The following is a 72,089-nucleotide window of genomic DNA, read 5'->3' on the forward strand; positions in this document are numbered from 1 at the left end:
GAATTTTAGGGTCTAAATTTTTAAACCATGGAATATTTTCATTTTTTATGTGTCTCGAGAACACAATGAATTTCGTTCTATCATTTGCGTGATACGACTGGTTGTAAAACGACATGTTTATATTGTGATAGACAGTCGCATTCCATTTTAGGATAAATAATTCATATTTTATGGTTAGTTTTCTTAAATTATAATTCTAATAAAGTCTTTATCATACTATAGGTTCCATTTGACTAAAGTTCGAATGTTAAAAAAGTAGACAAATATATATACATGTATAATGACTATACAGTCATTTTAATGGACTCTAAATATAAATGTTTTGTTGTATCATTGACCAGGATGGTATTAGCAAAATAAGTTGTAACTGTTTCTCTTTAAGGTAACAGATCTTTGAAATGTGAAATATTAAGTCTCAAATCAGTGACGATGGTTGGTATTTTCTCCTAATTATGCAAATAACTGCAGTGCTACCCCCAGACCACCTCTTGGCTGAGACATTTTTATTTTTTGTCAAAAGGAGGGAAATTTATCTATTTTCTCTCGTCAGCTTGCAAAACCAATAAAGCAAACTAGTGATTGTCAGGGAATCAACCCCAAATTTTCAAACAAATTATGAAACGACGGATCGATTGTCACATCGTATCCCCACTTCATAAAAATATGTTTATCCATATTACAAAGTCGATGTTCATATATGTAATTATGAATGTCGACTTTTAAATTAGGAAAATCCATGTACTCCGTTACTAAAAAATTGTTCAAATTGGGAAGAAAAATTATTTTATTGAAGTCAAAATAACGATCGACAATTTACCTTTAACGAAAGCATTCCTATTTCATGGGATTTTTTTTTATTTATGGGGATCAATGTAGTAAATGTACCGCACTTTAATAGGCCTACCCTTTTCAATTAATGAATTACCTTATTTTAATTTACATCATTTTATGTTTCGTCTGGTACTCCTATGATTATTATTTAAAACAATAGGCCTATAGATTATTCATACTAATACATCCAGATGAAAAAAAGGAAAATTGTTTTATATTCTCATTAAACCTACAAAATTGATAGTCACCAACAAGAGAAGCGTGCTGACTGGAAAATCTGAAATGTTTGGCTTGCCCGATAAAGCACCAAGGGACGGATGCAAACTGGATTCTAAGTAGTTTCTTCAACTGATTGTTCAACGGGAAGTTGGTGTGGGAAAGCCTAAACCTGCATGGGTCGCTGCATGGCCACACAGGAAAGAAACAATTCAATTTATTTCGTAAATTGTTACTCTGTTGGTAATGGTTTTCGCACTGTCACTGAAGAAACCCACCACAACTTTTAAAAGTTTGAAAACAATTATCGACTTACCTACAGTTATTCCACTGCAGTATTCCCAACGGTCAGATTCAATCTTCTTCAATCACATTAGTTCTCCTCATGAGACGCCGAGTTCGTCATGTTATCCATACGAAATAAGCTGAACAGGTGTGAAACATTCCATTGGTTTTATACCCAACTTGAGAAGCCCCTCCTCAAATCCAAATCAAATCAAGTCCTAATCACCTGATGATGAACTCACAGATGAACCTGTGAGATCAGAGGCACCTGTAAAAATCTTTCTCCTGTTTGACTGGTAGTCTTCAAAATAATAAACCATCCGCGTCGGTTATCAGGCGTTACGTGATGAACGTGAAGTCGATCACTTTCCTCTTGGTATCGTCAGTTGGTTCTTGGAGTTAGAAAAGAAAACCAGATCGATTTTTTTAGAAGTGTAGATGATTGTACTGTTTTCTTGACAAACTTTCGATGGCTTTCTAAGAAAGTGAGTTCATTATTTTGATCGTATCTGCGCAGCGATTGAAGCGATGACGTGTGCGACGTGCGTTCGTTGTTGATGTCCACTTTGGGTCACACTACGATCGGCATCGCCAAAAAACAATCGTCCTCTTCCAAAACTACATTATTCATGACAGCCATTACTAGTCACAGAAAGCACCCACTACCAGAATATCAGACGACATGAATCAGAATCTTAATGTATCCAACAAGAATGCCTCCCGAATTATCTTAGAGCTAAAGCAAAGTCCAACGTGCTCTTGGAGACTTGGACTACCCTCGAAAGAATATAAGTGTGTATATTAGTTGAGTATTAAGAAAAACTTTGTGGATGAAATGCTGTTTGGGAAGTATATATCTCTGGAGGTATAGGTCAATATGAATGACTCGCGTGGTATCATATGCTATGTTCTTCCATTACTCGCCTCTAGCTTGGGCTTGAGTCCTTGGGTCTGTCTTGAAATGAACTTGTCGGAATGTATTCTAAGGCCCATGCATCATAGCATCTCCGTTACCAGTGTCGGGGCAGATGATACAAAGGATACAGTTACGAATACCTACTGAATACTGGTGTTTATTGAAGGAATGGATGGATGGATGGATGGATGGATGGATGGATGGATGGATGGATGGATGGATGGATGGATGGATGGATGGATGGATGGATGGATGGATGGATGGATGGATGGATGGATGGATGGATGGATGGATGGATGGATGGATGGATGGATGGATGGATGGGTGGATGGGTGGATGGGTGGATGGATGGATGGATGGATGGATGGATGGATGGATGGATGGATGGATGGATGGATGGATGGATGGATGGATGGATGGATGGATGGATGGATGGATGGATGGATGGATGGATGGATGGATGGATGGATGGATGGATGGATGGATGGGAGGATGGATGGATTGATGGATGGGGGTGGGTGGATGGATGGATGTGGGTGGGTGGATGGGAGAGCGAATATGCGGAGTGCGAATTATGAATGTACAAATATATGGATGCACATGAATGAATGAATGAATGAATTAATTAATTAATTAATGAATCAATCAATCAATCAATGAATCAATCAATGAATCAATCAATGAATCAATCAATCGATCAATGAATCAATCAATCAATGAATCAATGAATGAATGAATGAATGAATGAATGAATGAATGAATGAATCAATCAATCAATCAATGGATCAGTGAATCAATGAATGAATGAATCAATCAATCAATCGATCAATCAATGAATGAATGAATGAATGAATAAATCAATCAATCAATTAATCAATCAATTGGCGGACATGTTGCTAAAAGCATTCTCTGGTTCTTTGAAGAAGGTTCCAAATTGATTAGGAAAAATGGAAACATGCACGTTAATATAACACAATTGTTTGCTTCTTTATTTGTTTTTGTTGGTTTTTTAAGGTTTTAAGATTAATCAATCATGAGAAATACGTCAGTTTACAGTTATGTTTGAAGTTATCCTATCTTGACAGTGATATGTTTATGTAAAAATTTGTAAAATCAAATTTCATCATTCCAAAAGACATGTATCTGACGGCTAGTATAGAAGGTTATATCTCTTAATTAAATAACCTTCTTATTGTTTAAATAAAAGGGGCCCTCCAACGCGATGCGAGCTTTCTAAACAATTTTGATTCGAATTTAATGTAAACACTATACATAAACAAAATGTACTCACCACTGAAATGCCACCATCATCTTACAGCAGATAGGAAGATACCGTCGTATGTTTCGTAATGAGGAGCTCTGATTGCGTCAATTATTATGACGTCATACGTCTCTATGATGAGGTGTAACATACGAAGTGACAGATGAAAGACATTCTCTGATTGGGGAAGCCCACGCGACAAGGGGCGACCCGCATCCCCAACTTTAGTTTTAGTTCCAGTATTAATTGGTTTATCCTAAACGTGAGAGTTGATATATTTTAGCAGTAATGTACGATCCATCGTGGAAAATTGACTTTCAAGATATATCCAAGAACTGTCTGACACTTGAGGAGAGTTTTCAAAATAGGTTCCAGACAACTATATAACCGGAATACTTCGCTGTCTGCAAGCACGCTGGTTGCATCAAATGTCACTCATGCTTCCAGAGTTTGCTGCGCGGGGAAAACGTCTAAACTAAATAAAAGCCAACTTTGAAATCACGGATTTCAATCTAATGAAAATGTCCCCAGGTACTTTACCCATAAAGCTTGGAGGATATGATAACACGGTCAGGATCAGATGCAATTTTCGATTATTGCACGCTTAGTATCAATTTCAAAACAAACTGCAAGATATTAGGTTCGAAAACTATCAGAAAAGCATTTAACTACCAATCTACTTATCTGGTTCGGCATAAACTGACTGGGCATAATTTTTTTAATAGGGACAGGGAAACAGATTTCAAAGTTGGGGAAGGGGTGGAATCAAAAAGGCTGACCATGCCAACATAATTAAATTGTCATTTTCCCGTTTTTTGTACAAATTTATAGAAAAGTGGCTGGGGATAAGCCCTCCCCCCACACCAAACTAAAAAGGAAGAAAAGAAAATGTAAGGATAAGATTATAATCATTAGCAAAAAGCAAAAAAAAAACGAATCAAGAACAAAAAAGAAGGAATTATTTTTTCCGAATTTGGGAAAATTTTGAAACTTATATAAGCCTATAATTTGTTTTTCTAGACTTCCTTATACTAAATGCTTATTCTTCATTTTGCTGATAATTGAGGGGGTTGTTTTCCCCCAAGTCTCTCTCTTGAAACTCCTTGAGAAGCCTTTAATCGCATGATGTGATTCGAGCGTATCCCTTCTCTCAACTCTTCTGGATGTAGTCGTCGCCAGGTAGCTCTCAGTGAAACGAATCATTGAGGACAGGTATCGACTTCAAAGGTAAACATCCCCGATAAACATGAACTCGTTCTCTCGATCGGGTGTTACATCTAACCCCACCCCCGTCCCGGCCAGGCACTCTTCACATTATGGGGGTGACACTGCACTTGCTCCTGCGACAGTTGCTCCGGGCTTCATTTCGTCTAAGATGTAGGGTTAGGGTTGCAATAGTGTTTTATGTTATAGGTTCAGGGTTCGGTTTCGTGAAGCCAGGGTTGAAGTTGATCATTCTATTAATTTGTGGAATTAAGAGCGGAGCATGTCACCGGAGCAAATGACATGGAACCGATCAGGGCTTCGATCATCGGGGATTCACTTCCCGTCCATTCATCCAATCCTCCTCCCTTTTGTTCGCCCCCCCCCCACGCCCCTTCCTTCTTGGGTCCAATATGTCTACATAGACTGCATCTTCTCTCGTCGTATACTCTATGTAATTTCCTTTTCTTAATTAGTCACGTGCCGTATCTTCCTTTCCTTGTCGGAGTTTTTTTTTTCCATTGGCCCCTAGCGCTTCTCCTTCCACCCTTTCTATCTGCACTAAATCTTTCCTTCTTTCCATTATTCCGTCTCACCTACAAATTTCCTATATCACATCTATTGGTTAGGGAAATTTGCACCTCTTCCACATGGTCCTCTATATACCTTTAGTGGTTTCAGGGTCCATCTTTTATTTTACTGGATCAAGGCATACAGTAGAAAGTTTTTGCAATCACTACGCAGATACTTTATGGTACATTGACAATCTATTGTCAAAAGCCGTTCATGACAAAGCAGCCTTTGACGAAAATCGGTGAATCAAAACAGCTGTGTCGTCCTGGGGAGCGTTTTATGAAAGAAGTTGTCGGACGTTTTATCCGACAAGTCCTATTTATCCGACAGTTACCATAGTAACACCGCTTCTTAGCCAATCAACATGAAGGAAAGTTGTCGGATCTGATATCCTGTCGGACAAAAAAGGTTGATGAAACGCTCCCCTGGACTCGGGACAAACGACATAATACATTTTTCGTCAGATCCGAATCTTGCATGGGACGATCTGCTGTCCCGGTTCAACAACTTTCGACAAAGACTTCTAAGCTGTCCATTTTCATTATTTTGTTCGATAGAATCCCTATGTTGTGTAGAATCCGTCCCCGTTGAACTGCGAAAACTCACTAGAATAAGGATGAAGGAATAGGATTCAACCTACTTTCGGTCCAGTTTATCTTCTTCAAGACCTTTTCATATTCGAGTTTAATATTATATTGAACAGTTGAACATTGTTGAATCAATATCTATATTATGATCAATGGTGATCGACCAAATACTCATACATAAACATTTTCTATTGAAATGAACTGATACTCAGAAGACCATACCTAACTGGTAACAAGTTTATCTGATATTAGGGGTCATCAGTCTGCCAGACATGCCAGATGTCGGATAGGGGTGTAAATGTTCAGGTTTTGAATGGAGAAATAGAGTTTTGAGGACATTTAAAAGAATGAAGGGTTATGATAGGCCTAAACATATTTTGTTTACATTATATTGGAGCTATCAAACGAGGACCGTTTACATTATTACTATTTCAAACAATGAAACATTCTGATGCTTGACTATGTATAATTATCATCGACATCATCGAACATTTACACAGGCTGTCTTTAACCTTTCTGAAGAAACTGGAATGATTAAACATCTTCGTAATTCTTATTGATACACCGACAGCCCCGGGATTTCGAGTGGGAGGTGTATGCATGGGAATACAATTACACATTGAACGACATTGGCCGGGACATAAAATGGAGGGGGTGGGGTGGGGGCCTTCCCCACAAATAAAGTTCCATCTCCAAGAAAAAAAAAAGAATAAAGGAAAGGGAAATATACAGTGCAACCCACAAAAAGGAAACCTGTTTTTAGAGACAGATTTCACAATTATTAGATATGTTTTTACTATAAATTTAATATTTATGGTAAGAGTGGAATCTCATTTAATATGAGACCAACATCTTAGAAAAATCATTCGTGCATGGCAGATTAAAAACAACAAATATTGAGGCGTGTCAGGAATGATTTGCGCAGAATCTCACGTGTGAATCTGAATCCATTCTCATTTCAGGGATAAGTGAGAGATACTTAACAAAGAATACAAAAGAAATGCTAACGAGCCAATCGGCAAATAAGCACGGCAGTCGTACCACAAACCAATCTTGTTCAACTTTTTTTGCGCAACCTGATTTTCACATTAAAATTTCAAACTCGTCTTGCTCATTAATGCGTGCAGTGTTAGTCTCATATCAGGTATCAAAATATAAATAGATATATAAATTGTATGATGATGTAAATGAAATATCTTAATTCATTTTCGTTTGAAGAAAAAAAAAAGATATGGGAATCCCGGTTTCCTTTCTTCTGTTACGCACTGTATAATAATGGTAGTTTTTTTTTCTTCTAAATACATTGTCGCTCAAAATATATCACAAAATTAGCTTTCCGTATTAAGAAGGTCATTTTCTTTCTCCCCACAAAATGTGTGTGTGTATCTGATTTTTGTCAGACGTTCAGATGATTATTTACGCCAGTGACTGTCCTTTAACGTCACCATCCGAAAGACGTGATTAGGGCCAGCGGCGTAACAGGGGTCGGTGGCCAGGGGGGGGGGGGGACAAGAGCCAAACATTTCCTGGTCATATCATGGTATGAACAGGCGTAATGGTGTAATGAGGCAACGATTTTGAGAGGGCCATTTATTGCGTATCGGGCAGAATTTATCTTTAGAAAAAAAAGTTGCGAGCGAGCGAGCAAAATTTTTGACATTTTTTATTTAAAAAATCAAAATTTGTTATAGATTTTGACATAATATCCAAAGAATAGTATATTTCACTCTTCTCTCTTTTCATTCCTTTTTTTTTTGTGTGGTCTGTACGCCACTGTGAACAGGGTTCTTTGCGGCAGTAACGTGAATAGTACAAAAACGAGGGGCGACCAAGCCCCCCCCCCCCCGCGCCTGTACGCCAGTGATTGAATGTCAAGGCGACCGCACACATTACGATTGGTCTGCGACTCGATTTCAGAATAAAACGTAGTAGAATTTGATGCTAATATTGAGACTTGGAATATCTTACTGAGTAATGTTCGAAATCATCGTACGAAAACCTATGTTCAAATCAGTGATTATGATATCTTCCTTCTTAGAATAAAAGCAAATTTAATATCTAGTCGTCATAGCAGTCGTACGATTTGAAACTAATTTGGCCTTTACTCCAAAATAAAGGCTTGCTATCTTTCAAAATGGTTATATTAGTATTCTGTCAATTAATTTTAACCTCAAATAAAATGATATGTTCCCTTCACATTCTCAGAAAATGAGCAAACTGCGATTTGTTCCAAAATCGGATCGCGAACAGTGTGCGGTGGCCTTAAAGCTTGATATAGGAAGGGTCCCTACAGGTGGGGGCGTTATAGAGCCATTTGAAGGTTATAGATGAAGATCCCCTACTGCGTATAGGGTCTGCATGGGGCAAAACCCCGGTAGCTTATCTGCATAGAATTTAGCAAGCTTATAGCACAATGTTGTATGCTGTCCATCTTTATTCCCGCTCTTTATTTTCAATCCTCGGCAGCCCGGTCGTGTTATTATTATTTTTTGTCCCTTTTCTTTGTTTTCCAATTTAGCTTTTTACTAATTCCATTCTACTTTCGTTTCCCGCTATTTTTGCCACTTTGTCATCTTTTAATTTATTTCTCATCATGCTATTGCATTATATAGGCCTATTTCAGAATGATTTGTTCTTTCTCAAATGTTCTCTTTCGTTCCTTTTCCCGCTTTCCTTCCTTTTCCCGCTTTCCTTCCTTTTCCATCAAAAAAATTCTTCGTTTTCTTTTCACTTTTCCCTAATTTCCCTTTCGTTTTCCCCCTATCCTTCCCCTTTTCTTTTCTTTCTCCCTCCCTTTTCTCCTTTTCCTTTTTTTTTATTTTCCCGGTGAAATCCGCAGGGGGGGGGGGGGCAGCTTGCCCACCTGCCCCCCCCCCCGCCTGTTACGTACTGAATTTAGGGCTCGAACCTCTGCATCATTTTGTAAATTCCCCATTTGGCTTGGATTACAGGCGCACAGCCACAGCGCCCAGGTTGTGGAAAGGTTTTGGAAGTAGGGGGATGGGGGTGGCTGACCATGCCAACAAAAAATCACAACCAGATGGTCATTTTACGTTTCTGTAAACAAGGTGTGGGATCTAAAGCCCCCCCCCCCCCCCCCCCCCCCTCCTGATCCGCTGCCCCTGATGCACCATATTTGGTCTCCTCAAATTGTTATATCGCTATGCCACTGCTGAAGGATATGCAAAGAATAACACAAAAATTATACAGAGACGTCAAAATGATGGTCGGGATAGGTGATGTAGGGAGTCGTGGAAATATCTGGTGAATTATTCGTTGGTCTATTACTACCAAATATTTCAAATCCTGAACATTATCGACGTTGATTATAGAAGTTGCTGCAGGGACTTGTCCATTTTTTATGCAACATTTTTATAGCTCTTAATTCAAATGTTTCTAAGTGCTGCATACTATTACCCCGGCTTTATCACTGCTATCCTAATCGGAAGGAGCTTATAATGAATTTCTTCCTACAGGGTACCCATTTTCTACACCTGGGTTGAGAGTGGCAAATGTAGATAAACGCCTTGTCAAAGGACGCGAGTGCTGCGGTGGGATTTGAACCCCGGACCTTGTGGTTCAAAGTCCGGGGACTTATCCACTGATGGAAAAACCATCCACTAAAGTTTTTACCCCACCATAGACTATCCAACGTGACGATCGAGGGCAAATAAGCTACAATTAAGCTTCACGTCTCTACATCCAAGTAAATCAAATTAAGTAAAGATATAATACAATTAATGAATTCTTATAATGGAAGGAAAATCATTGTGAAGAGGAAGATCCAGGATTTGAAAATTTAGGAATCGGGAATTAAATTATTTTTATTTGTTTCCGCGTGGGAAACTGCACATTTTAAAATAACAACCTTTCATTCCAAAAACAATAAAGGGGGATTAACACATTGTAAGCATTAATTGCTTTTACTGGACCCCTCATTCCATTATGCTTTATTTTTATTGAATTTCTTGAACATGGCATTCATTAAATATTTTATGATTTATTTTGTATTATATATTTGAATTTAAATAATTAAAAGAATCGAATTCAATTTCAATAGATACGTAACTGAAGGGAGAAATCTGACATTGCAATTAATGAGTAGATTTCAATCAATGACTGATCAAAATTGCCGACTTCTACATTAGCTATTTTGCAAGCTAGGGTCCCCCGCCTTTTAAGGTCTGTTCCAGGGGTTCAAATTGAATATATTGTTTTAGAGTATTGTCATTTTGGGTTACTAGCGCGTCGATTATAAATGGGAATATGTTCCGTGCACACTCCTGGCTTTAGTCCAAAGATATGGATACAGATAATGCATCTCAGTTACAATTTCAGTTATGTAAAAATGGGATTTGAATAAAGCAAAAGTTGAATGATTGATCGCAAAATAAACAATACGAAACGTGTACACAAAACAAGACAATACAAACGCAGGAAATCAAATAATTGATCTAAGAATTTTTTTTTCCGGATGACCAAAATATGAAAAAGTCGACCTCGAGATGCTGTAACACAGATTTTGCACTTATCACAAATTCCATCTGTCTGGCTTGAATATTCGTGCAGTCAAGCGATTAAGCCGTGTATTATGTGTTGTAATTGAGCTTATTGTATCCCCTTCTGACTTGTAGTATTATCGCAAGAGTTGGAACCTTTTAGGGAGTCGATTTGATTTAAGGGTGGGGGCTGCATGGGGGGATCTTCCAAGATTCGACAGTAGTTGCATTAAAATCACTTGCGACCTTTTGTTTCTGTCATTTTTTTCACGGGTTATTCAGATGTTACAGCAGCATAAATGTATAATTCATCGTAATTATTGCAATTTTAAAGGATGTATTTTCTTCCGTTTAACCTCTCCCACATGTTTTCTTTATAGTTATAGGTTATCGACCTTAATTCCTGAATGAAAAAAAGAGAAAATGTGGAACTTTTTTGGGCTACTGCTGCATGAGAAAGATTGATGACATCAATCGTGATGTAGGGACCACACCACCAATGTTAAACAGCAATAAAAATAAGTAAATGAATGGATGAATGAATAAATAAATTAAAAAAAAAACGAGTGAATAAATATATATATATATATATATATATATATATATAAATTATATATATATACAGTATATATATATGTATATATATATATATGTGTATATGTGTGTATATAAATAAATGAATGGATAAATAATGAATGAATGAATAAAAATGAACGATAATAAGGGCATACAAAAATAAAAAATGAATAAATCTTTAAAAGACCCAGTTGTTTTGTTTTTCTTCAATTGATGTGACGTCATGATGAGATCGACCAATCAGATTCAAAGGAGGAAGTTGCAGGGAAGCTGTGAGGTGGAAAAGGAGAAATATATCAAGAGAGAAATCACAGTAGCCATGGTTTATTCCCCCTTTTTTTCATATGGAAAACTAGCGGACAGAAGGTCCTCGCTGCACGCGCGCACCCTTATAACACGCAGAATTCCCTTGCATTATACCCTTTTTTCACAAACAAATGTGTATCAAGGACAAGCGTTGATTCAGATAGAATTTCCGCCCCCCTGAAATGAATGGTAACAACTTCTTCTATCAGATGACCATAATTTTCTTTACATTCAATTGGTGGGAAATATGGCACTTTATTACATTAAAATCACTAAAAACCATCCATAGTCAGAATATGTATTGGGATAATGGGTTTGGGGGACATTTTTATAGTACCCGGGTGGATTATATCCCTCGTCACATCGGTGGGTGGTGGTATCATGAATTTCCGCCCAGATTACAATAAAGGGCACATTGTAAGGCAAATACTCATGAAAGAACCATGGAGATTGGTTAATAAGGAAATAGGGCACTTTTATCATCAAATCAGAGGAGATTTTCTTTGTGATAGTGATGTCCGAAGAGCAAACCTACACTCGTGACGGGTCCATTATGTATACGAGGGGTGCATCCTAGCTTACCACTGCATAGCTAAGTCTGAAAATTAAGTTTTGCTTATTTCTTTCATTTTATAATGATGTTTAAATGTTCAAACAACGATAATTCATGAAAATTGACTCAAAATATTGCGAATCAACGCTGAAACATTATCTGTGTATACATTTTATCCCTCTGTAATGCTATTTCACCCATAAAGCCGCAATGGAACATTCCGCACCACTAGTCATACGATGATCGCGAGGTCTGCAAACGTCGTCTGCTATGTTTTTACATGTCCGGTACACTGCATACAAGTTTTCGATATGTGGGGGGGGGGGGCAAACTGAATAATCGTAGGCTAAGAAAACGGGCAATTAAAGTGACGTGTAATCTAAAAAAAAATTGGCATTAATCCATGGATCCTACTAGTTCTAGTAGGACCCATGATCAAACTGCCGACGAAGACATCACACGCCCAGAAAGCAGAATACACACGCGTTCTTACGGCTGGTATTTCTAGCAGACTACACTTTGTTTACGTGCGCAAGCTTGGCAAATATGATCGGAATATTTGATTAATTGTTATTTAAATTGAGATAAAAAATCAAATATTTTACTTAAATTTAATATATGCAGTATTTTCTTTAATTTTATTGTTTTGAACTATTTTTGTATACAAATAATGAATACATTCTTAACGTAAATGTCTATATCTGCAAATTGGCTACAATATATCTCCAACATGGCAGAAATCACAGAAACACCCACCAATGTTATTGGTGAAGAGAATCACGAAAATGGAACGAAAGATGGCAAAGATATTCACCCGCTAGCAGCTGCAATGGATGATGAAGAAGAGGATATTATATCGGTATCGTATATTTTGATAAAACTATTTTTATGCTTTTTATTCCTCTTTTTTTTCTTGAGTAGCTTAGTGACGTGACTGTGAATGTGAATGATTGTGTCTGACTAGACTCTGAGTTGTGAGTGTGACAGATGCAGAGCTGTGTGGACCACTGTCTGTAGTGTGGAACTTCTGTGTGTCTGCTAGGCCTACAATTAAATCAGTCACAATCTTCTTCTTCCTCCGCTTATAGTATACTGGAGATCAACAGCAAGGTGCTGCGTAAAGAATGTCCATCAGCACTTAATGATTACAGAGAGGAAAGAGATGTAATCAGTAATAATCACGATAATAATGCGATCATATGCGACAATGGCATATCATATGGCAAAACTTCAAGTCTTAGAATAGCTGGCAGCCGTCTGTTTCGAGGAGGAGTTTTTTAACATTTTTATTTTTTTTAATTTCTCCTCGTACACAGACGTCTCGCTATCGTGCAGCCACCATTAGGGGTTAACAATGCAAAATCCCCCCGACGGGGCTCATCGATTTTTGTCTCTATTTCATAAAAATATATAAAAAGAACTGTACAAAAATAAAGATTATTATTCCGTTTTGGCCTGAATTGCACCAGAACGGGGAAAAATAAACCTAAAAGGGGGAAAAAAACAGTGACTTACTTCGGCTGTCGCGCAACTTCACTTCCCTGTTTTATCCGAACTTTATACATAAACATATGGCCATTGAGTCCCCTGTACAGATCGAGCTAGAACTTCGGTCTCTGTATTTGGTGAGTGGAGCCAACGGAGTTCAGTGGAACAACCAACATAACAGAGACCGAAGCTTTTGGTCTAGGCAAAACTTAGCCTTGAGGACTCCATTATGTTTTTTTATTAATATTTTGACATTTTTTTCTTCATCATGGAGCCTTGAACCGCATGCCATATATGCATAAGCGAGACCTCCACACCCAGATGGATTTCCCTAGGAAATCCATATTTACAGGGTGAAATCGGTTTACAAGTGGGAATTTTATTGATATTTGAACCTTCAAACGCCTAATCCGTATGAAGGTTAAAAAAATTGGTTAATAAAAAGGTGACAATTTTAAGGTTTCTTACCAGACCGATCTCGTGTAGATCCCTCATCCGTTTGTCAACAAAGCAAATACAATAGGTCTGACCCTTGAACCACTTCATTATGACGTACATTCGATTAGCGATGTTACAAAATGCTGTTTTGAAGAACAATTTATAGATACAAATTATTATTTAACAAATACTAAAATTTAATACGTGATTATAAATAATTATTTTATTAAAAATAATTATTAATGCGTATGAAGGTTCAAATATCAATAAAATTCCCACTTGTAAACCGATTTCACCCTGTAAATATGGATTTCCTAGGGAAAGCCATCCGGATGTGGAGGTCTCGCTTATGCATATATGGCAGGCGGTTCAAGGCTCCATGATGAAGAAGTATATGTCAAAATATTAAAAAAACATCATCATGGAGTCCTCAAGGCTAGGCAAAACTAGTAGTAGTAAGGGGCAACTCCAGTGCAATGTCTGCAATGTGCATCGACCTAGCCTTGAGGACTCCATGATGATGTTTTTTAAAATATTTTGACATAGACGCAGAAGCGAGACCTAGACACCCGGATGGATTTCCCTAGGAAATCCATAGTTAGAGGGTGAAATCGGTTTACAAGTGGGAATTTTATTGATATTTGAACCTTCAAATGCATAATGCGTATTAAGGTTCCAAAAATTGGAATAAAGAGGTGAAAATTTTAAGGTTTCTTACCAGACTGATCTCGTGTAGATCCCTCGATCCGTTTGTCACCAAAGCAAATACAATAGGTCTGACCCTTGAACCACTTCATTATGACGTACATTCGATTAGCGATGTTACAAAATGCTGTTTTGAAGAACAATTTATAGATACAAATTATTATTTAACAAATACTAAAATTTAATACGTGATTATAAATAATTATTTTATTAAAAATAATTATTAATGCGTATGAAGGTTCAAATATCAATAAAATTCCCACTTGTAAACCGATTTCACCCTGTAAATATGGATTTCCTAGGGAAAGCCATCCGGATGTGGAGGTCTCGCTTATGCATATATGGCAGGCGGTTCAAGGCTCCATGATGAAGAAGTATATGTCAAAATATTAAAAAAACATCATCATGGAGTCCTCAAGGCTAGGCAAAACTAGTAGTAGTAAGGGGCAACTCCAGTGCAATGTCTGCAATGTGCATCGACCTAGCCTTGAGGACTCCATGATGATGTTTTTTTTAATATTTTGACATAGACGCAGAAGCGAGACCTAGACACCCGGATGGATTTCCCTAGGAAATCCATAGTTAGAGGGTGAAATCGGTTTACAAGTGGGAATTTTATTGATATTTGAACCTTCAAACGCATAATGCGTATTAAGGTTCCAAAAATTGGAATAAAGAGGTGAAAATTTTAAGGTTTCTTACCAGACTGATCTCGTGTAGATCCCTCGATCCGTTTGTCAACAAAGCAAATACAATAGGTCTGACCCTTGAACCGCTTCGTTATGACGTACATTCGATTAGCGATGTTACAGAATGCCGTTTTGAAGAACAATTTATACAAAAAATAACAAATACTAAAATCTAATACGTGACTATAAATAATTATTATAATTTTTGATAATTTTCTGCACAAATGAGACGAAAACTAGGTAAGACTGATAAATATTTTCGGAGATATGATGCTTTGAATATTAGGTGGTCGATAAGGGGTAGTTCCAACCATACATGTATGTAAATGAGGAAACTTATGACGTCATCCACTCACTATTTCTTTTGTACTTTATTATGTGAAATATGAAATATTCTAATTTCCTCCTCATTGTCAAGTGAAACAACGATTCATTCCTCCCTGAACAGTCAAGTTGGTCCTTATTGTCAAATAAAAAAATAAAAAACAAAAAAAATAGTGCACTTGATGGACATCATCGACTGACTCATTTGCATGTCACAAGTTGTGCATATCAACGTTTCGTGAAAAATAAGCAAAAATTGAAAATTCCATAACTTTCTTATTTTACATCAGATTTCGATGAAATTTTCAGCGTTATGCTAGTTTGATTTTTCTTTATTTATTCAAATCAACATTTTTCTGGGGTGAACTTGACCTTTAAGTTATGAATGTGTTATGATTGATTGACCTGTTGACCGTCTGAATCATGACATGGGTGCTAATCAAATCAGTAGAGGCGCTGGTTAGAAAATTGGGATCCTAATACTGGGACTGTCTCAGTTTTCAAAGATTTCTCCACTCAAGAAATCTAGGAAAGTTCATTCATCTGCCAAGTTCCGACACCAATGAAGTGCTGCCCGCTAGGCAATGTAAACATATCATCACAGGATTCATATTTACAAGATTATTGGAAGACGGCAAATGGCGTCGTGAAAAATAGACAGTGAACTGGGGGAATTGAGGTCAATGAATCTATTATTAGCACGCTATCTCCCCGTAATTGCTGTAATCTATGTCCCGCAGGGGTGTATGTGATGGAATTAAGATGGTGTTTTCGGTCACTTTATATTTTACTTTTTAAAAGCACTATTAATTATTTTTCTGGGCCTCATTTGTGTAACATTTCACAGACTCATGTCAAAAGTGGGGCCTTGCAGGCTCTCATTTAAAAAAAAAGTCAAATCAATGTTATATGCATTTAACCTTGGCCTGCTCCCCTGCTATCAGTATAAATATAAACTACCACCCTCAACTTTGTATTGAAAGAAATCTAAAGATAAATGCCAGTTGTGGTAACGATCTCAAAATGGCTTTTTACAGAATCCAATATAATGACCACCTAAGTGTCTGTTTGTATGAATAAAAAATATGTGCCAAAAGATTCTGGAAGAAATTGTGTAATTGCTGAGAAATAAGCAAAATAAGCGCGGATTCGGGCACTTCCGTGGGGTCTTTATTCCAGCAATACTAATACACTGTCCCACGTGTGCCTATCTGTGTTGGCGGTCTTCAGTGTGATCGTTTTTCAGCTTAGATTTTATGAGTTCACAAAGTTCAGTTTATGTAACTGTACTAGATCTAGATCCACGATGATATAGTAATACTGAACCTTGGTTTTACAGACTTTCTCAAGAAATCAGTGTTTTACTGCAACTACTTTCATTTAGCTTTAATGAATGAATATGAAATAATCAAAAAGATGTAAGGATGAATGAATAAATGAATGCATATATAAATAGAGGGATTGATGAATGAAGGGAGGGATGAATGAACAAACAAATGAATGAATGAATGAATGAATGAATGAATGTCAACTTGAAATCACTCATGTTGATTCAGAAATTAATATTTTCCTATTTTTTATATATTTTTTAATAGACAATCCTAGCATCACCCGGTGGTGATACTATATCCTCTACCAAGGCTCTGATTGGTTCATACAAGTTTGACGATGACCAGGACACAAGAGATCTTTTTATAAAGGTCGATGACCCCATGAGACACACTGGCAAGATGGAATCATTTGTCAGCTACAGAGTTACAACAAAGGTGAGTACATACTGGGATTCAATTTTCCACCGCAGCACTTGCATCCTTTGTTTATCTGTACATTTGCCACTCTCCACCCAGGTGCATGTAGTATTAAAATGGGTATCCAGTAGGAAGGAATTCTTTGAATGTTGAGCACCTTGTTTTTTTTAACTCTGCCCCTTCAATTTTTTTTTTTTGCACTGTCAGCTTATTTGGTTATTGATAGATTAAACTTTCAAGTATTTTTTTCTTTTTATCTCTTGTTCATCTCTTTTTGTCACTTTGCCTTTTATGTGCCCCACCCCCTGAAAGTGGCCCCCTCAGAACTATCCCCCCCCCTCCTTGTGCTCCCAGACTTGCCACTGATTTCCAAGATATTTCTAAGAACATCACCAATCACAATAGTAAAGTCATTCATTTACCAAAAAATCTTTCTTTTCTGACCAGACAACAAGGAGTTCATTTGACAATCCCGAATACAGCGTAAGAAGACGGTATCAAGATTTCCTTTGGCTGAGGCAGAAGCTTGCAGAGGTCCAACCAACACATCTAGTTCCGGTAAGATCTTGAACATATTTCTTCACCCTCAAAGATATTTATAGTTATATTTGTGTATGAACCTATCTTATTTCTTTTGCTCCTGTATCCTGTGATAATGTGTTATTAGTGTGTCATTTATGACTGTACTGGTTTTGTAAATAGTTATCAGGCTTATCATGTTTCTGTCAAGCACATTGACCTTTACATGTAACTGGTGGATAGCATTACTTTATAAGTCTTTTTAAATTTATTTCAATAGTAGCAAGAATAAAACTCTTCATTTTTTTGTCCTCATAAGGTTAATGTATGAAATTATTGTATATCTTGATTTTTTTATGCCTCCATCCTCTGTAGGAGGTTGCCGTTGGCATTATGTTTTCATGTTATCCATCCATCCTGTTTTTGTTCTCGCAATAAAGTACCGTTTGAGAATTGAAATTCATACTTAGTCCAAGTATAGGCATGACAAATACATGTATTTTATTAGGATTTAGGGTCCCAAGGGTAAATTCACAGAGACTTTTCTTTGATTCTTTGAACATTTTAGGATGTGTATGTTTCAGATCTAGCAATAGCAGAGTCATAAATTTGACTGAGAGGATTTGGAGCACCCACCGACATATTGGTTAAAATGTTTTATTTTATCATTTCTCACTCTCTATCTCTGTCTCCCTCTTTTCCTCTATTTTTTTTCTCTCATTCCAGCCTCTACCCGAGAAGCAGAGTATGAGATTAGACCGGTTTGCTCCTGAATTCTTGGCAGCCAGACGAAGAGCGCTCAACAACTTTTTAGAACGTATTTCGCAGCATCCAGTTCTGTCCTTCAATGAGAATCTTCAAATCTTTCTTACAGCCAAGGCATGGGTAAACTCTTTTTGTTTCTTCCAATTTTTCCCCTTAAAAATGTCAATACTTTCCTTTCCTGTGGCTTTAGGTCTCTTCCTCCAATTCGCTTGCATGAAAAGTGATGTGGTAAAGTATTCTTTTTTTTTTACTTCTATGATTTTTTTGTGTGTGTTGATCAAGCATTATTTTTGGTTTTTATTTGCTCATTTATTTTCATATTCACATAAAAACAGGTCATTACATTCAATATGAATAAAATGCATGCAATCATATACATATTGATACAAATATAATACATCTGAAGAAGTTTACAGAATTTCACTCACTCTCTACAATGCCTTTCAATTAAAAAAAGAAAGCGCAATACATACCAAATTATCAGTTGAAAATGAAAAGAAAATGGAAACTAAAATAAGGCCATGTGGCCCTGTAAAATATTAATGCAATACAATGAAGTATTATATTATAGATAACTAGTTTTGTACTGAAAGACATTAAAAACATTATTTTTTGTTCTAGTTTTGATGGTTGAGTGACTTCATAGATTGTTTAGTTTATTACCTGCAGCTCCTTGTGCACAATTCACATGATATTTTTCTACAGTGTATGTTATTCATTTTTGAAGTCTGTATAAACTGAAGTGTCTGAGAATGTCACTTTAAAAACTTCCATTGCGATATTCAGCACATTCCCTAGTTCAACAAATCCACCTTTCTGTAATACCAAGTCTTCTTTGTCCTATGGAAAAAGTGTTAATGATGGGATGTGCTCTGAAGTTTGGACAATTTTGGTATGATGTATGTGTTGCTATTTTGGAAGCGTCGTGGTGTAGCGGTTCTGACTCTCGCCTTGTAATCAGAGGGTCGTGTGTTCGAATCCCACCATGGCCTAGCGTCCTTTGGCAAGGCGTTAATCCACACTTTGCCACTCTCCACCCAGGTGTTAAATGGGTACCCGGTAGGATGTGAAAGCCTATATGTAGTATGCCTAGCAATTGAGTCTTGGAACTCTTGTTGGAATGCTCCCCAGGGAGTGGAGAAGGTGCATACATTGTATGCGGGCATGCAAGGATCCGATGACCGAGGTAATTGTCTGTAAAGCGCTTAGAGACGTCGTTCCGATGTATTAAGCGCTATATAAATGCGGAATATTATTATTATTATTTTCTTATTTTGTCTTATATTTGTAAAAGCACTCCATTGAAAGTGTACTGTACTTCCTGTAATAGAGATATCAATACTGGAGAGAGTCAAAATATGTATGTGTCAGTATATGTAAGAAGTATTTAAAATCATACTTTTGGTTTAAGTCTGTACAATTTTATGTTTGTTTACATTTTTTATTGGGGGGGGGTGGGGTGAATACAGTATCATTTTCCGTTATTGATATTATTGATATAATTTGTGATTTTAAGCCTTTCAACATACATATAAATTGATTTCTGATTCTGATTACTACCTGACTTGCAGGAGCTAGCAGCCCATCGTAGACAGTCGACCTCCCTGATGAGCAGAATGGGTTCCTCCCTGAGAACGTCTACCACGGCTGCGTTGCTCAGGAACAGAAGTCCAGAGTTCACCGTGATGGGAGAGTATGTCCAGATGTTGGGAGAGAAACTGGGATCCGTTGAAAGGATATCGCTCAGAATACTACAAGAATCAAAGGGTAAGTGTATGCGTAAACTGTCATTAGGTCTACACCCACTCGGTCTAATTTGCTTGATCTCATCCCACATGGTCTAATCCTAATTCACCTTCACCCAGTTCATCTACCTACCATAGTGCCATTTTTAGCCCATTATCCATTTTGTCTTTACTTCCAGTTAGGCTATACCCATTTTGTCTAATTTGGTCTTACGCTACTTAAGTTACATGTGATTAGATGAACTGTTCATGTATGATATTTTCATTTGGTATAGTGCGAAATTATTAGTACCCGTATTCTGAACTCGGGTTTAAATTAAACCCTGGTTTAAAGTTGTGGTTTAACTATGGAGAGCCAATTGGAGCACAAATCCCTTACAGTACATATTCAATTTATTATCTGATATGACACCCAAATTGTTTGTAATTGTCTGGGAATGATAAGTATTATTATTCTTCATTATGAAAGCATAATTTTTGGCTCCCCATAATTTTAGCATATACATGGTCTAAGTTAAACCTGACTTCAGAATACCAGCCTATAAATTTAGACTAAGTGAGTATTAGACGAAGTTTAGTGTAGACCGACCGGCAACTGATACTTGTCACTCATATTTTCAGAATATGAGCAAAATGCAATTTGTTCCAAAGTCAGATCGTGGAAGAGTCGTAAGGTGCACAGAGGCCTTTAGACTTGAGCACTGTGACCTTCAATATATTAACCTTCAATCTTTTGTATCCCACTACTAGAATATGTTGGCGAGTTGAAGATGTACAGCCCCGCATTCCGACTGTGGAGTAATTCAGAGAGCGATCTTACCACACCCCTTACCAAGATGGCCGACTGTGTAGACATCTGTATCGAGTCAGTAGAGGATCAAGTAAGTTCCAGACCCTGTTACATAAAACCTGTTATCAATGCCATAAAACAGCGATAGTTGAATTTTGAAGGTGGCCTTATAATAATGATAATAATTGTACATTTATATTGCACAATTTCTATATGTATATACTCAACTGCGCATTACAATATTGGAAAAGGGTAATAGTTAACAAGATAAGTAAACAAAAGTACAATTTAGTTATAGTTATAGTTTTTTGTTATAATGTATTTTATTGAAATATTTATACTTCTTGATTTATATGTTTTTTATGAAGATTGTGGTAAATAAAGTTTCAATTTCAATAGTTATGGGAAAAGGCAAGCCTACTGTCTCTACAAATTATATACATGTAAGAAAAAGTGATTTATTTATTGAAACTCTCTTGAAAAAGGTAGGTTTTTAGTTTAGTTTTGAACAAGGTAACTGATAATGTATTTCTTACTGAGGAAGGGAGACTATTCCAGAGTTTGGGTGCAGGACTAACAAAGGCACAATCATCTAGTGTAATCTTTGTGGGTGAATGAGGAGCTTGGTGTTGAAGTCTGTAGGACTGGGTGGGTGATTTCAATGTTATATCCACTCAGCAGAGTGGTCAAGGTGCTGTTTGATATAACCCCCGCCTCTAGGTGGTTACCTTCCAGGTTGGTATTTCATTAAGCTGTTCGGAAGTTATGAGTGACTTTACAAACGACTGGTGACCCTTTCTTAGGTCTAAATCAACGCCAATGGAAAACTGGCGTGTATCATTTACCACGAGAAAGGATCACCAATCAATTGTAGAGTTGCTCGTAACGTACAAACAGCTTTATGAAACACTCACTAGGGTCCCGTCTTACAAAGAGTTACGATTGATCCAATCACTTGCAACTCTATGAAAATCCATCACTGTCATGATTTTTCTCCTGGAAATTGTACTCAATGTCTTTTGTAAGCAAAGAAAAGCACACTAAACTTGCAAGAAAAGGATGAGTGCATGAATATACAGCATATCTAGAAAATATTTTGAACCAACTTGCATTTCAGATGTTGATGTTGCTGGCTTTCCATAGTTGCAATTGATCGGATCAATCACAACTCTTTGTAAGACGGGGCCCAGGTATTTTCTAGGTGCACAAGCAGTTCAAGATTCACTACACCTACAGTGTCAGTTGCAAAAAGATTTGAAATCAAATACAAATCTAAAATCATACATTAATTGATTTGAAAATGAATCAAAAGTGCACATTCGTGACTTGCACTTTGAATGATGTTCAGTTGTGGTTTTTTTTCAGCGCAACTCTTTCTGCAACTGTCCCCAGGGTTGAGTGTATCACTTCTCAGATACTTTTCTCACTGAAGGAAGTAGCGCCATTACTGGGATTCAAACCTAAAACTCTCTGATTGAATGACGAGAGTCACGAACAATAACAAATGATGTTCTCACTGATGCTAGAATTCCAAGATAAAATTTCATATAAACCAGTCAAATGGCACTTTATCTGTAGCTTGTAACAATTGTTTGTTACCTTGCTATTGGCTAAAAGATTGTTTTAAATATAGCCCAATATTGTTGAATAGTACTCCGGATCTGCCAAGTCTTAGTGGTTTGTGATATTCCTTGGAAAATTGATTATTTCAGCATTATAAAAACCCTGCAATTTTCGAAAACAATTTCTGATCCGTGTTATGTATTGATAACTTCCTTTTGATTGTGTTTGAAATTTAGAGAAAGTATCCTTGATTTCTGTATATTCTTAAAAGTAGAATTTTCCTATAATAGCAACATGAATATTCTGTGATATATTATGCAAAACAAAATTTGTATATAATTTACAGCATTTACTCAATAAAACGCAAGTGTTTATAACTGATGTACATGTAATTGTGTATACATAAACTATGCATCCTTTTTTTTTTGTCTTTTCATTCTTACACAGAATACCTATCAAGAAACAGATTTCTTGCCTTTAGTCAAAGAATACAGCCTTTATACAGACTCCATAAAGGTGAGAACTCCTCTGTACTACCTTTTTCTCCCCCTCTCCTCCTGTTCAGAATTTTAATATCACAGAGCTGCCATCTGTTGCACAAAATCCACATTTGCTACATATTTCAGACCACTGTTTTCAGAGTTTGGTACAACCTCATGTAGTAGTGTAGACAAAGTTTATGAAAATGATAAAAAAATATTTGGGATGACAGTGGATCTTATTAAAAATATACTTTAGATATATTTTAATGTAATAAATAAGGAAATGAAATATTTTGTGATTGTCCACTTCACAGAGTGTCTTGAAGAAGCGCGATCAGTTTCAGATGGAACATGAATTAGCCGTAGAAGAACTTAATAAGAAGAAGAATGAGAGAGAACAGGTAATGCAATCATTTGGTCATTGAGCTTTCATGGGATCAATGTTCATATCGTTTTAATCCTCAAATTGGCAACAAACATTCACAGAAAGTTGCCAATTTGCATTTTAAGATTTATTTATTTAATAACATTGGTAATTAAAAATGTGCAATGATTAGCTAGCATAAGTGCTTACATTTTTTGTTTGAGAATGGTGCCACATACTACACTCAAAAGAATTTGATAAGAAAAATAATGAAAGAGATTTGGTAAGACAATCCTCCATTCAACTAGTTGTTTACGGAAACCATTGTGGAGCGTTGTGGCCCAGTGGATTAGTCTCCGGACTTTGAAACAGAGGGTCGTGGTTTCGAATCCCAGCCATGGCGTAATTTCCTTCAGCAAAAAATTTATCCACATTGTGCCGCACTCGACCCAGGTGAGGTGAATGGGTACCCGGTAGGAAGAAATTCCTCGAGTGCTCGAGCGCCCGATCAAGGTAGCCGTGCTAAAGCCGGGGTAATAATAATAGCAAGGCCCGCTGGGAGAACAGTTTTCGGAACTGAAGTGGCTACCCTGGGTAAATATTCTGTTATTATTATTACCATCGTGCCTATTCTATGAAGTTTTATGCAATAAACTAAGTGAACATGTTAAACTTCAATATTCTGGCCTCTAGTTTAGCTTGTCTAAATCTGTGGTTTAGCAATGGATAGCCAAATGTGGCTTACATGTAAGTCTCTGAGAAAAGAGGTTCAACTCATCTACCCAGCACTCAAACAAATAACTGATTTTGAAAATGAGGTAGATCTTTTTATATTATCATTATTTTTTATTGAAAAATTAGTTTAAATTTCATAATTAAATTTCTTAATTTTAATTACATTTATGTGTAGTTTTACAAAGATGTAAACTTACCAGGAATATTGAGTAAAATTTTTTTCTAATTTTTCATTAGTTAATGATAAAAAGCCTGTTATTTCCTAACGTTTAAGCCAATATTCTGGCATACCAATATTTCTATCAAAAAATTTGATACAGCATTTTCAACCCCCCCCCCCCCCAAAAAAAAAGTTTTTGAATATGTATGATATGAAAAGGCAGTTGGTATGCATTTCTGGCCCCACCCCCATCAGGAATTAGGCATATTCCCCAACCATTTCATTTCATTGCATTATTTGAAAGGAGAATATTGTAAAATGAGAATAGAAAGAACTATTATAATTGAGTCCTATGAATGATTCTGTAGTGTCTAAAGGTACATGTGCCAAGATTTTGATACTCAAAACATGTATTGCTTTACATTTTGAAAGGGTCTATTAATGATTCTGTTTGAAAGTTCTTTGTTATCATCATTGCTTCAACATTGGCTTTTACTAACAATACATTTCTATAAAAAAATCTTTATGTTCATGTTGATTATACTGGATTACAGTTTTTCTTTGGTTATGCTTTCATATTGGTTTATTATTTTTATCATCTTCCTATGGGAAACATCTTATTTGCTTCATAAACTTGATTTTATTTTTCTATTGGTTGGATAAATGGTGCATTCACAAAAGCTATATGTGATATAAATTTGATTTCAGTTATATTAAATAATCAATTTAATTAGATGAAATTTGCTTTTAAAAATTAAAAAAAAATGTTAATAAATGAATAAACATGGTATTACACCTTCCCGTTAACATTGCATATTACCTACAACATTTTACTCAGTCTGTACATATATGTATCCATGTACTCTAGTGCACAATGCAGTACAAAATCAACATCCACTCAGTCAGCCGGCCATGTTGTACATGTAGCACTTATTTATAGCTGATCTGTCTTCCTACATTATTGTAATTCCAACCAGTAACATTGGTTACCCTTTGATCACCTGGGCAGAGAGTAGTCTCAATGGAGCTGGACTAATGTGTACGGCAAAAAAAACTCATACTTTTATTTTTGCTCTAACACGCTGTATTATCTACCAGACTTGCCCCAGAAGCAGTGGCCTGCATTACATAAATGCTGCAAAAGCAAATATCGGAAGGAGACAATTAATTTGTCATTACCCTATATCACATCTGTAGACCTATTATTTGATTCACTTTTTAAACGAATTAACTGTATATTACCCTATATCACATCTATAGACCTTCTATTATCTTATTTAATTATTCTTCTATTATCATTCTATTAACGACAAATTGTCATTATCCTATATCACATCTATAGACCTTCTGTTCTGATTTTAAAATTGTCAGAAAGGATGTTTGATCTGTTTATCCACCTACCAATGCTGTTTTGATGACAGTAGTAGTAGAGTTTTCACAATTACGATGAATTAGGGATGGATTCCACAACACAGAAAATCTATCGAAAAGTGCCCGTCAGATCACAGTGAATAGCTGAGAGGTCTTTGTCGAAAATTGATGATCGGGAAAGCTGATTGTCGTAAGATTCTGAGCTGACGAAAAATTGCGAATATATCATTTGTCCTGAGCCCAACACGGAACTGCTGTTTTGACTCGCCGATTTTCGACAGAGACTGCTTTGTCGTGAAGGGCTTTTGGCAATAGATTTTCTATGTTGTAGAATCTGTCCCTATCGCACTTGCAATAAGTCATTATAACGATTTACACACACTCATGAAATCGGAAGAAGAGGGAATCTCCAATGTTACTCATTCATGTGAACGCTGTCCAGGGCCAATAACAAAACTTAATCTTGGAATACCTGATTTTCCATGTATTTGAATTTCTTTTTACTTTGTTTCTTGATTGTTTAATTTGATTACACATTTACTCATGTCACAATTATTCATGTTATCATATTGACTCATCCGTTCATACCATTGCATATTAAACAACAGATTCATTCTAAACGCAGGCAACTTATACCAAAGGTAACATCACATGTACATGTATTTTAACGTTATTGGTTAATTGTATTTGCTGCTCATTAGAAACCTTCTTTATGCTGGTTAAACGTTGCGAAAATGCAAGCCGGTCGCTTTGTGTTTCATCACTGATGTCATTTCACTGCTGTAACATTAATTTTGCAAGCCTTTTTTTATTTGGATCTATGTTGCTCAATGTTGATATCTGCATTCAAAGGCATTTAGTCGTTCTTTCTGGTTATCTGAGTTCTGGCTTCTTTGCTTCAAGTGTGTTCATTATTCTCTGCAACTCTTACCTCCCAATGGACAGTCTTTAATTTGCATATTATCATTGCCTGCTCTATGCAATCTTATTCCTGCTTTCATGCCCTTGCTTACCTTTTCATTCTCTTTTTATACTTATTACATTCATGTGGATCCTAACCACTGAGTGATAGATATATTTTGTCTTTATTTCTTTTCATTTTATTCTAAATATTAAATCATTATTAGCACTGCCATTAAACACAACCCAACAATGATTAGCCCCCTATTTGTTTCTTTACTTTCTTCCCCTCCTGCTTAGAAATGATTTCATTATCATTTCCTCTTTCTTTTCTGTACATGGTGACTGTATGCAGTGAGGGGACATGGCAGTGGTGCCCCCATCCCCAAAATATCAAACTTCTACATTTTTTATTTCAAATTTTCACATGAATGAACACAAAGTGTGCCCCAAATCCTTCCTTTTAACTTAAGTATGCAAATAAATGACTGATTTGTAGTGCCGCCACATATTGTCTCCCCCCCAAAAAAAGAAATGTCTGCATATAGCATTGTTATGGTGTTGTGCTTATTGTCTATGTTAAATATCCACATTCCTATTGAACACCTGTTGATATACGTACATTGATCTTCAGCATCCATGTAATTAAGCCAGCGCCTTTGGTTAGTGGTCTATTTCTGCTGCTTATTTTTTCAATGCCTTTGATAAAAACCAAAAACTATGAATGCAACTCTTCAAACTCTTCTTTAATTAGCTAATGGCCAATTTGTCAGTGATAATCTGGACAAGACGTTTGATGAAACGTTCCTTTTGTTTTTCTGTCACATCTTTTTAGTTTTTATTTCATCTTCAGCACCCCATACCCCAACATCTCTACACCCATGTATAATATTCTACTTTTATTTTTATCATGGAGTCCCCCGTTGATGCTATTCTGAGCATTTGCATGACTTAACCCAATCCTGTCTCACTTTTTCCATGTCTGTGTGTATGTATGTCTGTCTGTTTGTTTGCATGTGGACTGGTGCAGGTGAAAATATCGGATCAGAACTACTCGTTTGGTGCATTCATGGGTAAAGACCCGTCTGAAGTCAAAGAGGCTAAGAGCGGAAGGATAGTAGCTCAAATAGAACAGGTAGATATATCACTCGAGACAAACATGCATGGACGGATGTATGTTTCATTCATTTGGTTTTGGAGGTGTGGTTTACTAACATCCTCAACTTTTTCTTGCTATTCCTTTCATTCTTTTTTGTGACACATTACAGGTACCAAGCAAAAAAGAAAATAAAAATTGTAATTTCTTGAGTATATTTCAGTCTATCTATTTGATTGATAAGCAAAAAAAAAAAGATCATGATGATAAGATAATCTTAAAAGCTATCAAGATTGCTAATGAAGATATAACAGAAAGACAATCAATATAAGACATCAGACATCAAATTTACAATAACGCCTGATGTTTGTTTACCATAACAGAGGTAAAAAAAAGAAAAAAGAAAAGTGGATCAGTCAGTTGGGTGCTTTTTTTTTCATTCCCATGTTATAAAAAAAAGAGTAGGCACATGAATGAAAATGAGGGTCAGCACTTTTTGGGTCAAATTTGAATAAGAAATAAAAAGTCAGCAGGTTTGACAAGGGTTGGTCAGGTTATGACAAACAAACCTTTTTTTTTTGCCTAATTATGAGGAGTAATTCAGATTTTGATTTTTAACCAATTCTTCTAAAACGGTATTTCCGTGCCTACATGCCAATTTTTTTTGCATGTTTCAGATAAGACTATTCTCACGCTATAACATCTTGACATTTTTCTCTCCTTTTTAATACTTCACAGCAATCTTCAATCATTCAATCCAATTTTCTCAATGTGTCCATAACTTTATCTCATCTTTCGTCTGGTATGAAATCCCAGTTGTCGGGTGTCTTGCTCAGTATTCTCAAAAGTGTGGGAGAGCTGCTTTTGTCCTACAATTTGATTCTGTAGATTTCTGTTCCAAATATGTCACAAGTAATCACTTGTATGATTATTGATAGAAGCCATATCCAAGAATGATTCTGTATGATCTAGCCAGTTTAAAAATGCATCTATTTATTTCTTTATTCATGCCATGAAGTTATTTTTTCTTGAGTGGGGTGTGTGTGCAGTAGTTCAACCTTTCCTAAAACACTACGCTGTTTTCTAATCCTACTTTAACCCCCTTGCAATACCTTTCTAAAAATTGTTCCCAATCCTCTCATCGTCCTTCCGCATCTACCTATCATAAATATTCATATGCGCACATTATGATTTAATGGATTTGAGCAGTTTGTTTGATACAATAGTTTAGATACTATTGAAAAACAAAATATTACTCCCTGCCTCTCTTATGGGCCATGTCCAATTTCATGGTATTGTAAGTCTGGCAAATACTTTTAAATAATGCATAAAAGTTGCAATCAATTGTAAAAATTGATTGCATCTGTTTATGTAAGGGAACGTTGCTATTTCACAGTGACAGGGATTCTGGGCTGATTGCACGAAAGGGTCTTTCCAAGGACCCTCTTTCGTTTCGCCCATCTTTTATGAAGCGCTGTATGCGGGATATTTCTGAAATGTATGATAAACAAATGAAATTTGTAAGCTAGCATTTAAATCAATTTGTATACATAAACAAAGATTTTGTTTACTTTAAAGGATGAATGAAATATGTTTGCAGGAAATTTGTTTAAATGCGTTTCGCATGGCGCATCATTATAAATGTGCGACACGAAAGACGGTTCTTGCAAAGACCCTTTCGTGCAATCGGCCCAGAATACTTTATCCTGACCTGAAGTGTAAGAATGTTTTGAAGTTCTAAAGTTATATGTTGTGACCATGTAGCTACAATTTTATTCCACTCATTCGCTCCTCCAGAAATTATTAATTCCACAAAATGACATGCAATCTCCCTTCTTCTCTAAAAAAAAAAGAAAAAGAGTCATTTAAAATTTGCACATGAAATAACCTTAAAATCAAGCATCTAACCCAGCTACTACTGCCCTGTTCTTTCATTCCAAGAATTCAAAATCCCCTTCAGGAGTCAAGCAATTGTGTTTTACTGTGTGTTGCCTTTAAAATGTTGGTCAAAAACTTGATCAAGTAGAATTTATAATACAGGTAAACATGTATTCTAGCTAGTTTTAACAGTTCAAAACCTGATTAGAGACTGATCGATTTTAACACATGTTTTCTATACACTCTAGCCCACATATATTTAGGCTCAATCTCCAATTGGTTAAAATAGAATTGAGTGTCTGCTTTACAAAGAGTGTCACCGAAAATTATTGAGCCCTAATAGCATAGATGTAGATTTAGCAAAGCAGCTTAGATTTGAATTTGGTTCCATCATCTTTTTTACCTTTCAAATAGCTAAGTAAGTAGCAGACATGCTGCTAGCTTTGAACATGGACCTATAAAAGGTCCATGCTTTGAAGCAGCTTAGAAGCTTTGAGTTAGGTTTCTGCCTAACTAAATGTTTGATGTGGACTTTCATCCCCTTTTACAGCCACTTGTTTGTGGTAGATTGTTACTAATCTTATCCCAAACCTTTGAAAACAAGTGGGTGTTTCCTACAGCTGTTTGTAAGCTACATTTAACTTTATAAACAACTGATCTTTTCTTGAGGTAAATTATGCACACCAAATTTTCATTGGTGTGGATTTGGCTCCTAAGAAAGGATCACCTGTCGTTTATAAAGTCGTTCGTAACTTAGGAACAGCTTTATGAAACACCCACCTGGTAAATTGCAGTGTATTTAAGCCAATTTGGATTATTCAGCTAGACATTCTCTGTTTTTTCCCCTTATTCTGTACAAAGACTATGTTGGTTTCTTATTGTGTGACATATTATGTTGGTCACTTTCTACTGGTTTTTCCTTCCTTTGCCTTGCAAATATTCTGTCTTCGTATTTATTTTTATCTGTTTGTACTTGTATTGAAATTTGCAATATTAGTTTGAGTGGTATGATAAGATATGCTCAATTTGTATTTTATTTTGAACTTATAATAGATATGTTATCATTCTAGTGGTGAATTCATAAAAAAGATTATAATGATTGTGAAATAATGAAAATCCTGGAGTGCATTCTAGCTATGTATTCTTTCATTGCATTGTCCTTCAAATTATGAATTTTTCTTTATAAAAGTCTTTTTTTTTAAATTCAAATAGGTTTCCATCAGTCTATCCGAGTTACGCCCTTTTCGCAATTGGTGGTGCGACTGCTTACAACCGTTTCGATTCTGTGCAACATATATTGTGACCAAATGATTGCAAACGATCGCACGAGCAATTGTGAAAGCCCCTTTACAGACACTTTTTTCCTTATACTCCTGAAAGTGATATTTTGTATAAGTACCATGAATTGGTTTCTTATAAAATTGTGAAATATATATATATATATTATAAAGATAATGTTTAGTTATTTTATCCTGATGATTCTATGATGTAATATTCTATATCGGTGTATATCTTTTCAAATATTGTTTTGAAAGCTCTTAATAAACTTTAATACTATTTTTATTTTTAACATAATGAATGAGAATAGTTTTCCAACTATTTTCCATCTGCTTTTACCATCTTGATTTTTTTCTCTATCTCTGAAAACAGCTCCAGAAGGAAGTAGAAGTGTTCTCTGACCGAGCCGAGTGTGCCAACGCAGATCTCAAGGCAGACATGGAAAGGTGGCATCATAATAGAAGGAAAGATATGAAAGACATGCTGAGTGGTATGGCCTATCAACAGATCATGGCTTACACTGGGGTGAGTTTGAACTTAGCAACTTAAAAATAACTTAGCACCTAAAGAAAGACTTTTGAGTGGTATGGTATATCAACAGATCATGCATTACACAAGGATGATTAGAAATTTACATCTTAAATGGATTTAGATATGAAAGACATACTGATTGATATGGCCTATCAAAGGATCATGACCTACACTGGGGCAAGTTTGAACTAAGTACCTTAAAAAGGGACTTACATGTAGTGCCTAAAAGAGGACTTAGATATGAAGGGCATGCTCTGTGGTATGGCCTATCAACAGATCATGGCTTACACTGGAGTGAGTTTGAACTTAGCAACTCAAATGGGACTTAAATAAAAACATGGTGAGTTGTGTATAGTCTATCAACAGATCATTGCTTACACTGGGGTGAGTTTGAACTTAGCAACTTAAATGGGACTTATATATAAAAACATGATGAGTTGTGTTTTGCCTATCAACAAATCATGGCTTACACTGGGGTGAGTTTGAACTCAGCACATTAAAGTTACTTGGATATGAACGACATTCTGAGTTGAATGGCCTACCAACAGATCGTGTCTTACAAGTGTAGCGTAGAAAAAGAGCGACTTGTGATTGTGGTCCTATTCCATCCCTAAGTGCCCCTAAATATTCTCAAAACCTTATTCTTTTGGATAACCATGTTCTTGAAAATTAGCCTAAATTTACGGCAAGAATATTTGTGATTTTTTGTTCTACAATTGTTTATATACCCCATAATTTGTTTCAAACCCGATGAGAATCCAATAAACATGTTTGTACAGCTGTATATACCATTAATTTTGCAATTTTACCTGGTGTAAACCATCAAATTAGCCCACCCCCCCAAAAAAAAAAAGAGGGAGAGAAAATATAACCAATTAGTTCAATAGTAGCCGAAGACCAAAAGGCTAGGAGCCATTTAAGATTGACAATTGATGTCTTTCCTTTGTGAATGGAACTATACAGTGCGTATAAAAAAAACAGGACAGATTTGACAATTTTTGTTTCAAATTATGATCTCTATATTTTGGTGTCAATAGGTGCTCTGAGGTCTTATCCTTCAAATGCCATTAAAATAATTTAGTTTTGTTCATGCTTGAGCGAACACGGAATGTTTTTGTCTGGGGTTAAAAAGGAGGCTTGTGCCAAAATGGCATAAAATGATTAAAATGATGGTCGGTCTTCTTGCTAATGAACAGACTTCCTCTTAACCTTTTCATTATATTTGCCATAATTTTCGAATTATGCATTTAAATTCATTTCCAACTCTACGTAATTGCTTGAATTGTTCTGTTGTTGTTCCTTTTTAATATGTTCTCTTTTAGCTTTGAATATTCCTTCTTTTTTTTAAAACCAAAGTATGGGAGAGTGTGTTTTTTTCTCTTAAAATCCTTTCATTATGTGCTACAAAGGTTATGGTGCCTTTGAACAGTGGCATAGTGATGGGTGGGGGCTCGGGGTGCTCCCCCTCCCCCCCAAAAAAATATAAAAAAATCATGACTAAGAAAAAAAAAGTGGAAAGGAAAATAACAGAAACATAGTAAGTAAAATATGATATCATTTTCTTAATTAAAAAAATTGATATTTTAATAAAAAAGTGGATTTTTTTTTGCTTGCTCGCTTCACAACTTTTTAATACATTTTACCAGATCTGCCATATCTTGCTCCTTCAAGATTAACTCAATAGGCCATTGCCATTGAAAGACATTAATTATTTCCTGTTTGTCCTGTCAAGCACATAATTCAATTAAACATGACATAATTTGTTTCACATATAATAAAAGGATTTGAATAATTACAAATTCTCCCAATTAAAGGAGAATGAAACCCTTGAAACCAGCTGAATCCATATCAAAGAGAAAAATAAAAGAAACGTATTGTTGAAAGTTTGAGGAAGATTGAATGAATAATAAGAAAGTTATGAGCATCTGAATATTGAGATCACTAATGCCATTTAGATCCTCCTATTGGCAATGCGACCAAGATCTGTGATGTCACACACGTACAACTCCCTCACTACTTTAGTACTTATTTCACTGATATTCTCACTTTTATAGAGTCTATCACAAGGTGAGGTGTTCTCTTTATGAGAGGACAAGTACAGAGGTTTCACAACATTATATCATTGATGAATCGTTTGTCATATGATTAGAATGAGCAAAAAGAGATGTTTTGGGGTATATTTTCAGTGTCCAAAAGGGGAGAGTTGTTCATCTGTGACATCATAGATCTTGGTCGCATTGCCAATGGGAGGATCTCCATAGCATTAGTGACCTCGACATTCAAATGCTCATTACTCTTCTATTGCTAGTCCTATTTTACTCAAACTTTTGTTGATCTTATTCTTTGATTTTTCTGCTTTCACAAAAGCTAACTTGCTCCAAGAGTTTCATTTTCCTTTAATAATGCAAATCTTCTTACTTGGGTTGACAAAAAGTCTTTTCTCACCTATGAAGGAAATTCCAAGGTAAAAAGAAGTAAAAATGAAAAACAAAATATTTCAGGTAAATTTTAATAAATTTGTAAATGAAATTTGACAGAATAATTCGAACATTATGGCAAAAATAATGAAAAGTTTAAGAGGAAGTCTGCCATTTAGCCAAAAATCATCAAATTTTTAATTCTGCCATTTTGGCACAAGGCTTTTTTTTTAACCCTCGACAAAAACGTCCCGTGTTCGCTCAAGCATGAACAGAATTTATTGTTTAAAATGGCATTTCAAAGATAAGATCTCAGAGCAACTATTAACATCAAAATATAGATATAATGATTTGAATCAAATTGTTTATAGACTTTTCAAAACTGTCCCGTTTTTTTATACGCACTGTATAGGAGTTTAAAAAATGTATACATGTAGATATAGTTTCTGTATCAGTACATGATGTAGGATACAATATATTTGGTTGTCCTTTGTTGATCGTAGATACTTCAAGCCTGGGAGGATGTGATCAGCAGCTTACGAGATGAAGCAGGATTCCTTCACGGAGAGGACCCTTCCCCCATGCACAGCACGACAGACCCCTCCCTGACGGGTGCCGCATCCCCCACCCTCATTACATCGTCATCAAGGGCTGATAAGGTTGAGGCAAATAGCTCCAAAACTGTAGACTTTCCAGACATGAATAATGCACTTACAGATGAGGATGAAGAAGAGGAACTGAACGCTTCATAATTCATACCCCCTCACCTGGTCCATCATAGAACAGTGCGTAAGATTTTTAAAAACATTTATGGAATCATTCAAAGCCGAGAGAGAAAGGAATATTAGTGTACACCATTGATAGTCGATCTGTTTATTATCTGACTGTTTAACCGGTACTTATGCAGTCTATATGGAGTTGATCTTCAACAATTACCTAGTGTCTTACATAATAAGTCCATCTTACTTCAACATTATAAGTACACCTGTTAATGAACTTGAAAGAAAGGACTTCTTGTGCAGTGTTTTCAGAGTTGATCATCGTCGCCAACCTTGCAATCTTCAAGACAATCAAATCAAGATGATTCTCCTTGTTATTTGATATCTGCCAATGAAAGGACGAAAAAATAATTTATAACATGGATCGGGGAGCATGACGTTTTATCCAACAAGTCCCATTTTATCTAACAGTTTTCATTGTATCTGTGCTTCCCAGCTAATCAAAAATCAAGGAAAGTTGTCAGATCGGGCCAAAATGTTGATAAAACACTAACCCAGTTCTTTTTTAGTTGAATCCTTTTGGACCACAGAAATCTGTTTGATTTAGGAGGAATTCGACTTAGAAGAGATATATAACACATGTTTTTAATAATCTGGTCCAAAAAATTGCTTCGACTCAGACGATTATTCGACTTATGGAAGGGCGACTTAGACTGAGTTAACTATAGATAACTAAGGCAGCCTCTGATATTGTGCAAAAAAGCAAAAGGACATTTCCAGTGTTCAGGGTCCCATTACACTAGGCATAGCAAATGATCTTATGATCGATTTCATGATTGGTTACACGATGTTTGATTCAATCAGTTGTAAAACTTTGTTCTCTGAACATTTGCAAAGCTGTTCGTTATAGATCCCTGAAGTGATGCAACAGCCTGCCCAACATTTATGTTGTTGAATGCACATTGATGGTCAACTCAAGTCAAGTATAAGAGATGTTCGTCCATGGTTGCATAGAGGAACACTTAAGATCATATTTGGTACCAACTTAATGAATTTGTTGGGCTGTTAATCCATGCTGCATCTTCCAATCAAATTGAGTTTTATAAGAAACATCTCTGGGGTTTGTAAATTGCCTTTCATATCGCATGAAAGATTCATGGGGACAGTTTTACCCTAGATTTGTTTGGGGTAAGCTCTTTGTCCATACAGCATCTATATGCAGTTAGGGTAACTCGCTTAGAATTGAATGAAGGGGGGGGGGGTTAAGGAGTATCTAATTTAAGAATATACAAGTATGCAACCAAAATTTAATATTGAGACATTTGTGTCTAAACCTATGTTGATTGTGACTTTTATCAAAAGTGGTAAAAAAAAATCATTACCCTCTCTCTTGTTCTTTCTATTTGTGAAGGGGGAAAAAATGAGATTTACAAGTCGCCAACTAGGGATTATTTTTGTATACACATGGTTAGAATTCAAGTTTTATCACAAATCTCAAGGACCAATTTTGTAATACCTCCCTTTGATCATGTTACTGTCTTGGGATTCTGAAAATGTTGAATCCCTTGGAACAATGTGGCCCAGTGGATAAGTCTCCGGAATTTGAAACAGAGGGTCATGGGTTCGATTCCCAGCCATGGCGTAGTTTCCTTCAGCAAGTAATTCATCTACAGTGTGCTGCACTCAACCCAGGTGAGGTGAATGGGTACCTGGCAGGAATTTATTCCTTGAAATGCGTGTGTGCTGTAATCTTAGTAATTAGGGCTGCCAAGCTACAGCTGGGGTAATAATATCCAAGTCCTTTGGAAGCACGTAGAGACATTATTCATAATGTGATATGCGCTATACAAGAACTGTGTATTATTATTATCAATTTGCAGTGACAAAGTGGAGGCCAGAGTCACATGTGCAAAGTCTATGAGAGAAAGTTTTCTCTAGCTGTCTTGTGACTACCAGCCCTGACTTCATCCCTCCAAATTAGCTTGTGTGGAAATGGGGAAAGTCATTGAATAAGATCAAGGAAAGTTTGTGAAAAATTATGTATACAAGAAAGAAACTTGTGTTATGAGCAGTTGAATGTCCATTTTTTCCCCAAACTTTCTTGGATCTGTTTCTGTAGTGTTTCATTCGCCTCTCAAGAGGCATTTCCTGTATTATTCTTATTGCGTAGTAGAGAGTTTTGAATTTACTACGGAGCCGCATTCTACAACGCACCAATTCCTTTGAAAATGCAAGTCAATCACAATTGAGCGTTGAGAGGCTTTTGTCTAAAGTTGGTTGATCTGGCAGATCATCTGAAGATTTGCACTGGATGAACAATTACACTCAGTCCACCAACATTTGACAAAAGCCTCTTAATAGCTCTCAATTGTGATTTGACTTGCATTTTCAAAGGAATTGGTGCGCTGTAGAAAGCGGCTATGTAGTAAATGCGAAAACTCTCTATTAATGGTGTGAACCTCCTCATCATCTGACCCTATTGTGATCCAAGTATCAACAAATACTAGTTGTATGAGCTGTGTAATTTTGATCATACGTTGTATACCTGATCCAGGCTTTGGATATTCTTCATTGTAAAATAAGCTACATTCCTTTATTTTTATATTATTCACTGGGATGTGAATGGGTATTCTATCAATTTTTCTTATTCTTTTGATACAATTCATTTTCAACCTCATGGCATTGTATTTTTTGTTCCCTTTGGTCTCTTTCATTAAAAAATGCATACTTTTGTTTAAACACACTATAATGAACGTAAATCTAGACCTGTGCATATGATATTCTTTGTGCTAGAGTTTTACATTCATTTTTTTCTCAATATTTTTTTACTGTTAAACTACACCTTTTTCTTCCTGAACAAATGTGAATTTGAAAGAATACTTTTCAAAACTTTAATTGGGATAGTTAATTTTGTGTGATAATGTGTGTGTTTACTCTGTAAAAATGTGTTAAATAGCAATGATGAATAGGTCCAGTACTAGTAAAATATATCGTCAGTTTGAGTCCTATCCCAATTTTAGTTCGCTGGTGCTCAAGTGGAATAAATTTATAAAAATTGGTTTCAAATCAGTGAGTATGAGTTATCTGCCAGTAAGTACACAAATAATGTATAATGATAATGTCAATTAGTGCATAGATTTATATAAAAAAAAAGGATTACAATGATACTGGATGTGTGGTAAAGGTGTCAGCTATTTGTTTTGCAAAATAAAAGTAGTGTTATTTTTAATTTTAGTAATTGTGCACAAATGTACAGTGCACTAAGATGGCTGTGTACAATTTATGTAAACAATGTGATGTTACCTGCTGTCGTTTAGGAGAATAGATCAAAATTAAATATTCTAAGATGGAAAATTAAAAAAAAAATCGATGTGCTTCAGTGCTTGTAAAAATTGTAGAAATATATTTATTTAAATTATTGTCCGTAAATAGGACAATTTTCATAATTTTTGTATTTGCATATTGATGCTGAGTGCGGGGGAATGATACCATTATGAGTTTCGGGGCAAACTGATGGTATCTAATTTGCAGAGATAAAATCATAAAACCTTGTAATGGTTAAGAAACACTATAAGTGCCTGTGTCTTATTTTGAGGAAGAAACACAGATAATAGATTGAAATACCTAATTCTGCACCTTGTATTTTGATATAGAATATGTTCATATAAACATCTCTTTGTGTCTATTGTTCAATGATATTTTGTTTTGGTTAGTTCAATATATTGAAATCATTTGCATTCACTAGCATGTTATACAATGTATTTGCTGGATTGATGCAGATTTTGTTTTATTGTTTTTTTTGTGTGGGGTGCAAGATGAAGGTGAAATGTTTAGTTATACAGCTAAGGTAATTCAATTTATTTTCATATAGCTTTTAGTTTCGGATGACTTAATGAAAGTAGTATAATTTTTATCCTATTATAAAAAATAATGTGCAGCTTAACAGCAAACACTGGCCTGATAATTTGCTACTGCCTATTTAATACATTATTTATTGCTTTCTATTGTAAAATCACAACGTTATGCCTATTCACTCTTCAAGTCCTGAATTTAGAAGTAATGTTGAAAAAATGCAGTCTCCTTTAAATCTCACCACCTTCATTTCCCCTAAACTTTGTTTCTCTAGATTTAAGGTAAGTGGTTATACTAGAATTAAGTTATGAATATTGAGTCATTCACCTTCATATTCTCTTGTTTGCTGAATGTGTGAGCCTCCCTCAGGGATGTGACATGGGACCAGTTTCTATCATAAAGCTTTCCATAGGGTTACACATATTTTCATCAATTACTTAGAATATGAAGTACAGAAAACAAAGCGTGAGTATCATACAATACCCTGACAGCCTGTTTCTTGTGAAGCAAATATATATCTTCATATTTCGTTCACACAATTGGTTTGTCATATCATGTGTAAGATCCTGCATATTACTATTACAAATAGCTTTGTGACACCATCTGGGTGTTGCCAGCTATCCTTTTTAGTATCAGTTTTTTGACATCTACTTGTAGTCATTTAATATGTGATTTACAAGAACCTCTCTCAATACTGCCAGGATCGCCAGTGTGCTTCTCATATTATGCATCATCACAAAAAAAAAAAAATGTTTAAACAACAATTGAAAGGTTGGAGGAGGGACTTTTTCCAATTGTTATATCCAACCTTCCATAAAGCCGAATCCAATAAGCCAGTTTGTAGTTCCTTTCTGCGCATTATCAAAAGATTCTACGCATGATCAGAGGAAGGTCATTTGTACTAAAGTGACATGGTGGTTTAAAATCTAATGAGATAAGCACTAACTTTGATGTCTTGATTATTCATATATTCTTTTGAATAGTGGTTTTCATTTACATCCACAAAAAACAACAATGCGTCCACGAACGACTGGTATTTCAAAGTTTGCCAAGTACATTGTGCAACATGCTATGATATGCATTCAAAGTAGGAATGCAACAAATACCTTCATAAAGTGTTCATTGGTGTGCTATTCTAGTCACCTGGTCTATTCAATTTCTTCATCCTGCTATGTAAGGCAAGCTTACGTAATATCTTGCTTTGAAAGAAATGAAAGGTCATTTGACCAAAATTGTCCATGAAGTTACTACGAACTGGTCTATAATCGAAGTGTTAGTTGAACATTTAAATTGTAATTGCAACAAGATTGTCACTACTCTAACCATTCAAATATGGATTTAATATTTCAGTTTTTAGAGTTTCCTTATGTATTGTATCCTTCTGCATTTGTTCGTACAACAGTTTTATTATGAAAAGCTGATGTATTTTTTTTTTTTAGTTTTCTTCTTTTCGAATTTTGTCTGCTGAGTAGATGTTTTCTTATAATCTCATAACGTTCACCTTCAATTTATTTTTGATTATCAGTTTGAAATCAATCTATTGCAATGCATGATCAATTGATACTTCCGAATTCATTAAATGGCCCCCAGATCTTGGTTTTATGAATGAACTTTATTCATAGATTATGAATGTGCCACAAAGTATTACACAAAAGATTTGTTGAATGTTTTTTGTGTACAGTGTCAAAATGATTTTAAAGGTATTTTGTAATAGTGTATGATAGATAATTTCTTTTCAATCGTTTATAATGTGCAATGATATGTAAATCTGGGTAAATAAATACATACAGGATTATTGTAATGTGTTTTTGCTTTATTCTAATTTTATCTGTCCAAGTTACAGTGTGGTAGCAGGTGAATAAAATGAGAATGTATCAGAAATGACAGAGATGTTGATGTTGATCATGTTGGTGATGATGGTGATGGTGGTGGCGATGATGATGAAGATGTAGTAGTTATTGAGATTTATTGTGTGTTTATGACTTAATTACTGAACAAAAATTTCAAAATAGTAAGTTCTATGGTTAAGGTGACAGCAATGACGCAATTAAATGTTTTTTTAATAAATTCAAACGCAAGAGAAGTATTCAGTATCTCCCCTCACAAGAGAAAGCGACAAAGTTGGAGTTCAAGAATTTGTTTTACTTGTTTCGAATATAAGTGCGTGTAGCTTAGTAATTAAGATGCAAGAAATATGTAGGCCTACATGTATTTGATCTGTAAATGGATTATGGTATACTTGAAGTCGATTTTTTTCTGAGCTGGCTTATACTATGAAAATGAACCTGCCCTGGGATGAAGAATAAAATGGAACATATTACTCTCTCTGTCTCTCTCTCTTGCTCTGTGTGTGTACACCTCTCACTCTCCCCATCACTCTCTCTCCATCTCATTCCTACCCTCCCAATTCCCACCCCCCCCCCTTCACATGACTCCAATGATGTGACTTGATATACTGAGTATATATACCGACCTTTCACAAAATCATTCTGACCTGGACAGAACAATTTCCACGATTGCCTTAATTCCCCTTTATTGGGCCTGTTGTGTCCAGCGTTCGTCATTTTCCAGGGCCTTGTCTTACAAAGTTTTGTTGTTGTTGCAATTGTTACAAAGTGTAGCAATTGATCCGATCAACCACAATTACTATATGGAAAGCCAGCAACACCTTCATAAGCAATACATGTCTGTTCAAAATGTATTCTAGATATTATATGCATAGGGATGCATACATGCATACAGCGCCTTGAGCACCTAACAAGGTGGATATGTGCGCAATGTAAATACCATATATTATATCATATCTATACATGTATATATACATTTACCATTGACAACTCAGTGTGTTTCCCATTTGTAAAAAAAAAACATTGTGCAGACTTCCTGTAGGCCTATAAAAATATGGTATGGATGGATTTCCATACTAGTTGAGATTGATCAAATCAGTCACAACTCTTAGTGAGACGGGGCCCAGAGGGTTTATTTCCAATTCGGCTAATGCCAATTCGTCCAATTGCCAACTCGTCTACTATAATTTGGTCTACCATCAGTTCGTCCACTCACCACATGGTCTACTTTCATTTTAGCCTAATGTCATTCTGTCTAATAACCATGCAGTTGGTCCAATAGCCATTTAGTCCATATACCATTTGGTCTAATTGAACCAAGTGTTAAATTGTGCAAAATGAATGAAAATGAAATGGATATTAGACCAACTGCCGGACCAACTGGTTGTGAGACGAAATGGTCATAGATGAAATGGGGATTAAACGAAGTGATGATTGGACCAAATGATTAATGGACCAAATGGTTGATAGACGAATTGTTGATGGACGGAATGACATTAGACTAAATGAAAGTAGACCAATTGGTGAGTGGACGAATTGGCAGTAGACGAACTGGCAATTTACCGCCCAGATAGGGCATCGATATATTGATAAAAAAAATATATCGTATGTATTTTCATTTTTAACATAAAGAACTACAAAGATGCATACTTGTATCTATCATAGAAGGCCTATCTAAAACGTCTCTTGATTTAAGCCATACACATCATATTTAATGTTTATGCTGGTAGTCTACGGTATACTACTACCCTTTCTCGCTTATAATAGACCAGTTCGTAGTTACTTCTGGGACAATTTTGGTCAAATGACCTTTCATTTCTTTCATTAAGATAGGTAGATTTCAAAGCGTATGCATGCCTTACATAGCGGGATGAAGAAATTTAATAGACCAGGTGACTAGAATAGCACATCAATGAACACTATATGAAGTTATTTGTTGCATTTCTACTTTAAATGCATACTAGAGGATGTTGTACAATGTACTTGGCAAACTGTGAAATATACCAGTCATTCGTGGACGCATTTTTTTGTGGATGTGAATGAAAAACACAATTCAAAAGAATATAATGAATAATTAAGACATCGAATTTGGTGCTTATCTCATTAAATTTTAAACCACCATGTCACTTTAGTACAAATGACCTTCCTCTGATCATGCGCAGAATCTTCTGATCATGCGCAGAGTGGAACTACGAACTGGCTTCTGACCACATGATACCTTTTAATAATGTGGTAAAAATTTGGTATAATATTCCAAGGATTATTAAAACTAATTCCCTGTTAGCTCAGTTTGAATTGTAACACTCGTTTAATATTCAAAATCTAAATATTAGTATGCATGTTGAAATGGTAATTGATAGGAATACTTAAACAGCTAGATTTGGATCTTGCATTTCGCTCTGCAGTAATAATGATGATGATGATGATGATGATGATAATAACAATAGTAATAATAATAAAAATGACAATGATACTGATAATAATCACAATAATAATTATGGTAATAATAATCATAACAAATAATAATGATAATAACAATAATAATCATCATAATAATAATAATTTAAAAAAATACCAAAATGTGCAAAGCGCTTTAAACATTATGTTTCAAAGCGCTAAGAAAAATAAATGATATAAGTACAACCGAAAATATGAAATATCAAAACATCAATATGACAATTAATTACAAATACAATAAAGAATGGAATAAAAATATACAACAAATACAAAGTGACGATATGTTAATCGATTCAATTCAATTAATTAAGATGATAATAAATGCGATACAATTCAACTGGAATTAAATGTTATTAAGTATTTATCCGTATACATGCAGTTGCCTATTACTATCGTCATTTTGCTTCTGCCTTCTCTTTTGATGATTAAGCATGAAGGCGAAGGCACTTATTTAGGTCATTATTAGAACCTTCGCAAGCCCCGCCCCGTCGATTCTAAGTAGGTCAATCCCCTGTCCATATATTTGTTTGTCAGAAAATCGATGATCATTAGACCTTTCCGGAGTCCGAGGCCGGTGTTTGTAGAGAGAAAAACTATATATAAAGCCTATACGTTATGTACTGCTCGTAATAGAGCTGAATATTATTCGTGCCCCGGCGGCGATGCATGGTCATATGCAGTGAGTAGGGTAAGTAGTGCTCGGTTCGAATATTAATGTAGGCCTGTACGTTTCAATTGTATTTTACGTTTGTGAAAATATTTCATCTTCAACTTGAATAAGATAATTGCATTTGATATTTTGCCCGGTATTTTGCAGTGAACGAGACAGACAACGATATGGTACAGGCTTAGGCATATAAAGTAATGGCATATCGGTCATCACCGGTCTAAAATATTGTTGTCCAATTCACTTTCATTCTGATTCTGATTGCTCTGATTCAGATACCCCCCCCCCCCCCTCTCTCTCTCTCCCTCTCTCTCGATTTTCATTTCGGTGAGATCGTACCGTACGGGGTCACGGCATGGGGGGCACCAGCAAAAAAATTATTTCCCTAGTGGGCGCGCGAAGCCGCGCGCTCGATTGACAGGTATATACCGACCTAATAGAGATATTATAAGGACTATGCCGTTAAAGGGGTATCTCATTGGTCAAATAATGCGAGCGCGAAGCGCGATCTAAAAAATCCTTATATTCAGACCTAAAAGGGGACATTATAATCTAATTTTTGTAATCATGAGACGTAGCCGTCTCACTAAACAAACAATGCGAGTGCGAAGCGCGAGCTGAAATTTGTTTAGATTACTGACTCCAAACAGGGACAATTAATTTAAGGACCATTTTTATGAATTCATAAAAGAGAATAGGCCTGCATATAATATCCATTCAATGCGAGCGCCAAACTCTTGTTGATTTCGTTAGAATTACACCTAAACACAGGAAACAATTTTTGTAATCATGGAATATTGCGAGCGCGAAGCATGAGCTAAAAATTTTGAAATTCAGACCTGAAGAAGAGCATTCTAATGCTTGTTCGTAGGAATTCACTATAGGACAAACACCCCTTCCTATCTTCATGATTATGTCTCTCTTTTCTCTTCTTGGCATAACCCTAATTGTCCCCCACATGCAATCTACAATATCATATTCTTTGGTGCGCTTCATCACAAGCACCAATGCCACCTTCTAACATCAGTATTTGAATAGTATAGCAGCTCATCAATCTTAATTGTGACAGTCCCACTAAGCTAGAGTTCACCTAAAAGATCATTTGGGCGTGGAAACGACCCACTACGAGCTACAACAACAACAACAACATGATACTCCACCTCCATAAAAATAGAACGTTTTTCACTGATGTTTGCATGGCTCACAACCACTATAATACACAGTGAATTAGATTTTTTAAAGTTTTTTTAGTTGAACATATATATGATATACATAGCTTTTTAGATTTACTTGATTTTCGTTATAAACAAAATTCATGTAGACCCTATATATTCTCTAGAGCAAGGCCATTTTTTAGCATCCCACAAAAGCTGAGGGCAGCTATAGCCATGATAGCTGTGTTTGCCCAAGTTACATAACAGAAAGGGCACACACTCAGTCGCGCGGGGCCATTGACTGAGGCGTAGTTGAGAACAAATAAATGTAATGGGGGAGTACAGAACTCTTTGCTGTAACTTAATTGACATATATTATATGTCTTTATGTACTCATTAGATGCACTGCATGTATACATTCATATATAGCTTCTCGAGTATAGTTTATTGAGTCTATATGTCGATCCTCTTCTTCGATTATCGGGTAGATTATGTTCATTAAATATCAAATACATGTTAAACCTGAATCGCTGTCCATTTCATTTTACATGGTCGCCGTGGTCGTTTATTATCGTGTCTAAAAGTAACATTTTGGTGTAAATGTATAACTTCCATTTGTTCTTGCTAGGTCGCAGGTCTAGGTATGATGCAAGTAATTTGACCGACTGACCGTAAACTAATAGGGAAAAGGGGAGCCCAGAGCGAGACCGATCGAGGCGCCGAAGCGGTAAGAAGGAGCGAAAGCTAACGGGGCATGCCGAGAGAGGAACAGAAGATTCCTTTAACAGCCTCATAATATATGAAATGGATCTGTCATTATACAGTTCCGATGATTGGGTAGAACATTCAGTCCATGGAAGTATTTACCATGATGGAATTAAATTTAATGCCTTGGTCATCCCGTCAAGCATCGAAGCTATGAAGACGTTTGATGTCAGATATGATGATATCTGGATCAACACCTATTCCAAGTCAGGTAATTTGAAATCTCACTCATGGGAGGGGGTGGGGGTGGAGGTATCGATGAATTCACCTCATCCGACATCATCGCACGGATTTGCTTTTATAAGTAATATATGTCAACCAAAGTAGTAAATGATAGGATAGAAATGTCCCTGATTCGTATTTAAGAACAACATTAATGCATCTATCATCATAAATCGTATTCAGCATGTTCAGATAGAATTTTAATGTGTATTCTTCATCATCTGTCATCGTCTCTCCCCTGCATAGGCCTAATCTTTATAACTTAACATTCTCCAATTAAACCGCTTTTTTTCTTCGTGACCCATCATTGTCGGATGCAGGGGACTATTGGTCGCCCTATGAAGATCAACCAAAATTCATTGTACAAGGGTTTGTACCGGGCACCCCCCCCCCCCTCCCGCCCAGAACCATATATATATATATTTTTCAGATTTACGAACAGTGAGGATAATGACTACTATCGGATTTTTCTTTCTTGGCCCCCTCGGGCCCCCGTCTTTATAAAATTCTTGCTCCGCCGTTGACTTTTATAAAAGAAATGCACGAGATTATACTGTACATAACAATAATATATTCATGTATATGTTATAAGATCTAATATAAGTTTTAATGTATTTTTCAAACACCACCACATAAACAGGAACCCATTGGACGTCGGAGATCGTTCATCTGATATTAAACCATGGTAATCCAGAGACGATCGACCGAACGACCACGCAAGGGAACATCGAGATGATCTACTTCCAGAAAAATGCCTACGAAGAGGGAAAGACGCGACATCTCCCATTCTATAAGATCATAGAGAAGGCGCCCTCTCCTCGCATCATACAGTGTCATCTACCTGTTAGATACCTTCCACCTGGAATTGATGAGAAAAAAGCTAAGGTATCGTTGAAAATTAAATCAGTTTTAAAATACGTAAATACTTGGAACTCAATAACCCGATCCTTCACATATTAAGTCGTTTATAAGACATTCAGAATGACCATAGCATCGTCATTGGAGAAAGAAACAGAATTATAAGCGGTTTAGCAAACTCTTGAAATTATTCTTGGGAGGTGGATGACGCAAACTTATTTCATACTTTCAATTGTGATGAACCTCATATTGATTCATCGAAAATTATTAAACTATTAAAATCAACTTCATTTTCTAACCCTTCTACATGGAATACTTTGCAAAGTGATGTGAGAAACATCACATGGAGAAAATATTTGGCAAATCGTTAACAGGAATGCTGGTAGAAGAAAATAAATTAGATATCTGTATATACTGCTTATAATTTTCTTCATTAAGAATCTTAATGAATATTGAAGATTTATGTGTGTGTAAGTAGTACTTCCGTTAAAGATGACCGCACTAACCTGAATAAGTAATGAATATAGATAATACTGAATATGAGTTAATATTTTGATTTACTTTAAATTAATTTTTTAGCTATGAATCAAATAATTTGGGATTAACCTTTTTAGTAATTTTGTTATTATGTTAGCTGCAATTGCTAATTCATTTTGTTCATATCGTTTCATGGTAATGTATTCATAAGACAAGTGGCTCAACTTCGGTAATACATCCAATTGAATTCAATTCTTAGTAACATAAGCAAGATTAATTTTGTTTGGAGTGGTGCAAATAGCATTGTTCTTATGTTTTCTTTATTTGTCTTGAGCTATGAAAATGAGATTCTTGATGAGTATTGACGTTTGTAGCTATTGTAACAGTTCTCAAAATGTTCGTCTCTTATGAAAATTTCATGCTACTTTTTTTTTGACAGTGAGAACCCTTTCATTTTCTGTAATTATCCAGGTGATCTATGTTGCTCGAAACCCCAAAGATGTGATTACTTCCCTCGATCGATTCGTAGGAAATAATGAGATGGGTGATTACATCAGATGGCAAGGTGCCCTCAAGGAATTCATGGATGGAAGTAAGAACTACCCTCCCCTCAGATCTGTCACCCACATACCGTCACAAGCATTGTCACCCATGTACATACCGTCACAGACACCTTCACCAGCATAGCCTTCAAAATATTGTCACTCACATACACTCACAGACACCCACATCAACATGCCATCAAAATCACCCATACCAACATACCCTCTCAAACACTGTCCCCCACCAACCCGCTCATACAATCTCACCCTTATACCCTCACACACACTCACCCACACATACCCTCCCACACACTTTCACCCACACACCCTCACAAACACACCCACGTGACCAACCCACATACTCTCGCTTTCTCCCTCACCCGTATATAAACCCACAACAACATACCCTCACAAACACTGTCACCCACCTATCCTTACAAACACTGGCAGCAACCTACCCTCACAAACACTGCAACAGCATTCCCTTACAAACACTGTCACCCCGACCATCAGCACACCCTCATAGACACCCCCACCAACATACCCCCGCATACACTGCCACCCACACCCCACATACCCTCCCACACGCTGTCACCGACATACTATCACATTCACTGTCACCCACACACCCTCACAAACTAACCCACGTGACCCACCCACATACTCTCACTTTCACCCTCACCCTTATATACACCCACAACAACATACCCTCGCATACACTGTCACCCTCCAAAACAATGTCACCCACATTCCACATACCCTCCCACACGCTGTCACCCACATACTCTCACATTCACTGTCACCCACACACCCTCAGAAGCGCACCCACGTGACCCACCCACATACTCTCACTTTCACCCACACCCTTATATACACACCCACAACAACATAACCTCTCAAACACTCACCCACATACCAGCAACATACCCTCACATACACTGCCACTCACGTAATACCATCACGGACACCCAAGCCAGCATGCCCTCAGACTCACTGTCACCCACATACCCTCCCATACACTGTCACCCATATACCCTCATATGCACCTCATCAGCACACCCTCATAGACACCCCCCGCATACACTGTCACCCTCCCAAACACTGTCACCCACATACCCTCCCAAACACTCACCAATACATACTCACAGAAACCACATAATTATCAACATACTGTCATAAACACCCCCACCAACATACCCTCACATACACTGTAACCCATGTATATACAATCGCAGTCATCCAAACCAAATACCCGCACATACACTGTCACACACATACACACGCATACAATGTCACCCACATATCCTCTCAAACACATGTCACCCACATACACTCACAGACACTTGCATCAACATACCATCTGAAACACTGTCACCCACATATACCGTTAAATACACTATATCACCTGCGCATTGCCGTCACGGACACTGCTACACTTCTCACTGTAGGATAAAATGACCACCTGGCCCTTGTACACCTTTACAGACTCTCACACCTACACTCACGCACCATTACAGACACCCTCACCGACATACCCTCACATACACTCATATATCAACATAGTCGCAATTAAGGTGAAGAGTTAACCACCGAATGAAGAAAAAGAATATCTTGCATAAACCGGTAATCTTTAGGCCTACGGTTTGTTTGAATGACATTAATTTATAAAGAATGAGGGAAATATTTGTGCACAATATACAGCAGCGAAATTTTACAAACTGGAAACAATTTTTAATTTGTGTAGAAAGCAAAATTTGATCACATATGCTTTGAAGAAAAAAAATGCTCTAAGTAATCAGTATACGTTGAAGTTGCATAATATGGACTTTCTATGTAACTCCAATTTCATTGGATTCACCTATAATAAAAGACGTAGGGAAAATTAAAAATTTAAATAAATAGTATCACGTAGAATGAAATCTGAAGAAAAAAATGAGTAATAAAGTTGTCTATAAAATAGAGATTTCACGGTTCAATTTCATCACACCATAAACTGAAATAATTTTCCTTTAGTTATTGCAAAAATGTGAATAAGCCGGAATCGATGCTTTCTTTAAGATATCCAAACATAAATTATTTTATTTCATTGTGTTGTCGTAGGGCCTCACCCTCAATATTATGTGTTTCCTAGAGGTCCTGGCTCATCATTTTGTACATATGTGTGATTGTTAATGATTTTCATGCTGATTTTTAACATTGGCAAATAAATTCAAATTCAAATCCAATTCAACAACAAAAGTCATTGTTTTATTTCTTGCTGTTTTTTCTCTTTTTTTACAGCAAGGAATTATGGTTCATGGTTTGATCACGTGAAAACATCATGGGATCTACGTCATCAAGAAAACAGAATCTTCATCAAATATGAAGATATGAAAAAGGTAGAAATATAGGGTGTGTCAAAATTGATGTCCTTCTGCGTAATCGTGTCTTATAAAGGTGGCATTTCATTGAGTTCTTCATACAAGACGAACAAGACATACCTGAAAACTGTTTTCCCTGTAACTTTTGTTGAACAATTTTGAATCTTTTCGACCTCCTGCCAACCTTACCCGTCACCAAATATCGGTTCTGTTGTTTATCTTCAAAAGTCATTTGTGTTTTCCGACCACACCTCTCTTGTTCTCGAAGGAGGTGTGGCCAGATTTCCCACCCTCCGTTCACCCCCTTTACTCTACTATCCAGTGATACGCAATCTCAGTATAATTCTTCCCTCGCCAGCCAGCCTTCTCTTTGCAAAAAAAATATTCTTTTGCTGTACCAGGAGCCACCTTTAGCATCTTTATGACGCGTCCTAGGTACTTCTGGTATAGTTAGATTCAAGCACTTTTTAAAAACCACTGAAAAAGCAGCGAAAATTTAGTAGGCCACCATTCATATCAAAGGTACTCTTTTGTACGTTTATTTGTTCAGTATATTATGTAGTTCATGCCTACTTTCCAGCTCATTTTTCTCTCTCCCGCTTCATCGACACCTTCACTTCTCATTTTCCCTCAGCCTTTCTTCTGGCCCTTCTGTCTTTGTACTGTATAGTAGGGACAGGCATACTCTATTTGCTTTCAGGGACCCATTTTCGTCAGAGAAAAAGAATGTTGAATTGATTTGTTTATTATCCATGAAAATTGGATCTTATATGACTGAACCGGACTGCCCTTCACCTCTTCACCTTATTCTATCATTCCTAATAAACCAAACATGAATAAATAAACCAATTAATATGAAATTATGTCGATCAGTAAACTTCATCTGTGAAAATGGTGGAAAGGGATTGAATGAATGAGAAATTTAAGAGAGTAAACTTACGTAGTACATGATATTCAAGCATCGTCTTCAAGATATCCCGTTGCTGTTCTTTGGGTTGATGCTTTAGGAAAAAAGAAATGGTTACATTGAAAATTCTCAAGCACATTTAATTGCTTTAACCATGTACATTTATCTTCCTCACCTTCACTTTCGCATGCCAGGACCCAAGGGGAGCCGTCGAATCAATCGCCAGATTTCTGGGACGCCATCTGTCGGACGACACTGTACAGAAAATTGTGAAACACAGTTCTTTCAAAGGAATGAAGAAAAGTTTTGATAAGATTGAAGAAGCTGGAAAAGAGGAACTCGTCAAAGCTATGGGGAAATATCCCTACATGAGTAAAGGTAAGAATTTTTGTACGTAATTGATATTGCAAAATTACAAAAAATAAGGCTTTATAATGATGAGAGAGGATAAAGATAGCCGGGCGAGGGCAAAAAGGAAACACATCCGTTATTACAGATCAGCTGAAGATATAAAGTTATTTGACAGTCAAATAAAAATGCTTTCAGTGATCCATTAATGACATCAGTATTTGTTGATATTTGGATAAATTTTTTGATAAATATGTTTACAGGTTCATCCCTTCCTTTTTTTTTTCAGGTGTAATCGCAAGCTGGAAGAACCGATTCACGGTGAGCGAGAATGAAGAGTTCGACCGAGTCTATCAAGAGAAAATGGCTGACACTGATTTGCGATTCGATTTTGAGTAGGCATTCTATTAAACTGAACAATCTATTAAAATTGTACAATTTCGCCACTCAAGAAGGTGCTTTATAATAAGAATAATAGCTGGATTTATATATAGCCCTTTGCCTGATGATACAAACGCTGCCATTATTACCCCCGACTTAAGCTTAGCTGCCTATAAGCGCTCGATTATTCCAGGAATTTCCTCCTACCGGGTACCCATTCACCTCACCTGGGTTGAGTGCAGCACAATGTTGGTAAATAATTCTTGCTGAAGGAAAACACGCCATATGGCTGGGAATTGGACCCATGTCCTTCAGATTAAAAAGACGAGACTCACAACAACTAGACCACGACGCGACACCCCCACACATATTATGAGCGCGTTACTCGGACATAAGGTCACACAGTTTATTTTAATTTTAAAGAATAGAAGTAAATGGATGTGATAGACGTGCACTTCTCGAATCTCTCTTTTTAGACAATATTTTTTTTTTCATTTTTCTATGTTCTTTCATTTTTTCTTCTTTCCATTTTTATTGCGCTATTCGAAACAAAACATGGACCGTCACCACTGCATGGGCGGCCGTGAGGTCCAAAATTATTAAGCTTAATAATACTAATAATAAAACGTGTTAAATTAGATGACAAATGACGCAAAATAAGATTACGATAAAAAATAAAACAACTTTAGAAGTAAAGTTAAAGCAGAAAAAAAAGACTGTCATCTTTATTTCTGAATGTTTATGTATCTAATATGGGTTGCTTATTTCTAAGGTTGATAATTTTGGCCCTTGTGGCTGCCCATAACCCTGGATCTTAGCACCGCCCCTGTTTGATTAGAGTTTTCGCATTTACTACGGAGACGCTCTCTACAACGCATCAATTCCTTTGAAAATGCACGTCAAATCATAATGGAGAGCTGAGAGGCTTTTGTCGCGGGAAGTTGGTGAACCGGGACAGCAGCGTCGTCTCTTGACTCTGGACAACGCCTTTGCAATTGTTCGTCCGGTGAAAATCTTCGGATAATCTACTGTCTGGTCCACCAACATTCAACAAAAGCCTCTCAGCTCACCTTTGTGATTTGGCTAGCATTTTTAAAGGAATCGGTGTGTTGCAGAGAGCGACTCTGTAGTAAATACGAAAACTTTCTAATACTATTTCATTTATGTCAGAAAATAAATTTTACGTGCAATAAAGAGTGTCCATTCTAATCATTTTAATCTCCCTGACTTCCTTAAGGATGATTAGGAGATCGAATGAAGGGGGGATGGTAACGGTGAGGGGTTCTGTGGGAGCTAGGGTGTCGATGGACTTACCACTTCCAACACACACCCATACATTCGGCTCCTCATGAAGCGAGAATTGAGCATCCAATTGTGGTGATAATGGATTGTGGGCATAGGCAGCGGAAGCGGGGTGGACGTGTCCCCCCTAAATTTGAGGTGGGGGACGATCCCCCCTAAATTTTTTGTTGATAACCTTCTTTTTTTTTTTTTTTTTTTTTTGCTTGTCAATTTTGTTTCCTGCGTCCCCCCTAAAATTTTTGGCTTCCGCCGCCAATGATTGTGGGCACACATGGTGTAGGCCTATGTGCGTGTGGGTGTATGTATGTGGGTGAGGGAAAGCAGGTGTGGAATTGTAAGTGGGTGGGTGTGTAGCGGGGTGTGCGCGTATGTGTGCGAGAGAAATAGAGAATATTATGAGTAGACGATAGGAGTGGAAATATAATTACGTGTGGGTGTGGGTGCGAGGTGTGCGCCTGGGTATTTTTGCACTTCATGTATTTTTATTTTGATTAATGTGAATAGTGATCATAATTTCGGAGGGTAGATGAGTATCAATACAGGTTAGAAGGTTAAGTTGGCTTTGAATGTCTCTTCTATTCTATACTTTCTTTTCTTTTTTTTCGTTAGGGAGAAAGTGTGGAAAATCAGGGGGTGTTTTAAGAGAAAAATTCTTATGTTGTTGTAATGTTTTTTACACAACGCAACATAGAACTATCTTTGTTTTTGTTAGCTTTACCTATAAGTAGAAAGAAATTTGTGGCCAAATTATTTGTACGTGTCTTTTCACCTGTCCGTGTTTGTTGGGTATTTTCGGCCTCTTGTGTTTTATTCACCTGCCATTAATACAAGTCACGTCATAGCCCTTCATCTGTAAGAATGAGAAATGTATCGCTATGGCACTTTACAATAGCATATATTGCTTTTGGGTCGGACAATTTTTAATGCATTCTAGTATAAAGGAAACAAAATATCAACATCGATGAAAATGCAGTATGTTAAGAGGATTTTAAATCGTTTAAAGTTCAATATTCGAGCCTTATAACACTCGTTTCAGTAATAACAGTGAACCGGTGTCCGATATTCCTTGTTCAAATTGTTTTATGATAAAAACAAACTTAGTACACCCTACAAGTTACATATCAAGGAACAATTCTTTTATCTCTACATTTCTCTTTTAAATATTTTTTATTTCGAAGTAGTGGAAAAACGAATCTCTCTTTATCCCCCCCCCCCCCTTCTCTCTCTTCTTTAGTTACGTGAATGTGTTGGTAAGACTTTTAAAAATTAATGACTCGCTTGTTTTCTGGGCATTGTTGTGCTATTCAGATTAAAGACTGATTTTCCTTTCCTCGTTCGTCATTTCTGTCCTTTTCACCCCCCTCTCTCTCTCTCTTTATTCTACCTCTCCTTTCCTCTTTTCTCCCTTCTTCCTTATCTCTTCTATACTCTTTCTTTCTCATCAATCATTGCTTCCTATTTCTCCCTGTCTTGATCTCCCCTCCTCTCGCTCCCATTTGCCCTTTCGCTTCTTCTTTCTCATACGTTGGATTCTTAATTATATGTGTTCTTAATCCCAACTATTCCGAGGTATGTTAGGTTTTATAATGTAAACTGTATGACAACTATTTACCCTCCCCCTCCCCCCCCAAAAAAAATAAAGATAAGACTCGGGAGCTACCTTTCTAAATGTTCTGTTATTTTTGCATATACTTTTATAAGCATGATCTCTCCCTCCTCCCCCCCCCCCCCCTCTCTTTCATTCTCTTGCATGTCAATTTTTTTTTTTAAAAGTGGAAAAGTGCCCAGCCCCTCTCTCCTGTCGTTGATTCTTGACCCACTTGGGCAAACTCTTTCATGTCTTCTGTGCCTGTGTAGGCATTAGTCTAACCGTTATGATAGAAACTGAGTCTGACCCCCCCCCAACAATCGAGGAAATAGACACGTATGAAAAAACAACAACAAAAGATGGATGAGGGAGAACATCCCCGCCCTAAAAGAACTGTTGTTATGTTATATCGCAAAAAAACACCCGCCATAATATTTTGCGTCTATTTTGCGAACTGCAATTTTCAGACCCCTTACATATCCTTAACACCATAACCATCATAAATTATCATTTAAAGGGATGTCCTGGCTGAGGATATTTCTATATTAATAAATAGCGTAAAACTCACAAAGCAAAATGCAGAAAATTTGATCAAAATCGGATACCAAATAACAAAGTTATTTAATTTTAAATAATTGCATTATTCCGGTGAAACAGTTTTAGGTATGTCTTTATGAATATTTATTAGGTGGGCTGATGATGTCATATCCCCACTTGTTATATAGTATTTTATTATATGAAATTAGTTTTATTCAAATTTGTTCTACCAAGAACGAAGACAATTGGACTGACAACTGATCAAGTGCTTTAGTTATTTATTGCCGCAACTTATTTCATCCTAACGGAGACACATCATTTACACATGTATGAAAAATTGAAACATTTATGAATTCATGTAATAACATAGGAAAAAAGAAAGTGGGGATGTGACATCATCAGCCCACCCAATGAATATTCATGACGATGTGTATACAATTGTTTTCACACAATATTCATAAACCTTAAAATTCAATAACTTGGTTATTTGTTATCCAATTTTGATGAAATTTTTACTATTTTGCTCTATGAGTTTTACTCTATTTATTTAGATATAAATATTTTCAGCTCGGACCATCCCTAAGAAAAGACACTGAAAGTATTCAATATTTAGTGTGCACAAACATGTACCAGTCGGAGAGATTGAAATATCTCATCTGCACTAGTCTGTTTGGTTGTCTTATTACTTAAAAACGCCATACACCATTTCTCATTATACCATCGCTTCCTCCTCGCTTTTTCAGTTTTTAATCAAATCAAATGGACTATAATATTACTAGGGTCAACATGGCGTCTACGGCGGGTCTCAAGCGTGCATGCTTATTCGAGGAAAACACTTTCGAACCAAATTTCAACGTCAACATCTACAATGATAATGTACTTCGGATTTGTCTCGGGTCAACACATTCCCTTTACCATCTTCAACTGGTCGCCAAGGGGGGGGGGGGTTGTTATAAAAAGCGAAGTTGGTAAAATTCCTGGTCATATTATGATGGTTGTCTTGAAGAACGCCAAACCTAAGAGATAATGGACCGGTTTTCGTTGCTGATCGTCTTTATCGCTGCTTCTTCTGCCCTGATCGAGGAAGGACATGAAACTTCATATGTGTCTAATCAGGGTGAGTATCTACATTATATATGATCGTAATTTGTATCACTTTCAATTATTTATAACTTCTCTAAAAGACATCGTCATATCACACACACATATCGCCTATTGAATCAAATGTAGTTAAACTTAATTCTTCTTCGATTATTAAAACAGTGCGTCCCAAAAAAAACGAAACCGAGATTTAGCGATGATTTATCATAACCTAGTCATAAATACAATTGACAAATGACCTACCAATATAAAGCTTAGAATCTCCTCTGAAATTACTTAGATTATTCCTCTTTGACGCATGAGTAAGCAAACCCAATTTGAATAAAGGATACCAAAAACCCATTGCGGGGGGGTATCTTAATTTCAAAAGGAAAATCACATGCCTAAAAAGTTCAATATCTGCTCTTTTATTTTATACCTTCATCACAGAAAATGGCCAAGAAGTAGAAAAGTTCTGTTCCTTCGAAACAATGCTTGTATTTCCATAATTTCATTAATGAAACGTGTTTTCACCGGTTTCCCACAGAAGCTATCGCACGGTTAACAAAAGGTTTTCATATGCCAATACTTGTTAAGGGGTGCATTTTCAGAATAATATGGAAAATACTTGTTTAGGGTGCCTTTCGCAACCCCACGTTCACGCATAGTATGTACTCGTCAATGGAATGGCCCCCGGGTGTAAATTACATTTGTCACGGTCGGTATATTACAGAAATGTGCCTTTTAATGATACAGTAATTGTATTGAAATGCTAGTCAAATGACAATGAACAGCCGGGAGGACTTTGTCGAAAACTGGTGAATGAAATCAGCAGTTTTCGTCCTGGACTCTGGACAAACGACATATTTTGAAATTGTTCGTCAGCTCCGAAACTGAGGACGAAACCGCTGTTCCGATTTTACAAATTTTCGAAAATGACCCAGGTTTTTTTTTTTTTTTTTTTTTTGGGGGGGGGGGGTCATTTGTCGATATATTTTCAATATATTTATTGCGTTTTTGAACCCTTTGTATGTGCTATTATTTCTTGGAGTAAGTTAGGGGCAGGACACATTTTTCGAACGTAAACTGCATTTTCAAGGTAGCGACATCTTACCGGGAAAAAGTCTTGCAAAGCGAACCACTTCTTCGGTTTTGTCCAATTGTGACATACATTGGTCTTGGAATAAAAACGTGCAATGTGGACTTGTATAAATGTGATGAGTTTTTATCACTGTGTAAGTTTTCTTTTAGACGGGTCAATATACGACCAAAAATACCGGAATGGTTTTTCAACGATTTTGGTACTATTTGACCTCGGGAATAAATACTAAAAATCTATGAAAATCTGCATCCGGAAATAAAGTGGTTATTTTCAAGATGACATCGAAGATGCCCGCCATTCACTAAAAAATGGATATAACTCACTCATTATCCATCCTAAAATCCTAAACACACCAGACCAATAACTGTCTTTGTAATTTATTCCTAAAGCCATCGGATATAACCCAAATTAAAGACACTTCAGTAAGTTATAGATTAATTATTGTGGATTTTTAGCCTACGACAGCCATTTTGGGCGCCATCTTGGATTTTCCCAGGTACCCCGGAGTGCTTATATTCACTCTAACTCGTATCAACAAATTCTTATACACCCTGTACCATGGAATATGCCGAAATAGGATTCTAGGGTGGATAATGAGTGGGTTATATCCATTTTTAGTGTATAGCGGCCGTCTTGGACGCCATCTTAAAAATAACTACCTTCCCGGATGCGGATTTTAATAGATTTTTAGTATATTATTTTTAAGGTCACATACTGCCAGAAACAGTTGAAAAGCCTTTTGTTGCAACTTGTTCCGGGTCAAATCATATATTGACCTGTCTTTTCCATTTTATAATATTTTCATTTTATTGCTTGTTGATTGTGATCAATAGAAATTTGATTGATTTATACAATTCGGGTGTATTTTGCGTTTACCTATGATTCGACCTATTCTCAAACTTCTCCAAAGGCTAAACTGCCTAATTAGATTAATGATAAAAGTGGAAATTAAACACTTGATTTCCAATATCTACCGAATAAATGAATCGACCATAAATCTTAAACGTAAACTACAAACTGGTATATATTGCAAATAACCGATTTTATAGCTAATTTCTGCGTTAAAAGTAAAATATAGGCTGGTATAGAGACTAGTTTTTGATGGAAACTATAATTTTTCAATTTCAATTTCAAAAAAAAAAATATTTCTTTCCATTTTCACAAGATATTCTTCAACTATAATTTTTCAACATTAATTTGCCAGGTTTGTTTTTCTCGTTCCACGTTACCTTCACGCGCCGAACGTTCCAATTTCTCCATCAGTCAATTTAAATTCCCTGAAACAAAAATAATTAATGGACTGCAGTACAGCCTGGCATGTTCAATTCAACTTATTTGATTTGTAAAATATTCCCCTTCTGTAAATAAAAAAAAATGGAACCATATTTGAAATGAAATTCCAAGGTTCCAAGATGAAGAACGTGACACTATCTCTGTTTGACCAGTACTAACACATTGACATAAGCCAGAGCAAACAGTCGCGTGGACCATGTATCAATTTTCAAAAGGCGTTGCTGTTTCGCTTTTTCTACACTATAAAATAAATATTGGCCCATGAAGGATAAACATTTTAACATCCTTTGTTACAAAGAACGATAAATAAATGAATCGTGGGATGTTGGATTGCTTTCAAAATGTTTAAACTTTTAGTCAAAATAGTTGAGGCTTTCAAACAATAGGAAGGAATTGTGTTTGTTATTATGTTTTCTCTACACCCTTTATAGAGGGGATTTTGAATAAAACCTGAATGGATTTCGTTAATGACGAGCCAAACTTTGAATTCAGTCAAATCCAAAGTTTCACGTTTAAATCTGCAATGATTTAAATTAAAATACTCACGTTTTCAAACGTGTCAAATGTATACTTGTAATATTCTGTAAAATAAGAGTATTATAAACTGGTTTTACTTTTCGTTCTTTCCTTTTAAGTTAGGATTGAATTAAGTTCGTATTTGTATATTAATGTCAATTTGTACATGTATTTGTATAAGTCGTTTTATCTGCCACTATATTTTGTATTTGTATTCTATACTTGTAAAAAGGAAAAAATTATGATAATTCGCATGGCTTATTAAATGTGTTTTCTTTTCATATTTGGTTTCTTTAAATTCCCAGGTTTACTTCCGTGTCTAGGAAGCAACCTGACTTTTACTTTTGAGGACTTCTGCGATGGTATTACTACGTGCCCAAGGGGAGACGATGAACTTCTTTGTAGTAAGCTATGTAAAAGTGTCCCCCATACACATTTATACCCCAGACACACACACCCACACATGTGCAGTGTAATTTCATTACACAGTTCTTAATGAATTATGATTAAATATTATTTTCGAATAACTAATACTCAAGTATGACGATAATTATAATGATGATAATATTGGCATTTGTAATGCGTCGCTATCCCAAAAGATGCTCATGTCGCAATAAAGAAAAAGAAAATGGAAACCTATTAAAGAGGGGAAAGAGTTACATTTATTCAAAAGCGTGCGTGAATAAGCACAATTTTAGTGATTTTTAAGGCACTAACACAGGAAATAAATTTAAATCATCGTATGCAATGGCACTTTGCTGTTTACGAATTTCGCGGACGTATGATTGCGAGCTCCTTTTATATGACCGAAATTTTCACTTTCGATAACTTCTTTGATTTCGCCAGGTAAGGCGAAAGTAATCCGTTGCTATCATATTATTTACCCTCTTATCTGAACTAAGTCCAACTTGATGCTACAATGGATTTCTTATTTAGTAGAGTTGTTTAAATAATTCAAAATGTTATTACACTCGTGTCAGTTTTGTAGTCCAATTTTCTAGATTATCTAGCTTCAATTGTTTATGGTCTCGTGAACTTCAACAGGTACAGGATGTCACCCAGGATATGTTCGATGTCTCAATAAGTCTGAGACTTGCATCAGTTTCAGTTCAGTCTGCAATGGCCGCTCCGATTGCTTGGATGGGAGTGATGAATTACTTTGTGGTAAGATAATATGATGCTATTTTGATACTGCGTTACTACTTATCCTACAATATAATATATTACTTTTACTACTACTACTACTACTACTACTACTATTACTACTACTACTAACACTACTATTACTACTACTACTACTACTGCTAATGCTACTACTACTACTACTACTACAATTTATTCTTCTTATACCACATGAACTACTACTACTTCAACTACTACTACTACTACTACTACTCCTAATACTTCTACTAATATTACTACTATTTCTACTACTACTACTACTACTACTACTACTACTACTCATCCTCCTACCATCACTGCTAATATTACTAGTAATACAACTACCACTACTACTATACCTCGTGTTATGATCACAATTTTACCGGGGCAAAATTTGCGTGCAATTTTTTTTAGTCGTGATCGAGCAACCTTTTGGCTTTTCAAAGTAAGAAAAAAAAGTTTTTTGTATAAATTCTAACAGAATATGAAACAAATTATACAATATTTCCATTTTATTTTTTTCTGTTTCAACTCTTCTTTTCGTTTCTTGATCGTGGAACTCTTAGGTGGTCAGTGCCCCAAAGTGCAAATACATACGCCAGTGACTATATGATTATATATTATTACTTTTACTACTTCTACTGCTAATACTATATCATGCTAATAATACTTCTACCACCACCACTACTACTAGGAGTAGCAGGAGTACTACTACTCCTACTCCTACTCCTACTACTACTACTACTACTACTATTACTACTATTAGTACTACTACTACTACTACTACTACTACTGCTACTACTACTACTACTACTACTACTACTATTACTACTACTACTACTACTACTACTATTACTACTACTACTCCTACTCCTACTACTACTACTACTACTACTATTACTACTATTAGTACTACTACTTCTACTACTACTACTACTACTGCTACTACTACTACTACTACTACTACTACTATTACTACTACTACTACTACTACTACTATTACTACTACTACTACTACTACTACTACTACTACTACTACTCCTACTACTGCTACTACTGCTGCTGCTGCTACTACTAGTACTACTACTATGATACTACTACTTTTACTACTACTACTACAACTACTACTACTACTACTACTCATCCTCCTACTACTGCTACTACTACTAGTAGTAGTAGTAGTACTACTAGTACTACTACTACTGCTGCTGTTGCAATTGATACCACTTATACTGCTATTACTACTTTCATTCCACTTCTTTCATTGGTTTCCGTTTCACAATGTTGTACATAATATAATGAACATAACATAAAGTGATATTACAAAAACATTATGCCATGTATAACATAATTATAGATTTGGTAAACAAAATTAAATAAATTATTACTATCTAAACCATGAAATAAATTTTAACACATCTTCGACTGAATTCAGCCGAAAAGCACGCTGGTGAATTGTTGTCTTCTGCCATGTCTGCTAAAGTCATCTTGACCCGGTAACACGAATGTTAACGATTAGTCGCTAAATAAAATGGCCTAGTATCAAGACCATCGTTGATGTGAATTTCGCTGTCAGTAGACTTATCGGGAACCAATCAGTAGAGTTAATGTCTTTCTTGCCATACATACATTTAATCGTCGAACGACGAAAATTAGAGTATAAACTTTAAATAAACATTTCATTGAAATCGATCATATATTTTATGTATTACAATGTATTCTGACTGATGGTTGAAAAAAAACCTAATAAACTAAATTGGATGTCTCTGTCATTCATTAAGTGTTAATTCCCAAAGCGAAATTTGTGATTGTATTTGGATTTCTCTTACTTTTCATTGCAGATAACTTTTCTTCATGTTCTCATAAATGTTCACCTTGTACCGCATTCGAAGCCGCATGTACAATCTACGGGGATGACGTCATTGATGAGAACAGTTTCAGTCACGGAGTAAGAAAATTGTAAGTAAATGCAACTAACAGAAACCTCTGATATGTTATCCAAACCATTATTGTGTACGGTGTTTTGTAAGGATAATACAAAAAATACAAAAAAAAAATTTACACTGCAGGTCTGTCTAAACACATGGATACATAATCTACCCGGATATATAAGAAAGATAAAGGGAGAAAAGGGGGAGATACAAAGATAAATTCAGAGAGATAGAGAGAGAGAAAAGGGGAGTTACAAAGAGAAATAAGAGAGATAAAGGGGGAGAAAATGGAAGATACAAAAAAAATAAGAGAGATAGAGAGGGAGAAAGGGGGATTTACAAAGAGAAAGTAAGAGAGAAAAATAGGGAGAAAATGGAAGATACAAAGAGAAATAAGAGAGATAAAGAGGGAGAAAATGGAATATACAAAGAGAAATAAGAGAGATAGAGAGGGAGAAAGGGGAGTTACAAAGAGAAAGTAAGAGAGAAAGAAGGGAGAAATGGAAGATACAAAGAGAAATAAGAGAGATAAAGAGGGAGAAAATGGAAAATACAAAGAGAAATAAGAGAGATAGAGAGGGAGAAAAGGGGAGATACAAAGAGAAAGTAAGAAAGATAGAAGGGAGAAAATGGAAGATACAAAGAGAAATAAGAGAGATAAAGAGGGAGAAAATGGAAGATACAAAGAGAAAGAAGAGAGGGAGAAAGGGGGGGTTACAAAGAGAAAGTAAGAGAGAAAGAAAGGGAGAAAGTGGAAGATACAAAGAGACATAAGAGAGATAGAGAGGGAAAAGGGGGGAGTTACAAAGAGAAAGTAAGAAAGATAGAGAGGTAGAAAAGGAGGAGATTAAGAGTGATAAAAAGAAACTCGCAGGCAATGGTCCTAGTTCAGTGTAGGCCTATTGGTTTATGAACTCATCGATTCATTTATTCAACCCTTTTAGCGGTTATCAAAATGTTTCAATTAAGATTTTTAAAGGAAATATTAAGGAAATAATGCCACGTGAGATGGTAATTTTTGTTTTATTTCTATTGCTTATAATCCATAATTATCATTTGCGTAGGTACATCAGAGGAAATTCTACGAGTTATGGAGACTTCCCGCGACTCATCTCATCCAGGCCTTTGTTATTGTATCTGTAAGATTAACCTATTTTCATAATTTCAATAACAAAATACAGCAATATAGTATAATTACAGATCCCGATAAAGATAGATAGCGTCAATTTAGTATCATTTCGCCTTTGAAATTATGTCTGGTTGCTCTGAAACTTTTTTTTTTCAACAATTGAGCAAAACGAGTGATGCCGACGAAAAATGTTTCTTTGAAATGTATATTTGTCAATGAACTGATTTTTGTACTGAATGCATTTAAATGAAAAACAATTTAATACTAATAGTATGCATTACATAATTATAAATGTTAAAACAAAGTGGGGAAAGACATTCATCTATGCGAGCCTTCGCTATGCAGGGCCCTGAAAACGATATTTTTAGCTGGGGCTGCTGAAGTAAAGGCAAGCAAAAAAAAGTTTTACTCCAAAATCAAAGTCGTATTGACCCAAGATATTTGACAAGCAAACAAAAAAGTTTTCACGAAAAAATAAGGTCGTTTTGGTCCCAAAAAAATTTCACAAGTTATTTTTCATCATAAACTTTTGCATGCTTCAGCTTTGTTTATTATATGTATTAAGGTAAATTCTGAGTTACACTCACATGATAATCGCTTTGCATTGACTTGTCTCTAAATCACATTGCAGCGAGATAACAGCAACCAGTATGGCTGAGTTCCGTGGAAACGAATGGAATAGTCCAGTAAACCTTCAGCAGTTGTAAGTATTTAAATTCATATTCAATCACAGTCATGCTTAATTGCATTAGGACTAAATCAGCTGCAAAAGAAGTAGTAGAACTACTACTACCACTACTAGTAGAAGTACAAGTAGTAGTAGTAGTACTAGTAGTAGTAGTAGTAGTGGTAGTATTAGTAGTATAAATTAGTAGTAGAAATATTAGTAGAAGTAGCAGCAGCAGCAGCAGTAGTAGTCATATAGTAGAAGTTGTAGTTGTGTGATTCGTAGTCCTAGTAGTGGAAGTAGTAGAAATAGTAGTAGTAGTAGTAGTAGTAGTAGTAGTAGTAGAAGTAGTAGTAGTAGTAGTAGTAGTAGTAGTAGTAGTAGTAGTAGTAGTAGTAGTGGTAGTAGTAGTAGAAGTAGTAGTAGTAGTAGTAGTAGTAGTAGTAGTAGTAGTAGTAGCAGTAGTAGTAGTAGTAGTAGTAGTGGTAGTAGTAGTTGTTGTTGTTGTTGTGTTGTATAGTAGACCTAAGAATAGTTCGTAGTAAAACATAAGAATAGTAGTAAACCTAGTAATAGTACGTAATAGTTCCTTAATTGTATTAAGCTTTGCAGCAGGAAGCAGCAACAGCAGCAGCTGCAGTAGACGTATATTAGTAGTAGCCTTAGTTATATACCAAAGTGTTGTTGTCATAATCGCTGCCATCCTATAGTTTGATTCTACATTAGGTATACTAACTACACCATGCAATTATTGTGTGTGTCATTTGTTTATTCTTCTGGCTGTGGCACTCTGTATATAGGCTGTACCATAAAAATACAACAGCATTGCTGTACTAGTATGGGAATTATGTGGTATCGTTTTCCTCTGTGGTATTTCCTACACTATTTTAATACCACTTGAATACCACAGTAATCTGTTTAGGGTGCTCACCCGTATATTATTTCACGTGATATTGCACTGCACCATACAAAAATACCACAATACCGTTGTACTCGAATGGTATTTTTATGGTACCTGTTTTCCTCACTGGTATTTCCTTACATATTTTAGTACCACTCGAATACCGCAGGCATCTGTGTGGGGTTTTTACCCTTGTGTTATTCCATGCTTTGCACTGTACCATCTGTACCATAAAAATACCACAGCATTGGTCCACTGAATCGTATTTTTTGTGGTACCGTATTCTTATGCGATATTTCTGGCAATATTTTTTGTACCACATACCACAGAATACGCATTTGCAGTACCACAGGAATCTGTTTGGGGGTTTTCATCCTTGTGGTATTTTCTGTGGTCTTGCAGTGTACCATAGACTACCACAAGTACCACTAGTAGTATGGTATCAGCAACAGTAGTACACTATAGTGGAAGGACTAGCAGCAATATTGGAGGTGGTAGTAGTAATAATACTTACAGGAGTAGGAGAAGTTGCAGATGAAGCATAGTATCTAATCATAAGTTTGAGTTTATATTTGATTATTAGTGTAATCATATCAGTTATTACTGGATGTTGGTGTGGTTCACTATGGCAGCAAGAAGAGCTCATACATAATCCCCTTTCCCTAATCCCTTTTCTTTTCAGATACATCGATCATAACCAAATCAGTGACATCGATTGTAATGCCTTTGATACCTACAGCAACCTCATTAAGTTGTAAGCCATGTTTCCAGTTTCTTATTTTGACTTTTATCATGACTTTTCATGATGTAGATTAGAACGTAACAGCCGTCAAATGCCAATAAATGGGGAATTTAGAAATCGCGTCGGGGACAAATTCTACAATGCAGGAAATCTATTGTCGAAACCCTTCATGACAACGAATTCTTTGTCGAAAACTGCTGAATTTGCAAGTTTTCTTCAGCTCAGTATCTATAACGACGATCAGCTGTCCCGGCTCACCAACTTTCGACAATGACTCCTCAGCTTAATTGTGATTTGACGGGCATTTTCAACATATCTTCTATGCTGTAGCATACGTCCCAGTCGCGATTGAGAAAACTCGCTATTATTGAATAAAATCCAACGTAGCCAATCTCCTCATGGTAGACTATTATTATAGCCTAGTATTATTAGTTCAACAAGGTAGCATATTAAACGTGATGATCGTCCACGGGGCCCTGATTGAATAACATAGGTACTTTATATAGTAACAAAAAATAAATACTGGATTCGGGGGATGGATGGATCATCCAAGAGAGCCACAGTTTTTTTGTTTATTTATTATGCTTATCATTATTCTGGGAGGTTGGGGAAGGCAACATAAATATCTTTCAAAAATTGGTCGACATCATCTCGCCTTGCCCTGGCGACAAGGGGCGTGTGATTCGAATGATAGCATCGTGCTTAAGAGAGAACAACTACAAAAAAATGTTGGCCCATTTCGATGTCCCTTTCACTATTAACGAAATCCTGGATCTGTCACTTCGGCTAAGGTCACAACCCCCAAAATTAACCTGCTCGGCGACCGGCCAGCGAGTTTGTAGTCAATTTCACCCGGGTACCACTGGTTTTGGGGCCTTCGATCGGTCACTGCTCAAGATTTAGCGCGAAAATAAAATTTTGGAGGTGCCAGTTCACTTTTCACTCACCGCCTTAGGTCAATAATTGAGCTCGTTAGGTCAAAAGCTGTCGAACGGTCATCGGCCAGTTGTCGGCCGCTGACCGCTCGGAGGCCTGTCGATGATCTCCCAGCGAATTCAATATCGGCCGGGTGATTACTTACGGTGGGAGACCGCCTCGGGAATCGGTTTATCGTCAGCCGATCACTGCTCGGCCGCCAAACTGAAAATTTCCCGATTCGACTCAGATTTGGGTTTGAGTAGTGGGTAATCGACAGGGCACTGTTCGGCAACCGATATTAAAGTCTTTTTAAAGCCCGTTCGACTTCTACAATAATCGTTGGGCGATTCTTAAATTCCAGCGGCGCCAAGCAGGCTACTAATCGGTCGGTCGATCGCCTTTCTGAGTTGTGACTGAAGCCGTAAAGGGGTATCCGGGCTGAAAATATTTATTTTTAAATAAATACAGTAAAATTCACAGAGCTAAATGCTGAACATTTTATATAAATCGGACAGCAAATAAAAAAGCTATTGAATTTTAAAGTTAAGCAATATTTTTTGAAAAAAAGTTATATGCATGTCATCATGAATATTCATTAGGTGGCTGATGATGTCACGTCCCCACTTCCTTTTTTCTTATGCTATTATATTACATAAAATCATATAATTTTCATGCATGTGTGAATGATGTGTCTCCTTTATAATAAGTTACAGCAATGAATATCTAATGCACTAAATCAGTCATCAATCCATTTTATCAATTCTTAGTGGAAGAAATTTGAATAAACCTAATTTCATATAATGAAATACAAAAGAACAAGTGGGGATATGACATCATCAAGTTGCTCATTGAATATCTATGTAGACATGCCTAGAACTGTTTCAATGGAACAATGCTAATCTCTACAATGCCATAACTTTGATATTCCTAGTCCGATTTTGATCAAATTTTCAATATTTTATTTGTCTGATTTTTCTTTATTTTTTATGTTCAAATCATATTATTCTCAGGCCGGAGCATCCCTTTAACTAAACATAGACCTGTTTATTTTCGATTGGAAACATATGAGAATCTTAATATAATCTGGATCAGAGGATAGTTCGTCGTGTCGGTGCCAGAATTCCCTTAGCAAAACTTTTTTGCTCACCGTATGGATGCAGAAACGACCATACGCAATTCATTTATTTATTTATTTATTAATTTATTTATTTACATTTTTATTTATTTATTAATTTATTTATTTATATATTCATTTATTTATTTATTTTCAGTTTTATTTAATCAGGGTGGCCTCATCAGTTAACAAACTGCTGTCCTTGAGGGCCTTGAAATTACGAGTGCTGCGTTCTCGCACCGACACAACGAGTTTTTGTATCCACAAAAAAATTAGACCAGTATAATTCTTTTTTCAAAGTTATCTTTGATTAGATAAGATACGAACCATTTTCCCCTAAGAAACATAAATACTATCCCCAAGACATATAAATACTGATAATGTGTTCTTTTCTTTTTATTTCTGTATAGAAAATTGTCTTCGAATGCAATTACCCATTTGGATTATCTTCCAAGACTACCGGCACTGATTGATTTGTAAGAAAGTTACATTTTCTTATTAACTGTGGACTGTATTTGAATTGGAATGCCATATGGATTAAATATTAAAATTACAAATATAATGATTTAATTTGAAGATCCCCCAAATGAAAAATAAATAAATATATAAATAAATAGATAAAAATCGAATCACACACGCTCATTCAGTGAATTAATCCTCATTATTTTTTCATGATATTGTTCACCGAGCAAGTTGCTTAGAATTTCGTTAAATCTGATTAATGAATATTGAAGTTGAGCAACATTTTGTGAAAACAGTTACATGCACGCCGTCATGAATAGGCGATAAGTCGGCTGATGATGTGACATCCGCACTTTCCCTTTTCATTTGGTATTACACGATATCAATTTCATATTTTTTAAATATAAATGACTTGTGTGTATGATATATCTCCCTTTGAACAAAATAACTTGCCGAAGTGATTATATTACACATTAAATCAGGACTCAATTGAATTTCTCCCCATATTTCTTCCTTTTTTTTTGGGGGGGGGGGCGAAATTTGAATTCTTAATAATAAAATACATAATAATGAGACGGGATATCATTTAATAACTCGCTCATTGCATATTCACGAAGACATGTATATAATCCAAAATAAAGCAATTGTTTAAATTGTCATAACTTTTTTATTCCTTATCGATTTTTATAGAATTTTCGGTATGTTTTTGACGTTATTTTTTAAACCATATTATTTTCAACCTGTAGTAACAATAAAGTTATACGATTCCATGAAAAAATACACTCTATTTTTGTCTATCGACATCCTCTTCCTGTCTTCTATGTAAAGATATGAATGTAAATAACATTCCTTTAATATCTTCATCCTGTAGGCATGCGTATTACAACCAGATATCTGAATTAGTTCCTGGGAATTTTCGTGATTCTTCTGCATTAGAGAAATTGTAAGTTCGAAAAAGCAAGTTATATCCGCAGAATGACCGTAAAAACATTGTGAATTAAAGACCTATCGCTTTGTAACCCATATTCTAAAAAAATCTCCAGAAAATAGTGTACAAAAGACTTAAACAAATTCCTTCATCTTCTTAATATCTTGATCCTACAACAATTTGGCTTTCAACAGAAACGCATGGGCGTTTTGAATTTGGTAAAAACTATTATATATAAAAATACAATTAATCGTGGACAATTGTTATGGGTGTGTTTTTAGATTTATTGAATGCATTCGACACTATTAATCATGATATATTATTAAACTTGCTCGAGCATTATGGCATTCGTAAGGTAGCCTTAAATTGGCAAGAAAATTACTTAAAGAATAGATTAGAGTATGTAATGATCAATGGAGTTACATCATAATCTAAGAAGGTGAATTATGGGGTACCTCAATGTTCGGTCTTGGGTCCTTTATTGTTCTTGATTTATATCAATGACATTAGAAAGTCATCACATTTGTTTACCTAATCACTTTTTGCTGATGACACTTGCTTGCTCTCCTATCACAAAGATATGCATAATCTTATATTGTCAACAAAATGAAGTTCAAATAAATATATTTAAATGGTTTTGCTGTAACAAGCTTTTATCAAACGCCAGTAAAATATGTTGTATTTAAAACAAGGGGTAGAAGAATCCCTGATGATATAGATTCATTATCAATAGCAGGTCATCAGATCAATCGTAGTCAAGATGTGTGGTTTCTAGGAGTTGCAGTAGATGATCATTTATCATGAAAAATCACGTCAGCAATGTCCATGATATTTGTACCAAGGTTTCAAGGAGTGCTGGCGTGATATATAATTTACGTTTCTTTTCACCCCAATAAACTCATTGTGCCTCACTTAATTTATTGTAATGTTGCGTGGGAAAATACTTAAAGGAATCATTCAAACAGACTACTGATCCTTGAAAAGAAAGTTATCAGACTCATTGCATATTCGAATTACAGAAGTCCTAGTATTCCTTTATTTCTGCACCTAAATTTTCTGTGCCTTTACGATTTAGTATCCTTGAACTGTTTGATGTTCATGTACAAATCACAATCGACTCAAAACTGTTCATTTTTATTTCCAGGATTCATACGTACATTACACGTCAGAGAAATCTAATTCATCAATCGTTTGCAAGAGTTAAAACTACTTTGAATTCATTTGTGATAGCTTGTACCAAAGAATGGAATAGATTACCACAACGCATACGATTCCAGTCCAACACTGCCCATATTAAAAAATGAATGTTGAGAGCTTTCAAAATGTCTTCAATTAATCTTTTCTTTACTTTCTAGTTTATCATTGTAAAAAAAATATTTGCATTCTTTTTGGTTTTGTTTGTATGTTTATTTTAGCATCAGTATTTTTGCTATAATGTTTTATATATATTTCTTTGTTTTGTTACGTTGTATTAATATTATGTATTTATAATAATTTATATTAATTTCATGAAGGGGCCCCTTTAACAAGCTCTGTTTCTATGGGTGGCCAAAACCTTTCATGTTGCCTTTCATGTCCAAAACCTTTCATATTCTCTTTGCCAAACTTTGTACTAAATATTTGTATTACATTATATTACCTGATTGGTTTGAATAAACCTATGTCACTTAAACTTATATCTTATATATTAGAAATGGATAGAGCAACAACGCGGCCACCAATTTGTTTTTTAACTACTAGTACTCCAAAGGGTCAAGCATGCACAAACTTCCACACTTATTCTCTTGCGTGTTCGTTTGCGTGTTGATTCTTACATATAGCCACATTTACAGTTAATTGAGCAGTCATTGTTCTTTTTCTGTGGCTTTTATGTTGTGTTTGAAGTGGCATAAGACGAGCTCTATTCACTTTACAAAAATTATATTTGGATGATTATATTCACTGTTCCAGGTAGGGGGTCAACATCCGGCCCGTGCCTCTCCCACCCACCCCCCCCCCCCCCCCTTGAGAGGCATAATCTACATTTGTAATGTAAATACGCCGTTCTAACACAAGTGTGCCCCTCCCCCTTTTTGAAAGCGAGGACCTTTTTTGATATTTTTTGCTTGTTTTTTCCTCGGGAAAATGTGCCCCCCCCCCATCTGGAAAATCCTGTATCCGCCCCTGACTATATCTTACACTTATGTTTAGGATCGGAAGAAAATGCTGGAAACTCCCGCACAATCGATGATTTTAAGGGATGTTGACAACTGTATTAATTTTTTTTTTTAATGGGGTCCGTGAATGATCATAGTTAATATCAATAATCTGTTCTTTGTCACTCTCATGCCTCTTTTGATCAATTTAATTTTTTCTTTTTAGTTTTGAAATATGAAAATCTATTTTTGAAATAATATTTTTTGAGGTAAATTGAAATATCAAACATGAAAATGAAAAGTTGTAACAACGATACCATTGATTGGGCTTTCTTCACGAATAAAAATAAATATGAAAACTGTTTTAGGGGCTCTGGAAATGGCCCTTGTTATACTTTAATAGGGAAAAGTGACAATTGGCTTATTTCATACATGCACACTTATTCGTCACTTTGAGGATCAATTAGATTTTTACATAAAACTTTACTAGCCAATTAGTTTAGAAACATGCTTATGTTACATTGTTTTGAGCACAGCCATTTTTTTTAAATAGCTTTGGTATTTTGAAGGAGGGGCACTTTATGTTGCGTTTGTAAAAGATGACTCTTTCGTAATTGTCGTTATTTTGTTACATATACATGATCGGAACTTTAAGATTATCGCCATCATTGTCAAAATACTTGTCTAAATGATTTCTATGTTGACCGTAACAACCAGTAGGCCTATTTGTGTTTTATATAAGATATTCATGTTTCTATTTAATATTGAATCATGATTAATGATATTTTTTCGTCTATTTTCTTAATATATTACTCTTCTCTCCCTTTCTCCCATGCATGCTTATCCCTCTTTTTTATTATTTATGCCATGATATATTTACTAAAACATTTGTTAAAGTAGACTTAAGTTTTTGACGAAGTACAGTTGTTATGTTTTTGTTCATCTGCTTATATTCCTCAAATTGTATATTTGTTTTGTATCACTTTGTATTTTTGTTATGACCAAAATATTGGCGAACGCTAGTGATGTTCTAATAATAAATCAAAATCAATTTAATTCATAATTATTGATCCCCACAGATTCTGCAATAATAATCGGTTAACATCTCTTCGCAATGGATCGTTTGATGGGTTGATTGCTATTCAAATGATGTAAGTAAAACATGCACAATTCTTTCTAACATTGCTATAGAATACCAAAGCGAAGACGTCAGTTGCCATGGTGTCATGACGGTC

At 35.9% G+C, this 72,089-nt stretch overlaps 3 protein-coding genes across 7 annotated transcripts in view; all 3 read left to right on the top strand.

Annotated features, from left to right (window-relative positions):
• The first annotated feature begins 12,506 nt into the window (after positions 1 to 12,506).
• Positions 12,507 to 39,100, top strand: LOC129270957 (sorting nexin-30-like). Of its 4 annotated transcripts, none has more exons than XM_064106964.1 (11): positions 12,511 to 12,665; positions 17,046 to 17,216; positions 17,646 to 17,756; positions 18,444 to 18,602; positions 20,054 to 20,249; positions 20,978 to 21,108; positions 23,028 to 23,096; positions 23,377 to 23,463; positions 27,623 to 27,727; positions 31,217 to 31,369; positions 34,296 to 39,100. In XM_064106964.1, the coding sequence occupies exons 1-11, from the start codon at positions 12,537 to 12,539 to the stop codon at positions 34,542 to 34,544; spliced, it is 1,560 nt and encodes a 519-aa protein (XP_063963034.1). In that variant the 5' UTR covers positions 12,511 to 12,536; the 3' UTR covers positions 34,545 to 39,100. The 4 variants fall into 4 exon arrangements, with proteins under 4 accessions (XP_063963037.1, XP_063963034.1, XP_063963035.1 ...); XM_064106965.1 differs by having other exon boundaries at positions 18,444 to 18,596; XM_064106967.1 differs by lacking the exon at positions 27,623 to 27,727 and having other exon boundaries at positions 12,507 to 12,665; positions 18,444 to 18,596.
• Positions 39,101 to 43,149: 4,049 nt separating this feature from the next.
• LOC129270959 (sulfotransferase 1A1-like) lies at positions 43,150 to 52,536 on the top strand. Of its 2 annotated transcripts, XR_010295174.1 has the most exons (8): positions 43,183 to 43,355; positions 45,117 to 45,464; positions 46,116 to 46,360; positions 47,282 to 47,402; positions 49,633 to 49,730; positions 50,814 to 50,997; positions 51,257 to 52,210; positions 52,406 to 52,536. XR_010295174.1 is itself a non-coding variant. In XM_064106968.1 (7 exons), the coding sequence occupies exons 2-7, from the start codon at positions 45,293 to 45,295 to the stop codon at positions 51,364 to 51,366; spliced, it is 930 nt and encodes a 309-aa protein (XP_063963038.1). In that variant the 5' UTR covers positions 43,150 to 43,355; positions 45,117 to 45,292; the 3' UTR covers positions 51,367 to 52,536. The 2 variants fall into 2 exon arrangements, 1 of the variants encoding a protein (XP_063963038.1); XM_064106968.1 differs by having other exon boundaries at positions 43,150 to 43,355; positions 51,257 to 52,536.
• Positions 52,537 to 59,710: 7,174 nt separating this feature from the next.
• LOC129271949 (relaxin receptor 1-like) overlaps positions 59,711 to 72,089 on the top strand; it is a 24,796-nt gene continuing 12,417 nt past the window's right edge. Inside the window, exons 1-8 of the mRNA XM_054909200.2 lie at positions 59,711 to 59,930; positions 61,769 to 61,886; positions 62,923 to 62,997; positions 63,619 to 63,690; positions 65,238 to 65,309; positions 67,740 to 67,805; positions 68,663 to 68,734; positions 71,934 to 72,005. Of these exons, the coding sequence (XP_054765175.2) occupies positions 63,638 to 63,690; positions 65,238 to 65,309; positions 67,740 to 67,805; positions 68,663 to 68,734; positions 71,934 to 72,005 (335 nt within the window). The 5' untranslated portion in view covers positions 59,711 to 59,930; positions 61,769 to 61,886; positions 62,923 to 62,997; positions 63,619 to 63,637. The remainder of the gene's footprint in view (positions 59,931 to 61,768; positions 61,887 to 62,922; positions 62,998 to 63,618; positions 63,691 to 65,237; positions 65,310 to 67,739; positions 67,806 to 68,662; positions 68,735 to 71,933; positions 72,006 to 72,089) is intronic.

Source organism: Lytechinus pictus, chromosome 11, assembly GCF_037042905.1.
Source record: "Lytechinus pictus isolate F3 Inbred chromosome 11, Lp3.0, whole genome shotgun sequence".
Lineage (NCBI taxonomy): Eukaryota > Metazoa > Echinodermata > Echinoidea > Temnopleuroida > Toxopneustidae > Lytechinus > Lytechinus pictus.

What these genes read in the sequence shown, in the direction of transcription:
- LOC129270959 (XM_064106968.1), top strand. Translation starts at nt 45,293, where the DNA reads ATGGATCTGTCATTATACAGTTCCGATGATTGGGTAGAACATTCAGTC. An exon ending in CAAGGAATTCATGGATGGAA is followed by an intron (nt 47,403 to 49,632) that starts GTAAGAACTACC and finishes CTTTTTTTACAG; the next exon opens with CAAGGAATTATGGTTCATGG. An exon ending in ATATCCCTACATGAGTAAAG is followed by an intron (nt 50,998 to 51,256) that starts GTAAGAATTTTT and finishes TTTTTTTTTCAG; the next exon opens with GTGTAATCGCAAGCTGGAAG.
- LOC129270957 (XM_064106964.1), top strand. Translation starts at nt 12,537, where the DNA reads ATGGCAGAAATCACAGAAACACCCACCAATGTTATTGGTGAAGAGAAT. An exon ending in TTTATACAGACTCCATAAAG is followed by an intron (nt 23,097 to 23,376) that starts GTGAGAACTCCT and finishes TCCACTTCACAG; the next exon opens with AGTGTCTTGAAGAAGCGCGA. An exon ending in AGATCATGGCTTACACTGGG is followed by an intron (nt 31,370 to 34,295) that starts GTGAGTTTGAAC and finishes TGTTGATCGTAG; the next exon opens with ATACTTCAAGCCTGGGAGGA.